This window comes from Micromys minutus (genome assembly GCF_963924665.1).
Source record: "Micromys minutus genome assembly, chromosome: 10".
NCBI lineage: Eukaryota > Metazoa > Chordata > Mammalia > Rodentia > Muridae > Micromys > Micromys minutus.
In genome coordinates this window covers 51,979,455-52,044,866 of record NC_137979.1, presented here as the reverse complement: position 1 = coordinate 52,044,866, position 65,412 = coordinate 51,979,455, and the positions used below count along the sequence as shown (strand labels likewise).

General features: G+C 46.4%; 3 protein-coding genes across 5 annotated transcripts; all 3 read right to left on the bottom strand.

Annotated features, from left to right (window-relative positions):
- Positions 1-185: 185 nt before the first annotated feature.
- Positions 186-7,592, bottom strand: TACO1 (translational activator of cytochrome c oxidase I). Its single transcript, XM_080923144.1, has 6 exons — positions 7,539-7,592; positions 7,133-7,426; positions 4,283-4,389; positions 2,152-2,279; positions 1,491-1,668; positions 186-1,123 (listed from the first exon to the last, which is right to left on the bottom strand). The coding sequence occupies exons 2-6, from the start codon at positions 7,401-7,403 to the stop codon at positions 923-925; spliced, it is 885 nt and encodes a 294-aa protein (XP_080779270.1). The 5' UTR covers positions 7,404-7,426; positions 7,539-7,592; the 3' UTR covers positions 186-922.
- Positions 7,593-17,661: 10,069 nt separating this feature from the next.
- On the bottom strand, positions 17,662-40,266 carry DCAF7 (DDB1 and CUL4 associated factor 7). The gene is made up of 7 exons (XM_080923836.1): positions 39,931-40,266; positions 30,104-30,262; positions 29,420-29,531; positions 28,845-28,963; positions 24,985-25,194; positions 23,185-23,302; positions 17,662-22,356 (listed from the first exon to the last, which is right to left on the bottom strand). Exons 1-7 carry the CDS (start codon positions 40,066-40,068, stop codon positions 22,184-22,186), a joined length of 1,029 nt encoding a protein of 342 aa, XP_080779962.1. The 5' UTR covers positions 40,069-40,266; the 3' UTR covers positions 17,662-22,183.
- A 3,893-nt stretch (positions 40,267-44,159) lies between these two features.
- KCNH6 (potassium voltage-gated channel subfamily H member 6) lies at positions 44,160-64,176 on the bottom strand (the record flags this gene model as incomplete). Of its 3 annotated transcripts, XM_080922879.1 has the most annotated exons (14): positions 44,160-44,441; positions 45,183-45,366; positions 46,047-46,203; positions 46,771-46,855; positions 48,692-48,885; positions 51,528-51,780; positions 51,947-52,146; positions 53,190-53,275; positions 53,435-53,589; positions 54,745-55,170; positions 57,849-58,054; positions 58,162-58,323; positions 63,161-63,391; positions 64,101-64,176. In XM_080922879.1, 14 exons carry the CDS (start codon positions 64,174-64,176, stop codon positions 44,160-44,162), a joined length of 2,697 nt encoding a protein of 898 aa, XP_080779005.1. The 3 variants fall into 3 exon arrangements, with proteins under 3 accessions (XP_080779005.1, XP_080779004.1, XP_080779003.1); XM_080922878.1 differs by having other exon boundaries at positions 53,190-53,589; XM_080922877.1 differs by having other exon boundaries at positions 44,160-44,490; positions 45,223-45,366; positions 53,190-53,589.
- Positions 64,177-65,412: the final 1,236 nt, after the last annotated feature.

Sequence of the window (65,412 nt, the reverse complement as noted above, 5' to 3'; positions counted from 1 at the left end):
AACCGCTCTAAGCTCTGGAAACTGTGTTAGGCTTCCTATGTTTTTAGATATTTGGCCATTCTCTGATTACTGATGGAGTTGAAGACTAATTTAGTTTTATAGCCTATCCAAGATAATTAACTTTGAGAAACCATAGTCATTTAGAATATTTTCAAGTGATAATAGTGATAATAGTTATACACAGCTTACATTTAAAGGCAAAGTTTTATTTTGTTTGTTTTTTAAGGTGAACAAAAAAGTGATATGTAGATTTATGTTAAGTTAATACATGGTTGGACAAGGAGAGAAGGTGGGAAAAAGGAGAGGAAACAGAAGAGGAGGAGTTGAGGAGAAGAAGCAGAAACAGAAGGCCTGGAAAAATGGCAAGTTATAAGGGATCTTCTAGGAGGGGATAGAGAGGTAGTAGTAAATCTGCCCAATAGACACGCAGCTTGTGTTCCTAATTACTGAGTTGTGTTTTCATTGAATGGGTTTATTTGGGTTGAAGAGGCTATTGCAACAGGAAAAAGACAATGTTAGTATGAAAGTAGAGAAGTAAGCATGTGGCTTGAATGTTAGTTAGTCCAGAAGTTCAAAAACTGGACACAAATCAGGACAACTCAAGAGTCATACCAGCAACACAGCATCCAAAAGTCATTACTGTTATTACTGAAGATCATTTTCCACTCTACGGTACTACAGAACACTTAAGACTCTTCACAAGAGCCAGTCACCTGGGATCAGAGTCAGACCAGCTGGCCAGTCTCACCTTATATTCCAGATGGCCCTGTGATACCCAAAGAGCTAAGAGTCCCCTTTTCCCAAGGCCGTAAGCCATTGCAGCAGGTCTCTAGGAGGCTCCCACCTGTTTCAGTCTCTGAGATTGCTGAAGAAGCTTGTGCTGGCTAGGAAAGAGCCTGGAGACACATCTAGTTGAGTCTGGTTATTCAATATTGTCATAAACGTGAATCACATCCTCATGGTTGTTAAGAGCCTGGATGAGGTGGACTGCCTTCTCCAGCTCAGGTTCAGCCAGCTGTACCTTTGAGTGGGGGATGAACTCCAGCGAACAGGACACAGAACACAGGCCCAGGGAGTCCAGTTTTTTCCTCACTTGATGTAGTGAAGAAGCATCACAAATAAACTAGAGATAAAAGAAGTGAGCAGGTGAGAAGCCAGGAAGCAATGCCACAAACCCAGACAGAACTTTGCAAAACCATGCATGGAGCAACCTGTACCATGCTATCATTGGCCTTTAAGCTCATAGTTTCCAATGCTCAGAATTCTTCTTACCAACTCACAAGAACAGGCCCTCTCCTCCAGTGCTCACTTAATAGCACTGTGCAATTTGTCAGTTCTTTGCTTTACCTGTATCCTGACACACAGAGACGCAAACCTTTAGGTGTCTATTAGGGACCCTTGGAGTCCCATCAAACACAAGTGCTTCAGGTTGTCAGCTTGGAAGCAAGTCCCTTTCCTCACTGAGCCTTCTCACTGGGCCCCATACTCACTTTTAAAAGGTTCTTTTCTTCTTCATCTTCGGCCTCGCTCACATCCTCAGCTCCTGCTTCGACTGCCAGTTCTAGGGCGCGCTCTAGGCTCACAGCTTTCTTCTCCCTATCCTCTACTCCAACCACAACCACTCCTTTTTTGTCAAAAAAGTGACGTGCTCCTTCAGCCATCATTCCCCTGACAGGAGAGGGAGCAGGCAAGAATGTGTGGGTGATTTTAGAAGCCCAGTCTCTACACAGCACTGCATCCTAACACTATCCCTAACCCATCCAGCCCTGGAGTACCCAGAGATACCCAGCAAATCTCTTCATGATGAAGATGCAGCTGGTGCTGGGTAAGGTGACCTTCCAGGTGCATCCCCAACTCCATGCCTCCCCAGCTCCCCACCTTGAGACTAATTTATTATATAGCTACAGGTGGAATAATGGGGAAAAGATCTCACTTATACCCGATGACTACATCTTTGGGATCCTATCTCATTCAAAAGACATGAAGGAAAATTTAGTTATTATATTATTATATTCCTGGATTCCACTAAGGAAGAAGTGTGCTTAGAACATGAATACTGCTGAGGACAAACAGCCTTTGCACTACATAGAATTGGAACCTAACGGTGCTGCCCCCTTCCTTCTTCTCCTTTCTCCATTTACACACGCTTACCCATTCTTGTTCAGGATATACTTAATGTCCAAATGGCACTTGGGACCACTGTTCGATAATGCCTCAATGAGCAGAGAAGAGCCTCCAGGGCCTCGACCCTCATAAAGCAAATAAATGCCCTTGTTTTTCTGCAAAAATAAGTAAATAAATAAATGCATCATCCTGTTTCCTAATGTCCTGCCAGCAACAAACCACAAGTACTAAAAAGTGGCTCCATGTATGACTCTTAAGACTTAAGCTTGGGTCTTCAAGTCTTTATTTTGTCCCTATCTCTCCTGACAGGAGCCCAACAGTATCAACCTCTGAGATCTCTGGAAATACTATCCCTTCTGTAAGGACAGTTTCCCTAGTTCTTGAACAACCTTTCCCAGCTGTGCCTCTCTAAGCAGATCTCACAACCAATCCACCCCACAGTCACTCTCTTATTTTTCTTTTTGTTTCTTTTCATTTCTTTCTTTCTTCCTTCTTTCTTTCCCTTTTTTTTTTTTTTTTTTTTTTTTTGAGATAGGGTTTCTCTGTAGACCAGGTTGGCCTTGAACTCAAAGATCCACCTGCCTCTACCTCCCAAAAGTTGGGATTAAAGATATTTTTTTAAAAAGTTTTTTAAATTATGTTTATATGTGTATGTACATTTGAATGGCAGTTCCTATGGGAACCAGAAGTGTCAGGTCCCTTGTAGCTAAAATTACAGGTGTTTGTGAGCCACCTGATGTGGGCTCTGGGAACTGAACTTGGGTCCTCTGGAAGAACAACAGCACTCTTAACCACTGGGCCAGTTCCATAGTCCCTGTTCTTCTTCCTATATTCCATCCCATGTGAAACCTAGCTAGGCAATCTCAATGCCCTTAGCCCTGGGCTACTGAATGCTGCTATAGAAACATCACATATGTATGACTTGTCGTGGAAGCCACTGGATTCAGCACTATAACTAAGTTCATACACTCCCCAACTAGTCACCAATTTCCTCTGACTCCCTAGACCTCTATCCCCTGTCCATGCCACTACTCTTTCTAAGTGCCTTGGTCTGAATCTTCCAAGGGCCTTTCAACTGATAACCTTCCCATCCACTTTCAAAAATGAGATTCAGGTTCCCTGCTGAGTTCTGAGGTCTGGGTACTTGGATTTGAGTCTGTTATTTTCTGCATGACCTAAAGCAAGCCACCAAACCTTTCTGTGCCTTAGTTTCCACTGTAGGTCACTTGCAGGAGTCACTGAGCTCTTGCATGCAGTTTTTACTAAAGGACTTGGTCTGGAACAAGCACCCAATAACTGCCAGCTCTTACGACAATTACTCTGGAGAGTGATGCAATACCTCTACAGGCTCAGCACTTTGTGCAGTTGAGGTAGAAGGATCGTGAGTTCCATGCCAGCCTGGACTACACACACACACACACACACACACACACACACACACACACACACACACACTGTTTCAAATTAAAACAACAAAAAGAAACTTATTAACTCTTCAAATCTCTACCTATTCCTGAGGAAGAAGTGTTGGAGGCCAGAGCCTCCCCACTCCCACTGTTACCATTGCCCTTACCCTTCTGTTCACTGGCTTTTATTCTCTAGACACAAACATTTAAAAAGAAAAATTATCCCTTCTCCAACCTAACGTGAGAGCTTGCCCTGGTCTTACCTGTTCTTTCTACTCTATCTTCTCCAAGCTTGACAAAGCAGACCTTCACTTTATAGGTCTCCATACTGTCTACCTAGCCTATTCCCAGTCACGTTCCTCTAGCCCACCAATTCTCACCCTGTGGGTCTCAACCCCCTTGTCGGAGGTGCAAGTGACCCTTTCACCAGGGTGGCCTAAAAACATCAGAAAATGCAGATATTTACATTACAATTCACAACAGTAGCAAAATTGCAGTTATGAAGTAGTAATGAGGTAAGTTTGGTTGGGAGTCCCTACAACATGAAGAACTATATTAAAGGGTCACAGAATTAGCAAGGTTGAGAACCACTACTCTAACCAAAGGCCAAGGACAGAGAATCCCCAAAGGTCTGTGGGTTCAATTTGTCAACCATGCTCCTACCCCCCGCCCCCGACAATTTAAGGAGTTTGTGGTGGCTTTCCAAACATACACCCTGTGGGGGCTATGGTGAATAATAACTGAGCACACACCTCAGTCTTCAGTGCTGACTCAATGGTTGACTTGGGCATATTCTTACTGCGACACACCTCTAAGATATTGGCCAGGTTGCTGTTGTTCTCAGGGTTAGGGCCTCCCTCTGGATAAGGAGAAAAGAATGATCAAAGAAAGACATCTCATCACAGCATGAAAGAAATAAGTGGTTTCCAGCCTCTCTGACCCCAAAACAATGAGAAACTGCTTGTCAGAATACTAACATTATTTAATGAAGACAGCTCAGTGTGTCAAGTGCCTGCTTTGCAAGCAAAAGTATCTGAATTTGATCCCTAGATCCCACAAATAAAATACCAACACCGGTTAATAATCCCCAGAACCAAGCAGGCAAAACAGATCCCAAAGCCACTAGCCAGTGGGGCTGTCTACTCAATAAACTCTACGCTAGCAAGAGCCCTGAATAAAAATAAATAAATAAAAAGTCAGAGAGATAGTGATAAAAGTGCCTAATGTATAACCTAGTGACCTAAGGTCTATCCCTGCAATCTACTCATAGAAAAAAGAGAATCAACTCCAGAAAGTTGGCCTCTGACTTCCCTATATGTGCTCTGACACACACACACACACACACACTGACACACACAGACAGACAGACACATACACACACACAGTATTTCATCTAGATAAGCATATTGGTACACACCTATAATCCCACCACTCCAGAAGCTTAGGCAGGAGCCTAAACTACATAATGAATTCTGGGTCAGTTTCACTTAAGAGTGAGATTCTGGAGGAACATGGTGGTGAACACCTTCAATCTCAGCACTCAGGAGGCAGAGGCAGGTTCCAGGTCAGCCAGGGGCTGCACTGAGAAACCATGATTCAAAAAAAAAAAAAAAAAATGACACAAACAAACAAAAAATACTTAATTTAGTGATTCTATTGGAATAAGGAGAACTATTTTAGGAAAGAAGTTTCTTTTCTTTTCTTTGTAAAGATTTATTTATTTTATGTGAGTACACTGTAGCTGTTTTCAGACACACCAGAAGAGGGCATCAGATCCCATTACAGATGGTTGCTGTCATGTGGTTGCTGGAAATTGAACTCAGGGCCTCTGGAAGAGCAGTCAGTGCTCTTAACCGATGAGCCATCTCTCCAGAATGGGAAAGAAGTTTGTTTATTGGGGGTGGGGTACAGGAGATGAAGCCCAAGACTCATTCATGCAGAACACTGTCTGTGCTTTATCACTAGGCTAAAAGTTCCTAGTTCACCATCTTTAGGGATAGTTATCACATTGCTACCCAGTGAAATGGCTGAATCTTAACATCCTTGCATTTATTGTCTTAGCTAATGCATAACCACTGAAATGCTCACGCAGCCTTTGGACTCATGCTCAGTTTCTGGGAGGAGGGGCTATACTGGACGTCCTTTGTTGTAACCCCTCCTAGGTCAAAATAAAATGCTGGTTAAATCAAAACTTCATTAGAAACGGAAGCAAAAAGAAGTATCAGGCACAAGCTGAAGGGATAAGTTATATTAGCTTAATGCCTTTTGCATGCTGTAAGCCACCTCAAGGTAGGTCCTTGTTTTACAGAAAAGCAAAATTCAGTAGTTAAATGACTTGTTGAAGGTCATTGAACCAACCTAGTCAATGACAGTTCACATCTCCCTAACTCCAGATCCACACTTTTTATGGGATTTCTTTTTCTCTAATTCTACTAGCCTGATACTAAAATGAGAATCACTGAAGAGACACGTGGTTCCAAACTAACCTTCCAAGGAAATGTCTTAGGAGCTCTGATGAGGGAAAAGGAAGCAAGAAATTACTTGACTCAGCATGCCTGTCACAACCTTCAGTGGTTAGAAGCAGCTGCAGAGGGCATGGTTTGTTCCTCCAAGAAAGGCATTCTCTTTCTCTTTCTTACAAGATTTGTCTATGTGTTTGCCTGCATACATGATTTGTGCAGTGACTGTAGAGTCCAGAAGAGGACATTGGGTACCTTGGAACTGGGTTTAAGGTGGTTGTTAGCTGTCATATGGGTGCTGGGAAACAAACACAGGTCCTCTGCAAGAGCAGCAGGTGCTTTTACCGCTGAGCTCTCCCTCCAAGGCCTGACTTGATTCTTACGGTTTATTCTTTCTTTTTTCCCTTTTAGTCATTTTATTTGATAAATATGTATTTTAACTTTTAAAAAAGATTTATCTTTTATTATATATAAGTACACTGTAGCTGTCTTCAGACACACCAGAAGAGGTCATCATATCTCATTACAGATGGTTGTGAGCCACCATGTGGTTGCTAGGAATTGAACTCAGGACCCCTGGAAGAGCAGTCAGTGCTCTTAACCACTGAGCCATCTCTCCAGGCCTATTTTTAACTTTTTAAATTGATTCGCTGTGAATTTCACATCATGCACCCCAATCCCACTGATTTTGCCATCCCTCCTAATTCACTCTCCACCCTTACAAAATCCCTCCCCTAAACAAAACAAAAGCCATCTCTGATGTAGAAACAGAAGCTGCGGTGTGCTGTGTTTCACACTGGATGTTCTTTTGTACAAACAGCTTTACTTGCGAATGTTCATTGCAACGAGTTATCGGTCTGGTTCGAGGTTTCTGGCTTCTGCCACATTTTTTTAAGGTTTATTTCTACGAAGTACCTTCTAACCATGGACTTAGATGGAGTCATTTCTATCTTTCTAAGGGCAGGTCTCTGAATGGTCTTTGGAAAGAAAAACGGGAATATCCAAATGTAAGTAAGTGCTTTGAGGCCATTATGGATAGGATAACGATGACAACTGGGAGTGGGGGTGGAAGACAGCCTTTAGTGAAGCCTTAGGCACCGAAAGGGCTTCAGTGACCAGCAGTGAGGACTTTCAGGCTCTCACCTTTAACCGCCAAGCGGATACTGAGAGTGAGTTTAGAGAAGATTCGACTCCTTTCCATGTCCTTGGGGCCCTTGATGTGCCGGACTTTAGACCATTTATTGTGTCCCGCGGAGGCCGTCGCGCTGACACGCAGTGTCCTGTGTGGAGCTGCACCGCAGCCGGGGTTTTCACGCTGGGAGACGAACCAAGGACCCACGCGGAACCCGAGGCATCGCGCACGAAAGCATCGAGCAGCAGTCTCTGTCAGGCTGGCGGCAGCCCAAGACATCATCGGCTTCGACAAGAGGCTGCAAGCTGCAAAGAGAAGCAGCCAAAATCAGCGTGTCTAGTCTGGCACAGGAACAACCCGGTCTGGACGTTCAGACTGCTTCTACAAGTCGCCAGAAATTCCGAGGCTCAGGCCCACCTGAAGCTGCACAGCCTTGGGTGACCGCGAAGGAGCCGGTCGCGGGGACTCTAAATGGTGCAGTACACTTCCTTTCCCTGGTCCGTCGCAAAAACAAGTCCCCGGATTCTGCAAAGTCGGTTCCGCTGCCTCACCAAACTAGCTCCAACCCCGCCCATGCCAGGAATGTCGCAAACCTTAATTGCTCCTGGTTACTTGGAAACGACAGATTTCCTTCCAGTAGCGCGCGATTCATGTGACTGATTTTCCTTCCTAATTGAGCAAGTCCAAAATAATAATTGTTTTGTTGAAAAAGAAATATGTAGTTCAATCGGTTTGTAAGAAACCGCCACCAAGGTTGCCTGTTTACAAAAAAAACAAAAAAACAACAACAAACAAAAACAAAAATGTCCTAAATGCGGGACGTGCCGGGCCAAGTCCATAATTATTGCACTTGGGAGAGGAAGGGTCTTGACATCAGGACCTTGTTTCGAAACAAAAAAGCAAAAACACATGACAAACAAGCAAACAGACAAAATAAACCACTACGCCACCAGTCCGGGAAGTAATTTGTCCAGTCATTTAAGACTTTCTGATTTAGATTTTATTTCTGTAATCAAGGATGGCACTGCCTGTTTTGCCAACCCACACGGGAGAGTTGAAAATACAGCATAAACCCCTGGAGTTTGAGTAAAATCAGAAAGTAAGTAGCAGCTGTAATCATGATTGGCTTCTAAACCGAAGATGAGATCTTAGGGACAATCAGATGGACCACAAGATTTGGGGGAGATGACAAAAGATCAGGCCAGCCTTTGGATTAAACTACTATCTTTGTTTTCCATCTGCTGTTTAAAACTTAGTTTAGATATTTTTAATGTACTTGTATGGTTTGTTTTGACTGCATGTATGTCTGCACTACTTGTGTGCCTGGTGTCTGCACAGGTCAGAAGAGGACATTGAGATAGCATGGAACTGGAGTTATAGATTGTGAGCTGTCATGTGGGGAATGGGAATTAAACCTGGATCCTCTGGAAAGGGCACCAATACCCTTAACTGCTAAGCTATCCCTCCAATCCCTTCCATCTGTTCTCTTGACAGAAACAAAACAAAACAACAGAAAAAAAAAAAAAAAAAAAAAAAAAAAAAAAAAAAAAAACAAGAGAAAGAGGACATTATGGAAAAATTAAAGAAAAAAACAGAGTAGCAGCATCTTGAAAGTCTCTCTAAGACTCTCCAGGGCAAATTAAGTCTCAAGAGCTTAACACATTAAAAAGACAGAACAATGGGGAGGCAGTTTGAATCCTTGCTCTCTAAAGTTAGACTGGATGGATTCAAACTGTGTTTCTGCCATTTAGAAACTTGGCCCAAGTTCTTTACTTTCTGTTTCCTTCTACATAAAATGGCCTTGAACAAGAAGGATGATGGGAAGGGTGCAGGCACAGATTTTATATTCTTATATAAGTATGTCCAAAATTAATCTACTTACCTTTCATTCTTGAGTTCTGCCTCTATATCTCTATGGGAGGACATTATATTGGCTGTTAGTTCATCCTTCTTTTGTCTTCTTCCTAGTTTCAGAATAGCTGGAAGCCACCAAGCACAAAATGAATACAAATTCTTTTGTTTTTTAAGACAGGGTTTCTTTGTGGAGTCCTGGCTATCCTGGAACTCACAGTGTAGAAACCATACTGGCTTCTGAATCAGAGACTCACACATCTCTGCCTGCCAAGTACTAGGACTAAAGGCCTGTGCCACCGCCACCCTGTCTGGGTACAAATTCTTTACCACTTTTGTTTCTCTTGAGTGTTCTTCACTGTGAAGTGTGCTTCAATTCTGATAAAATCATTTTTAAAAACTCAGCTCAGGGGGGCTGGAGAGATGGCTCAGTATTTAAGAGCACTTGCTGCTCTTATAGTAGCCCCAGGTATTGTAGGACCCCATTTCGGGGACCCCCACTCGAGTCTCAGGACACTGTGTTACCCAGTGAAACACGAGAGACCTTCTTGCTGCAAAAGTACATGGTAGTTTAATGGCGGAGCTCCGGGCCGATACATATCTCAGGCAGGAGACAGAGGTATTGACCCTGAGACTCAAAAGCTAGGTGTTTTTATAGGGAGAGGGTCGGGGGCTGGGAAGAATTAGCTCGAATACAAGGTTCACCCACAGCGTAACTATGCGTCAGCAGAACAGTATGTGCAGTCAGGAAGTCAGGAGACTGGTGGAGCAGATGCTTATCCAAGTCAGGAAAACCTGTGGTTAACATATAACTTTTAAATAGACTTAGGAAGGGCTCATTTGACCAATGACTCGGTTGTAAAAGACAGCTGGATAAGCTTCTGCATTCCTATTGTATCTTTATGGTCAGTTAACCTAGCCTCAGGAATGTTTTAACAATGGGCTTAGCTGGACATGGCTGGACTTGTTCTACAACATTCTCAGTCCTAGGCCTTTAAGCTTACAGACTACCCTTTTTGCCCCAACTTATATGAGTTTCCAGACCTTGAATTTAATTTCCTTTCATTCCCCTCTTCTTCTGTGTAAACTAATTCTAATCGTAGAATTTAGAGGTCAGTGTCCCCTGACTCTGCTTCTATCTGAACTATAGGTTGATATTGTCTTTGAAGAACCATAAGCTTTACTGCATCTATCCTACTCTGAATGAAAGCAACTCCTTTGTTTATTATGCAGGGGACAAAAACTAAAACTAAGCATGCAATGAGGATTGGTCCAGCTAAATCGGAAAACAAAGTGGTCATCCATGGGGACCGAGAATACCATGACTCAAACCATCCTTGTTGTTCTTCTCTGTCTCTTTTCCTTTTGTCTAGTCTTTCTCTCAGCTTACTCATAGTCTTTAATCACTCCTGAATGGTCTTCTCTTAAGGCAGCACATAGCCCCCTTCCCCCCTTAAGGAACAGTAAGTCTAGTCCCCTTCTGTTTTGCAAAACCACCTCGGAGAGTGAGGTCAGTGATTCTTCAAGCTTAGATATGGATTGTTCTAGGGCTCACAAATCTTTATCTATTGTGGATCTCAATGAGTGAAAATATTGAGGGGTCTGTATTAGTGCTGCTGTGCCCTTTCCCACACCTGCGGCTACTCCAAGTCCCAATATGACTGCTAAGGTCAACGAAATGGGTTCCCTACGAGAACGTCTCGGGTGCTTATCAAATTCATTTTGAAGAGTGCTGGCAGGGTGATAATAAACTGGAGGGACCAGCTGGATGAGTATCATCAAAGACAGAAGTGAATATACAAGAATCTGTTAGTAGATGTCTGTGGACTCTTAAGGGTCTCATTACAAAGATGTCTATAAGCAGCTGGTAGGTTCCCTATGCAGGTCCCTTTTCCTGAGACCTCTGTAAGGGTTGACTTGTTCTTACTGTCCCAGACACAGGTGTCATGGTTGGTGGTGTTATTAAAGGTCTCAGACACCACAATGCCTTCATAATAAGGGGGTCCTGAGGAGAGGCAAAGCCAACAGGATTCAGTAAACTTTCTAAGCCTCCACAACATCAAGCGGTGGCCCAGTCTCGGCCATCTCAAGGGCAAATGTAAAATCCTAGTCTCCCCAAGTGGCACCTTGCCTCTGGATTCCCACACCCAAACTTGCCTCCAGGTAAAAATCTTTTAGGGACTTCTAGGGGCATATTCTAAGGATCTGTGTCAGGAATGCCCCAGGAGTCCAGCCCAGCTACCAACTGACAGAAGTCAGGAGTGAGCATAGGCCGCCATGTGTATGGTGGGGCCACTTTGGAGGTGAACCATATCAGCCTCCCAGTCTGTGAAGAAACTTGCCAAGTCAGTTTTTGAGGGGCATGGGGGTTTTTACCCACTACCAGTGAGGCACCTGCGGTACAGACGCAACTTCAGAGGATCAGCAGTCTTTTCCCATTTCCATTCATCTTGGGATGGCTCCAGGGTGCTCTTTTGACGTGGGATGAATGGATCCAAGCTGAAGTGCCTTCAACCGTAACCACTGTAAGAATTGTCAAAAGCACCAGATACGGCCCCTTCCAGCGAGGTTCTAGGTTTTCCACTCGATAAAGTCAGACCAGGACAGCGTCTCTGACCTGGAACTGGTGGGGTACTTCCGAACTCCCAGTTTCGTAGGCCTCCTTCAGCTATTTCCGGGTTTCATGTCTCACTACCTCTAGGGCTTTTAGGTGGGAAAACAGGGGTTTAGAAAGAACAGCATCAGGATCGTGCACTCCTCCCAACTCAGTGAGCGGTGGCCCCCCCCCCCAGAATTTCGTAAGGGGTGAGTTTAAATCGTCTAGGGATGTTCTGTACTTGGAATAGGGCAAAGGGAAGGAGGGCTTTCCAGTCTTTCCCACAGGTCTCTAAGGCCAATTTTTTTTAGAGTCTCTTTTAGGGTTCTATTTATCCTTTCTACCTGATCTGAGCTCTGGGGTTGTAAGCACAATGTAATTTCCAATTGGTCCCCAATAAACAAGCTAATATCTAACTTACCTGGGCAACACAGATGGCCCATTGTTTGATCCAGTTACCTTAGGAGTGCCAAACCTATGGAAGATCTCTTCTGGAATCTTCTTAGCTATGACTGCTGCTGCCGTTTCTCTCTTTGTGTAGAGGCATTCACTTGCCCAGAAAAGGTATGTATAAAGACTAATAGATACTTATATCTATATCTTCCAGCTTAGTTTCTGTAAAATCCACTTCTCAGTAAACCTCAGGTCTATCTATCTTCTCTCTTCCCGGCTTCCTACATACATTTGCTTTCTGGCATGGCACACAGTTATCTACTCAAATCTGGCACAAAAGAATTTGACCTCAAGACAGTCTTTACAAGTTTGTCTACCTCTAGATGAGTCCATTGATGCGTTTTCTTCAAGTCCAGTACTGTACACCAGGTTCTGGATAGGGCAATGAGCTCAACCGGTTATAGGGGTTAAGTACTGTGAGATGGAGTTCTGCCACCCATTTGTTTACCTCTCAGAGATCTTGAACTGTCCAGTAGTCATTGGTTCCATGTTTCCACACCAGTAGGAGAGGCACACTTCATGATGATGGACACATACGAAGTTGTTGGAGTAACCAAATGATGAGTGTCTTGATCCCGTCTCATGCCTCCTTTGATATGGGGTACTAACGCACCACTAGCCTGGACTTTCAGCTGGTTCTTAGCCTGTGGATATGCCTGCAGCCACCAGTCCATCTGATCTGAGGCAGGCTGTTTAGAGTTGGTACTTGTCCTCCAACCAGATGATGGTTGGAACCTGCACAGGCTCCCCTTCTGGTCCTCTAACCTGTGGTCCATCAGAGTGGAAGTGAATCTGTGCCCCATCTTAGTTCTCTCCCCAACAGGGGGCAGGGACAGTCGGGCATTACTATGAATAAGTGGGATACCCAGCCCACTCTGAGATCCACAGATTTTTGGGTAGTCCATAAATATTCAAAACTTTGGGGTCACAGGTACGGGGGTCCTGTTGCTGGGGTCCCCTTTTCTTCTTGTTGGGGCAATTCTTGTCCCAATGCCTTTTTCTTTACAGTAAGCACATTGATCTTTGTCAAGAGGCTCCCTCCTAGTGCCAGACTTGATTCCTAACTCCCTGGCCCTTCACTACTGTGGCCAAAATCCTACAAATTCCTTTTTTGTCTACTACCCTCCGGTCCTCTCTTTCCTCTGCCTTCTGCTTCTCTCTTTCTCACTTCTCTTCCTCAGTATCCTCCTTATGAAACACTTTCTCTGATTCCTTCACCAAATCCTGCAAGGTATAGTTTTGCAACCCCTCTAGCCGTTGTAACTTTCTCTTAATATCTGATGCTGACTGCCATATAAAGGCCATAGCCACCTCTGCCTGCTGACCCTCAGAGGTTGGGTCAAAGTATAACCCCTGTAAGCTTCCATTAAACGTTCAAGAAACACAGACTGTGGTTCAACAGGTCCCTGAAGAACCTCTCTTACCTTAGCCAAATTAGTGGGGTGCCTAGCAGCTCCTCTGAGACCTGCCATGAGAGCCCGGAGATAGACTGTCAGCTGCTCCTTACCTGCTGCCATATTGAAGCACCAATCAGTTCAGTTAAGGGGGAACCCAGCATCTATTTCATTCAGAAGGTTGGTTGGTGTCCCATTTGCTCTGAGGACATGTTTTTGGGCCTCCTATAGGGTCCTCTCTTTTCTTTCGGTAGTGAAGAGGACCTGCAAAGGCTACTGACAATCATCCCAGGTAGGTTGGTGGGAAAACATCAAAGACTCCACCATCAGGCTGGCAGGTTTTTCTGAAAAGGAAGGGTGATTAACTTTCCAATTATAAAGGTCAGAGGAAGAAAAAGGCCAATACTGTAGGAGCTGTAAATCATTCTGGTCAGCTGGGGGAGCCCCAACAGCCCTGAGGGGAAAGTGCCACAGCTGAGTCTGCTGGCCCCTCAGAAGTAGTGGCTCCCCGCTGGTTCTGTGTCCCTATTGAGGGACCTCCCCCTCCAGTCCCCGAGGCCTGAGCTGGAGGTGGGGCCAGGGGAGCTGAGGGTTGGGGCACGGGTTGGGGAACTTGGGGATAGGGTGGAGGTTGTGGGGCGTTGGGCTACTCAGGGGGGGTCTTCATTCTCTGGGTAAATCTTGAGGGGGGCGCACCGATGGTGTACTGCGTTCGCTGTCTCCCTCGGGTAGTGGTTTTATTTTTTCCTTTTCAGCATTTTCTCGGACTGCTAGGATCTTAGTACCAGGGCAGAGGGGCGGGAGGAATGGGCGAACCCACTGGGGTGGGAATCGTGCCAAGTCCTCCCATACCGTGATGGTCTGGGTGCGATCCTGGTCCTTCCTGGAAAACAACGGCCTTCATGGCCCTGATGGTGGGTAGATCAAAGGTTCCCTCGGGTGGCCAGCCTACTCCAAAGACAGGGCACTCCGAGGAGCAGAAAGTTAGCCAAGGCTTTTTCTTGACTATCACTGATAAATTCCGTTCTCTAGCCCTAACATCCGTCCAATGGTCCTCGGTCAGAGACAAAGAGGTCGACACAGTTTTCCCCATAGTAAAAACTAGGAACAGACAGTATGATGTCCAGCACCAAGACGGTGGCTCACAGCCTCTGTAAGCCTCCAGTCCTAGAGGATCCAATACCCTCCTCTCACTTCTGTAGGCACTGCACACACATGCTACAGGCAAACACTCATAAAAAAATCTTCAATTATATTTTATGTGTTGGTGTCTTACAATTGCCCTTAACTGCTGAGTCATTTCTCTACCCTCTGCTCCTTCAAATTCTATTTTTGTTTTGTATTTTTAAGACAGGGTCTCTCTGTGTTGTCCTGACTGTCCTGGAACTCACTCTATAGACCAGGCTGACCTGAACTCAGAGATCCTTCTCTCTTTGCCTCCCAGGTATTGGAAGCATGCTTAAAGACATGCAACACAACTGCCCAGCTAGGTTTTCTTAAACTAATCATGTGTGTGCAACTTGTGGCAGTCAGTTCTCTCCTTTTATCATGTGAATCCTGTTTAGCAGGTTGTTAGGCTTAGTGGCAGGAGCCTTTATATGCTAGGACATCTTGCTGGCCTAGCCACTTACCTTCTTCATCTCAAAATGTTTATGTTACTACAAAATTGTAATTCCCACACTCGGCAGTTGTTTTGATCTTACACTTTATTCACACTCTCTAAATAATACAGGGCACCCATTTTAAGTGTGCAATGATTTTTAGTATATTCACCTTGTAGTGAATATACTAAATACTACTATCTAGTATTAAATATAGTAATAAATATTACTATATTTATAATATAATATATATTTATTATAGTAATAAATATAATAAATTTATTATATTAATAAATATAATAAATATTAAATATAGTAATAAATACTAGTAATAAATATACTACTTATCACTATGACTTAGGCTCTTTGTCACTCTAAAGGAAACTCTAGTACTCATTAGCAGTCTCTCTTCTCAATTGGCACAATCTGGACAGTTGACTTCTCTGCCTCCACGGGTATGCTTCTGTTAAACATCTCATATTAATGGAAGTATGTATAGTATGTGTTCTTTGAGAGTGATTTCTTTCACTTAGCAAACATCCTAGTGTGGTGGTTTGAATGGGAATGGGCCCCTTAAGTCCCTATGTTTGAATACTGGTCCTCTCTCAGTGCAACTGTTTGGAAAGGATTAGGTGGTGTGGCCTTGCTGGGAGAGATGTGTCACTAAGGGTGGACTTTGGAGTTCTAAAAGCCAATGCAGTTGGATCTCAGCCTCCAACTTGCAAATCAGGATGGATGTAAGCTCTTAACTATTGCTCCAGTGCCTGCCTGCTTGCTGCTATGCTCCCTATCAGTAAGCATTTATAAGTTACCTTGGTCATGGTGTCTTCACGGGAAAAATAACTAAGATACCTACTCCCCTTTCTTAACCTGACACAGACTAGATTCCTATAAGAAAGCCTCAACCGAGGAAGTAACAAAAAAGAATGGCATGTGGACATGTCTCCATGTGCGAATCTTATTTTTGCAGGACAGTTCAGACCACTGTGAGCGGCACTGTCCCTAGGCAGGTGATCCTGCACTACATAAGAAAGCTAGTAGCTAAGGTGCTAGTGAGATAGTTCGCTGCTTAAAAGCACTGTCTGCTCATCCAGAGTACCTGGGTTTGATTCTCAGCACCTAAGTATGTGGCTCACAAACATTTGTGACTCCAATATCAGGAGATCCAATACCTCTTCTGGCCTTCACAGAGCACACAGGTGGTGCACAGACACACATGCAGGCAAAAATACCCAGACACGCTTTTTAAAAAATGAAAGAAAACACAAAGATAGCTAAGTACAAGTCTCACACACCCAAGTGTTCACACAAGTCACACACACACACACACACACACACACACACACACACACACACACACGGAAGGGGGGATTGTTCAGTTAGAGTGCTTGCCTGTGATGCTTAAACATTTAGTCTAGAATCATCTAACAGACATGTTCCTGTGAGGGCATTTCTAGTAAAAGTGAACTGAGGAAGAAAAGACCTCCCAAGCAGCCCTGATACAGAGGCATGGGCGTTGTAGGTAGGAACAGTGTTGCTTTGCCTGCTGGCCTTCCTTCCTGGCTGACAAGGATGTCTAACCTTCTGTTGCTGCTGCTATTCTGCCCTGACACTAAAGACCAGGAGCTGTCCATGAATCCTCAGGCTTTCATGTCAAAATAGGACTGCTTAAGCTGGCAGCCCATGAACGGAGGTGGCACTGGGGTTTTCAGCCTCTCTAGTGTGCAGGTGGCTATTATTGGCCTACACAGCCCCTATCATGTTAATCAATCTCTTTTCATCACATTCATTCTATCACTTGAGCCCCAATGTACCTGCCACATACAAGTCCCCAGGCTTCAACTCCAGTATGCCATAACTGGATGTAGTGGTGCACATCTGTTATCCCAGCACCTTTGAGGTGGAGGTAAAGGCTATAAAAATCCTAGGTCATCCTTAGCTACACAGTAAGTTCAAGGCTAGACCCAGTTACAGAGACTCTGTCTCAAAATAAATAAAAAGCAAGTCAGATCCTGATGAACCCCTGTGTTTTCTCATGTTAACATTTACAAGTTTTGCAAAGAATAAGACTCTCCCTGGCCTGGCCACTGCTTTCCTCTGTCACACTTCCTACCATTCTTCACACACACACCTACTGACCAGCAATTCTCTGAATATGTCCACACTTTGCTTCCATAAATCTGCATGTGACTGTTCTCTTTGCCTTAGGTAGCATCCCCAATTCCAGAGAACTCCTACTCAAGTCTTCAAAACCCAAATCAGACAGCTTTCAGCTTGCGACATTTTTCTGACCCACTGTGGTTCTCACCCAGACAGAAGTAGCATCATGGTTTCTGGACACAGCCCCATGACTGCAGAACACAAGTCTGTGGATGTCCCTCCGACAAAGCATAACCAGTCTGAGGGTTATGGCCTTTGACATAGAGTAGGTGTCCGTTTTTTCTTAATTGACTAAGAAGAGAGTGAACCAACAGGAGATGTACGGTAACAAATTAGGCTATCAGATACTGTGTTAAACTGGAGTGCAGTCTAATGCCCTACCAGTATGTCTGAAACATGACCACAGGTACAAACTGGGAAGAACTGAATCACAAGAAGAAATTCCAACTATACATGTTCAAGTTTTATTACAAAGTATGATGGGCAGAAAATATGGTACTTCTTATACAGGAGGCTGAAACAGAACAAAACTGTGAGATTAGACTTCACGTACTAGGAAGTAAGGTCACAAAAGGAACATTCCACCCTCAGGTGCTTCTGAAGTCACCTCCAGTGGAGAAACTGCAGCTCATTCACAACACAGTGTTAAAATTTTATTACAAGCCCTGTATACAATCAGCCCTGTGAAAATAATATTTATAAAGGAGAAATGGTTACAGTACAGTTCTGCAAAGGGACAGCTTCCTCTCCACCTGAACAAGGGATGCCACAAAAGCTTTAAAACAGAAGGAAAGTTTAAATATATAAGAAAGTAAGGTCATACACATGAGGCTATAAAGAGCACAGAAATGGATCAGTTAGAGCTTAACATTTTGTAGAACATGAAATCTCCATTTTCTACATAGAGGTTTATCATGCTATAATTCACACTCAGGGTGAGGTAAGGGAAAGTCACTGACAGAGGGAGCAAACATACACGGGATCAAAGCAAGTGACTCATATTTGACTAAAGCTTCAGCTCAACAATTTTCATAACACATTGTACATCACAATCAGCCCAAGGTGAGAACATTTCTTTCAAATGGTAGATAGCACAGTTTGGCTTCACTGAGTTGTCTCAAAGGTGGGTGCTTGTACATTTTCCAGCTGTCACACAGGCTGTCAACAGCTTTCTTCTGGAGTTCAAGCTTCTCTTAGCTTATTGTTTCTGGCTGACATATTAGCCTAAGCCTCTTGGAGAAGGCATCTGCATGTTTCCACATTTAAAAAGTGACATCCAAATAGCAGCCCAAGACCTGCTCATTCCATAATGCCACATGCTTGACTCTGATCATTAGCAGCAATGACAGTATGGGAGAAGGAGAGAATGTAGATGACTTGAGGTGAACAAGATTGGAGACATGAGACACTCAGCTGCTGCTTTGCTGGAGCAGAGAGGACAGCTCTGAAAAACCCTGGCTCAGGGGTCATGGCATCTGCGCAGATCAACTCTCCTCTCAGAAAACCCAAATGCTGAATAGGCCCCACTTTCCTCATCCTGAGCACAGACTCTAAAGAAAACGTGTTTCGAGGCCTCTACTGCAATGGTACTCTAGCCTAAGCCAGGCAATCAAAGGAACTGCCATATTTTCACAATGGAGAAAGTAGGGCACAGTTTTGGACTGCCCACTGTGTTTGGTAAGCCCCAGTCCTACATTTCCTTATGGCCTAAAAATCTAGGGCCCAGGATGCATCAGGGAGAACATTCTACAGTAGAAAGGTAATAAGAAAGGGGCAAAGGAAAGAAAAGGAAGAGGCTAGAGGGTGTGGTTCAGTGGTAGAGCACTCGCCTAGCATGTGAGGGCCTGGGTTTGATCCCCATCACCACACTCACACAAAGTAGAAAAATGAAAAGGTTAGGGAAAAGAAGTGGATCTTCAAGAAGAACTGTGGATGCTGTGGGCAGTGGCACAAGCTTGTGATCCCAGCACTCAGGGAGACTAGAAAAAGAGGGTCCTCAGTTCAAGGACAGCCTGATCTACAATGAGAGAACCTGTCTCAAACAAATCAAAACTAAACAATGTCACCATGTACTGTTCCAATACCTGGAATTTAACCCCCAGGCATCGCCTATAGCAGCTCTGCTGCACGAAGGGATCTGGCCCCAGCTGTCACCCTCCTGGTACCCAGTGACACAGAAGCTTCATTACTGGTGCAGGAAGGGCAGCCTAGGCTGAGGCTCAGGTTTACTTCATAACTATGAAAGACAATCTGAATGTTTCTCCCCTTAGACTCTTTGTGTTCTCTAGTTTTTCCCTCTCCTCTACCCTAAAATATCAAATTTTAGTTGTAACAATCATCAAAACACTGAAGGATTCTGTCTTTTTCCTATTCTTCCTGAGCTGCCATCAGTTATCTGAAACCTAATTCTGATTTTGATAGAAAGTCACCACCCACTTGTCACATGTCAGTCTTCCTCAAGCCCTAACCTTGCAGGTCTAGGAGAGTGATCAATCTCCAGTGGGAAAATCTCAAGTCCATGAAAGCCTCAGAGCCACTCACCAGTTCAGAGCCTCTAGCTCAGCTTGCCAAAGCCACATCAATAGCGCTGCAGCCACACCAGAGCATGGAGCCTAGGGAACAGATCTAGAGATGCTGACCCACCTCCCTGTCAGTCTAAGAACTGGCAAATATTAACAGAGACTGACTCTGAAACTTTAACAGAGCTGTGCTTCAGGGAAGGGAACAGACGTATGGACTTTCTGCATCTCACAGCTACAGAAACCTCTTCCTCAGCTACAAGGACCACTTGTGCATACTACAGAGAGAGGATGAGAGGGCTGGTACTTCAAATGCCATGACCCCTCAACTGTGGGTGCATGTGTACTTGGAGACGAGGGTAGCAAGAGTCTTACCTAAACCAGATGGAGGGCAGAAAAGGAAGACTGAAGAAAGTTGACAAGTGTCTACAGAGCAAGAGAAAAATCATCACAAGTGGTTGGTTTCCAAAGCACATAGCTACCTCACATAAATGTATTCTAGTAATTGCTGCTAACCTTTTAAAACTTTGTTTTCAAGTTCTGGTTGACAAATCCCATTATTCAGACCTAGTTAAAGTCCACCCAGAACAGAGATGCTCCCCAGCATAGGTGTCCCCACAAGCCCTGCAACCACCCTGACTTCTACTATAGACTTAGCCCAGGAAGACACTGAGGACACCTACAGCAGCAACCACCAGCAAGCCCATCATTGAGGAGTCTGTACCTAGCTAGCAAATGCCACTAAGAGCAGAGGTAACCACAAACTGATACAGGGCAAGCCAAAGGTTAGTGCAGGAATTAGCATTTAGCCAGCCAGAGACCAGAAATCAGAATTACAGATTAGAAAGGCAAAGGATAAATACCTTGACTGAAAAGGCCTTTCCTTTGGGAAAAGCCCATATGTAGTGAAGCTATCTAAGACTTTTGGCATACAACTACATCAGCTGTGGAAGCAAGCAAAGACTCAGTCCATGTTCCCAGAAGAATGGGTCAACTTTTACCTCTCCAGCAACTGCAACGCGTGTGCACAAAATCATCCATCAGTTTTCAGACCTGCTACTCTCCTCATAGAGCACCTAGGAAACCTGCAAGCAGCTCAGCAGAATACAAGGCAGGCACACTCTCCATGCTCCAGACTCTGCCAGGGACTCACCTAAAGTCAGAACCACATACAAGTCCCTCCATGGAACCTGTACACGTAACGGAAACAGACAGCTGAGGCCTTTAAGTCAGCACAGCCAACCGCAGCCTACATAGTCCAATACTGCTCATAACCTTGACTGAGGTGAGGGCAAGTGCTACAGGTGGGGAGAATCTTAAATGGCTGACCCTGGGACTACCACAGTTGATTAGCTCATCATTTATGAGAACTGCCTGTCTATCTCAGTCTAAAGATTTTGGTCAGGGTCAAGCATAGACGGTACCTCTCAGAAAGTCTCTTATTCAGAGCATTCAATCCAAAGATGGGCCAGTATCCCACCAGGCAGAGGAAACTCAACAACCAGAAACACAGAAGCTTAGGTTAGAGATCTCTCTTCCTATTGTTCAAGCTCTAAACTGGAAAAATAGATTCTGAAACCAGGTACTGGAAACACAATGTAAGTTCAGCTTTCCTGAAAAGGATTCTCCCTCAGCATGGCCTTGATCAACTGCTTATCTCAGCCCCACTGGGTACTCAATTAGTAAAGCCAGAGAAAGGAACTTGAGGGTGGAACAGAAGCTTCCTGTGTCTCCCAGGGCCTTTGAGGGCCTTCAGGAGACCCAGGCTGAGAAAAGGTTGGTGAGTCAGTAGACTTCAGAGCACCAGTGCAGTTGTCAACTCCCGGTCAGGGGTGTGCCCCACGGGCAGTGACACAGGAAAGCAAACTGCTCATGGGGTCTAGGGTCCAGTACCCACTGCAGGCATTGAGGGAAGAGAGGAAGGTACAGAGGGAAACCTGTGAAATCAAGAAACTAGGAAGGTTAAATTTTTTTCATAAGAAAACTAGCCTGGTAGATTAAAAACATACAAAGTTGAGGTTTGTTAAAAAGACACTGGTGCCAAGAGGAAAGACACTCTGAAGTTGGCCTTTGTTCCCACTTAAGTGCTAACATGACACAGATAGGGACAGGAGACGGATGGACGACTGCCTCAGCAGCAGACAGACAGACATGGGGCAAATGGACACAGACAGAGCCAGTGCTTGTACTGTTCATGAACACAACAGCTGACAAACAAATATACAGAAACGTTTAATTAAAGAAGCAAAGAAGAGGAAAGGAGTGAAAATTTAAAACCCAGCCCTGGGCTGTGGTGGCGCCACACAGCACAGTCCAACACAGACAGCGGGGTAACTGGCCTGGACTTCTACAGCAGCTTCTGAACACAGTGGGTGTAAAGCAACAATAGACATACTGGCCACTGGAAACATGTTCTTCTTACGTGGGGAGGGAAGGGGGCAGAGGCTGAAACACAAAGCCCCGCCTGGTAGGTGAGGTGCCGCTGACACTACACACGGAGGATCTCCAGGCAGTTGTTATAGCAGATGGCGATCCAGTCAGGCTGAGTTGAGGCCCACTGCACATTGTTGATCTCCCCTTCGGCTGTGTAGGCCAAGATAGGGTCCTCGATGGCCCGAGGCATCTGCTGGATGTCCCAGATGAGGGCCTGATGGTCATCCGCTAGGGAAAAACAGTAAGGACATCAGAGCTCAGGCGATGGGGTAATAATCTTGCATTCAGAGAGGCAGTCGCAATTTGCAAAACATTTGCTCACCAAGACTTTGTGAAAGGAGCTTTATTTTAGAGAAGAGGAAACCAAGATTTAGCAATGCCACCAGACTTGTTCTCTCATGCCATGTAGCCAGTGAGGACCAAATCTTAGGTCCTGACTCTACATCCCAGGTGTCCTTAAGTTCCATTTACTGCACCCTGGCTAGAGAATTAGATCAGGACACTGGAGTCAGGAATCAGAAAAGTACACAAGATACACTGATCCCAAAATATGATGTCACATTCAGCCACTAAAAGTACTTGAGTGAATAGAGATGCTTCTGACGACTGTTTCCCACTTTATGTCCATTTACACAGATGATTGACATAAAGTGCTATATAGACAACATTAAAAATCCATTCATGCTACAGTCTCAGCAATAGGGACTGGGAACACAGCTAAGTGACAGAGTACTTCTTACCATGTTCAAAGTCCTAGGTCCAATCCCTAGCACCGTCAGAAAATAAACAAAAAAACTTAACTATTGCCAATTAATGTGTTTTGCTAGGTGTGGTGGCGTATGGCTGCAATGCGAGCATTTTGGAGGCAGAGGCAGAGGCAGGTGGATTGCTGTCATTTGGAGCTCAGCCAGATAAATAAGTCACCACCTGTCAGCATTATACACCAAGACCCTGTCTCAACAAAATAAATAACAAAAATAAAACAAAACCTTAAGACCCCAATGTCTCCCCCCGCCACGGTCATCTGACCCTGATGCTTCCTCCCACCATGGCTACCTGCAGTGCAGATGTGACAGGACGAGTGTGGGGCCCAGGCAATGCCATTGACACATGCTCGGTGGTTGTTTAGCCTAGCAACCGGTGTGCAAGGAACTCGAACATCCAGAATCACCACCTGCAGAAATACAAGAAAAGGCCCAATAACTGCAGAGTACAGCAGGAAAAACACTATCACACACACACAATTGTAAGAATGGTCTTTCCATTTATGGATCTAGGAATACTAGTGATAGCATTTTCTGATGGCAAAAAGAAGAAAACAATGAGCAAGCACAGATGGTGTGCTCTCCATGCTGAGAGACTGAAAGAGAAGGGAAGGAACAGGGAAAGGAACAGGCAACATGAGTTTGGATGATCTACAAGCATCTTTGCTAAGAGCCTATAAAAAAGTCTGTACATCTTACTTAGGCAGAACGCGCCTTACCAATGCAAAATCCAGTATGTTAGAAATCTGAGGCATTAGCTGCACCCAAACCAAGGCTAACTACTGCCTCCTCTCAACCAACAACCCAGCCTTCTCATAAGAACCAGCAGACCATGGAGCTTCTTCTGTCTGTACATCTGCCTACAACAGCTGGAGAGTCTGCCTAGAACACCAAGTGGGAAGGCCTACTTTCTCATTCAGTCCCAATAACTGTGACTTGGTTTAAATATCATTTAAATATTACTTGTATAACCCTTTTTTCTTTATTGTGAAATGTTTATTTGCATTTTTTAAATTAGTTATACAACTAATTAGTGACAAATTACCAGATGGATTTTATACTATTTCTTCAGGACTAGAGTTTTTAATGACTCTATATTTGAAGCTAGGAATCATGCATTCATTTCTTTAAGCTTAAAAGGCTCTTGCACACTCTGGACCAGCAACAGCACGTCCTCCATATGCCTGCTGCTTTGACTTGTACTCTTATCTCATCAATGAAGTTTCCGTATAGGATCAGCTTCCTTATTAAACACCACTTTTCCAACAGAGACACTGCTGAACAAAGGCCAGCAACGAGCTTGAATTAGACTAGAATCATGGTGACTGTGAGATCTGCACTGAGTCCCAAGCTGCAGACCCACCACCACTCCTCTGCCTGTCTTAGCTTTAATCTATCAGAAATCTGTTTACTTATGTACTTATTATTTTTGAGATAGGCTATCTCTCTGTGGCCTTGTCCCCGAACTCACTCTTAGACCAGGCTGGCCTCAACGTCACAGAGATCTGCCTTCCTCTGTCTCCCAAGTGCTGGGATTAAAGGTGTGTGCTGGCATGCCCAGCAAAAGTTTATTGGGTTTTGTGTATGTATGTATTTGGGTTTTTGTTGTTGTTGCCTTTTTTTTTTTTTTTTTTTTTTTTGGTACTGGGGATGAAACTCAGGGCCCTGGGCATGTCAGACAAGCACTCTGCCACTGAGCCACATCCCACCATATCAGAGATCCTTACTGTGCGATCGCAGTGAGTTTACAGCTACCCTAGGATGCACAGTAAGTTCCTAGCTCATCTGGCTACAGACTCTGTCTCACCAAACAAGCATGAAGAAGGTTCTAACACAGTTCTTTTGCTGACGGGATTCTCAGTCTAGTCCCCACTGGCACTGCTGGGGCTGTTTTGTGTACTGCAGGATGAGTAGCAGCCTCTTTAGTCATTACCCATGTGATGCCAGGAAGACTCAATGCTCTAACTCTTGACAATCAGAAGTGTCTCTGTATTTCCAAAGCTATCCTGGGTACAAACTGCCACCATCTGAGAGCTGCTCCTGTAAACACACTGGGCAGACTGGAGTCAAGGGGCAAGGCTCCAGGGCTTACCTCCATTCCATCCATGGCCATGGTGGCCAGGTAGTTAGGGTCCTGCTTGTTCCAGCAGAGGCGAAGCAGGGGGTGGTGCTGTGGGTCTTCATAAATGATGGTGCTATGCTCCAGATGGCGGAGGTCAAACATTCTCACAGAACCATCAGCACCCACAGAGGCAAACATGTCCCTGCCACCTCCAGCTCGGCTGAACGCGATATCATAGACCTGTTGGTAAGAAGCTTCAGAGTCAGCTCGATCATCTCCTTTCCCATAGCATGAACATCTGTCATTTCCAGGTCTGAACCCCAACTCATAACACAAAGGCAGGTACGTTTGTGGCTTCTCAGAGAATAAAGATCATTCTACCATAGATACTGACTGATTTCTTCCCATGTCCTGCTTTCTACTTTTCATCTTAAACCTGAGATAAAACAGAAACGGTGTAATCTAGCTGACTAGCACAGCACACGCGGGTTAACAGGATCCTGTATTTTCTGGCTGTTAGTGGTTTCATTTACATGCAGTCAGAGACAGATTCATGAAAAAAACAGATATGGTTCTACCAAGCTGGTTCACCTATACAACCTAGACCTGAGTGAGATCCATTTGTATGAAAAAGGTAACATGACTTTGGTTTTGTGTTTTTAAGAGGGCAACGGGAAGCTGGAGGTATGGCTTGGTGGTTAAGAGTACTTTTGCTCTTGCAGAAGACCAAGAGCAACAAGTACAATTAGGTTCAGCTATGAGTGATCTGAAACTCCGGACAGGAGGATCTGACACCCCTTCTGGTCTTATACCATGTACAAAGGTGGTACAGGGACATACGTGCAGGCAAAACACCCATACACACAAAATAAAGTAAAACTTGCTACGTGGTAAGGGCTCTGTGTGTGTGTGTCCTTATGCAGCAGAACAGCACCAGACAAAGCCTTTGTCTATCTGGTGTGTCAGGCCTCAGACAGGGTCTTATCATGTAGCCCAGGCTGGCAAACTTTAGACTGCTCTATCTTTACCTCCTATGCACTAGAATTATAGGCATCCAGGATCCTCTTTTAATCACTCTTTTCTTTTCCTGTTGTTTTAAGACAGGGTCTCATATAGCCCAGGTTAACCTTAAACTTGCTATGATATAGCCAGAGATGACCCAGAACTCTTGATCCCCCTGTATCTGCCACTCAAGTGACAATAGTAGACATGTGTCACTATACCTGGTCCTTTTGAATCAGTCAATCTTACATAGATTTCTTTACTGTTAGAGGAAAAGGGGTTAGCATATTGATCAGAAATAGATGGGTATCAACTAGCAGTATTTGTCTCTTAGTATCCAGAGCGGCCAGAGAACCTACCTTTTTTTTTTTTTTTTTTTTTTTTTTTTAAAGATTTTTATTTTATCTGTAGGAGTGTTTTGGCTCCTTGTATTTATGTGGTCTGCAGGAATAGCTGGTAACTGCAGAGGCCAGAAACGGGCATAGGATTCCCTGGAACTAAAGCTAAAGATGGTAAGCTGCCATGTAGGTGCTGAAATTGAATCTGGGTTCTCAGGAAGGGCAGCCAGGGTAACCACTGAGACATCCTTTTAACCCCAGATGTTACTTTTTATTTGTTTGATTTTGTTTTTCAAGGCAGTGTTTCTCTGTGTGTCACTGGCTGTCCTGGAACTTGATTTGTAGACTAGGCTGGTCTCTAACTCAGAAAAGCACCTGCCTCTGCCTCCTGAGTGCTAGGATTAAAGGTGTGTGCCACCCCCGCCTGGCTTCAGATTCTACCTTTTTTTCCCCCAAAGATTTTATTTATTTATTATATATAAGCACACTGTAGCTGTCTTCAGACACAACAGAAGAGGGCATCAGATCTCATTACAGATAGTTGTGAGTCACCATGTAGTTGCTGGGATTTGAACTCAGAACCTCTGGAAGAGCAGTCAGTGCTCTTAACCACTGAGCCATTTCTCCAGCCCTATCTACATTTTTTTAAAAAGTGAGATATTCTTCATATTCTCTACCCTGATGTCAGCTGTCATTATTACCAAGATTCTAAAGTGTGTTCTGTGCTTGGCATCTGCTTTCCTGTTGGCTCTAGGTAATCCCCAGGCAGAGACACTAGAGATGCCCACAGTGTGGCTCAGAGCACAGAGCTCTCTCAGCTTGGGTAACTGCTCTGTTACCCGTGTTCCAAGTGTGGGGCTCATCACAAAAGAGGGAAGGTGGAAACTCCCAATGTACTAAACTCCCCTCTACTACATCTGCCAGGCAGCAAACCTTCCCTACCCCCAACACACACACACACACACACACACACACACACACACACACACACACACACACACAGGGCACTTCCTCAGACAGATTTGCCATCTGCAGGCTTCTTCTTTCCAGTTTGCCATTTTCTTTGACCTGTTCCTGCTCCTCCTGCTCTTCTCTGTGTTACAGAGACCTGACTGCTACAGGCCAGGTTTGACTGGGCCCCAGATTTCCTGTCTGCTTCTGAATGGTTCAGACGAAGGAATCCAAGGTGGGAAATTGGATTCTGGAAAGCAAGAAGCTCAACACTATTTCTGCCTCTCTGTTCAGAAGCATGTCTGCTAGGTAAGGCCAGACCCTGGGCACCAGTAGCCTTCAACCTGGGGATAGTGGACTCCCATCCATCCCCTGCTTTCCTTTCCAGTCCTTCACTGTATAAGCATTCTCTTGGTTTAAATCCCTTAGACTTATTCTTGCAAGCCCTCCTTCCCCATAATGGGGGCTGAACCTAGGGCCTCATGGATACTAGGCAAGTACTCATTCATAGAGCTGTATTCTCAGACACTAAGCAGTTCCCACCTTTGAGTTAGTCGGCTCTAGCAGAGAACAGAGGCTGTCTCTACTTGACATTTTCACAAGTTCCTTTAGTGGTCATCTCTGCAGACACACTCTTCATTTGACCCTTGGCTTAGCAGGAGTCAAGTCCTATAGTCTTGCAAAAGAGCTTACTCTCAGAAGAGCAAAACACCAAAGATCAAGTCCTTAGAATAGCTACCTGGCACCATGATACTCTGTAGATGACCTTAAGGCATCTTTTTTTTTTCTTATACAAACACTGATATTCCTCCATGTGCAAGTAAAGGGACAGCAAAGAAACTAAGACAGGGACAGCCACTGTGGAAGCAGAGATATACCTGCTTCCCCAATCACCAGAGTGATGCTCTCTCAGCTCTTCTATTAAACAGAAGAAACACCACCAATAAGACACATTTGCCTCCTAACAGGACTAAATGTAGAAAGATTAAATAAACATATTAGTTTATTTAATAGTTCACAGACTAGTTTCAGAGAAAAGTGGTTAATTAGTATTGTCTGTCATGAAATTTTCCTCCTTCCTGTTTCCCCCCACCTCCAAGAAGCCATTACATTTCGAGAGAAGTGTTACTCTAAAATTATTCTTCAATCTCATCAGCTTCTAGGATATCTAGAAGAGACTTCATTAGAAAAAACCCAGCAAACTCTGACATGAAAGGAGAAATGAGAGACCATGGGTTAAGTCATTAGTGTCATTTAATGATACGTTTGGGGGAAGGGGGTAAAAGAACCTGCTGTACATGACTGACAATTTAAGCTCACTCCTTGGAACCACAGTGGGAGGAGATATCTGACTCCTTAACACATGCACCATGGTACACATGTGCCTGCACAAACACACATGTTCTCTCTCTCATAATAATAGTAATAAATAAAATAGTTTTAAAAGATGCATTCAATGATAAGTGCTATTTTCTGTTTTAACACAGTATAATTCACACGCCAACATTATGACCTATATAGACTGCAACAGTTCGAGAACAGTATGTCCTCTCACCCGCAGGTACAGACAGCACAGGAGAAAAGGAAGAACATCATTACCTCTTTGTCATGGGCAATTAGCTGGGTCTTCACATGGCCAGACACGAGATTCACTCGTCCCAGCACCTGCCCGGTCTCTAGTCCCCAGATGGTGCAGGTTGTGTCAATGCTTGAGGTACCTGCAGACACCAGAGCAAGTCAGTGCTGATGAGGCAGGTTCCACAGACTCCCCTCTACTCTGCTTGGCCCAAGGGTCAACAGGCAACAACCACTTCCTGAAATCCCACCTTTGTTGTCTGTGTGGTGGGGAGGAGAGTTTCTTGAGACAGAGTACCCTGGTGTAGTTCAGGCTGATCTTGAACTAAAGATCGTCCAGCCTGCACTCCCGAGTGCTGGTGTGGGTGTGTACCACACCTGCAAGACCTTAGATTTAACTGAAGAGATGTGACAGACACACAGAGAGAGCTAAGCTCCCTATGAGGAAGTAATAACTATCTTCCATATTTAGCCCATTTCACCCCTGGTCTGTTTATAAGATGAGGTGCACACCAAAAAACCCTGGATAAAAACTCGCACTGGCCAGATCTGAGGGAAAGTATCTTCACTTTCCTCAATCTGGAATTCACAGCCCTCACCTAGAAGATAAGGATCCACCTCGTTCCAGTCAAAGGAGGTCAGGGGAGCACAGAAGTCTGAGTTCTTGTTATTGTTTAGCAAGCACTCCAGCCTGGTCTCTGTTTCACCAACCTGAAGAAACAATGATTTAAAACATTAGCCTACACGTACCACCCTCAGAAAATATTTTTATGATAAAAATAATAAAAACCAAAGGAACTCTGGAATTTGGACTTCTTTTACAACTTGCCCCTTTCCCAGCTTTGCTCTAGGCCTCTACCCATGCCTCTTTCTAGAGCCCCGAGAGGCCTGTCTGTGGGGCGGACCCTAGACTCCCAAGCACAAAGGAAGGGAGGATGCTCCTGATGTTGAGCTCGGCTGAAAAGGGAAGAGCCACACAAATAATGCAGCAGAATCAACATCCTGAGATTTATTTACTCAAAAATATCTTGACTATTAATGGAGTAGGAGGTCCCAAGTGTTCTCTGCTTCACAGGTTTGTCCCCATCAGCAGCAAGGCTCTATGGCACCTGGGCTACATTTCCTAGAAAACCCACTGAGCTGAAACAAGGTCAGTCTATGGGCACTTCCTGTGATTTCCCTGCAGCAATGATACTAGCTGTCTGCTCTTCAGGACCACACACTGATGACAGCTGACCTTAAGAAAGCGTGTCTGGCTACCTGCCAATCAAGCATCTGCTTACCCTCCACACACGGAGATAGTCACCACTTGTTGCCAGAAGGTCAGGATAGACGCCTTTTGTGTCGGGAATCCACATGAGCTTTGTGGTAGGATATGGGTGGTCAAAGGTGTTCCGGCAAATAAACTCTGAACTCTCCTCATCTAAACCAACAAGCTGAACCTGCAAAACAGCACAAATGAACCACATGAGAGTTTGTTTGTCTTGAGTAATATCAAATACTTCAGATTTCTGGTCAGTCTTAACACTTCATTACACTGAGTGCACAGTCAAATTATTATGGTGAAGGATCTCTAGACTTCTGATCCCAGCACTAGATAAAAACTCAAGAATCACAGGGTTCAGTCAACTCTACACAGATAGAAAAGGAGAGAAGATCTGAATACAGGTTTTCTAAGTCCTGAACAAACATCCTCCTCCCTCTCCTGTTCCCCGAGACCATCTGATCAGCCTGCCTCTCCCCCAGGTACTGAGATTACAGGGTCACAATCCCAGCCTACCCAATGAAATGCTAGGAACTGAACTTCATGGAGTCCATGCCACCCTCGAGCTCACCATGTACACAGGCCCCATCTCCACCTTCCAAGGTTTGCTCTATTTATTGGATCCAGTGGTTTTTCCCATTGAGTTTCGGTTCTCTATATACTTTTGCTCTTTGCACTACTGGATTTCTTTGTGAATTTTAAGAGCATCTCTTTAAAACATACAAAAAGCTACTGAGGTTCTGACTCCAACTGTCTTGAATCTATGGGTCAGTTTGGGAAGAACTGCTAACTTAATAACACTGAACCTAGTTATTTAGGTCACCTTCAGCTTGTTCCAGCAACACTTTAAAGTTGTGTGTGTACAGATCTTCAACTCTTTCACTAACTTTGTTTCTATGTAACTGTCTGATACTACAAATTATATATATATATATATATATATATGGTTTTAGCTGTATTTTCCCCTATACTACCTAGCATAATTTTTAAATTCCATTTTCAACTTTTTTTTTGCTATTATGTAGAAATAGTTTATTTTATACATTAATTTTAGATCTTTAACTTTGGTACAATAATTATTATACATTTGTAAGGAATTTTCTGTGTGTATTATAAACTTAGTCACCACCAGATTTTTCTAGAAGTTAGTCATAGATATGCAAGGTCTATAAATGTGTAGGGGAGATAAGGATTATGGGTGCAAAGGAGACAGAACCCTGTGCTACTTCAGAACAATAAAAGCAGAGCAAAAGATAATATACTGCTATGCTTTTGCTGTTCCTGCTTCTCTTCCTCCTCCTTACTTTTCTCTTTCTCCTTTTGTTGTTGGTTTTTTTGTTTTGTTTTGTTTTTGAGACAGGGTCTCACTGGGTAGTTCTGGCTGTCCTGGAACTTGCTCTGTAGACAAGATTGGCCTCAAACTCACAGACATCCTCCTGCCTCTGTCTCTTGAGTGCTGGGATTAAAGGTGTGCACCACCACTGCCCTTAACACAGACTATTACTGACAACAGTTCAGAGGCAACTCCAGTCCTTGGATTCGGTCTGAGGGGTGAGGAACGTGGCCTTAGGGTCCTTACCGTCTTCCATCCAGGCGTAAGTGGAAGGACACAGGTAGGCAGATAACTTCAAAGTAAAACTGAAAAAGGGTTACGCTCACTTCTAAAAGTTGTCTGTCATCGTAAGACATTTCTCCCAAACCCTAAATATCAGATCCTGTGACCATCTCCTACTCAAGGTCCCCTGGACTCAACAATCAAGGCTGACTGCCACCCAATGCTGGCTAACCTACCTTATCTTCCATTCCCTGTTCTAATCACCATTTCCCACCTTCTCCCTTTCCTTACACATCTTTCCAAATTTGTAAATTATGCTACAGCCTCCTTTCCATGAACCCCAACCCCGATTAATATTTATACATTAGCGACATCAGGCTTCTGGGACTCTACCATTCACTAGCTACAGAGTCTTAGCTGTATTACTTACTGTTGTTAATCCTGTTCCCAAGATACCTACTCTTAATAACTGTGTGTAAACTGTCTTTCCCAATGTATGAACTTCAACATTCTATCTTACTTCTTCCGCAAAGTCCTGGCAGTTTTCCTGACTGTATTTTTCAGTGATTACCAGTATCATGCATTTGACAGTTAATCCCATAGTGCCTCATGAGACTCTGATATTACTGTTTTGTGTAGTTTCATCTAGTAAATGTCTTAATGACAGGGCTAGTCTTTTTCTTTTTATACAGTTGGCTATTGTTTCCAAATTCAGCTTTTTTGTGCCTATTTCTAATATTCCCTGTGTTTGGATACTGCTCTCATTATTTCCGGAACCCAAGTCCCAAGAGCAGGATTTCTGTATTAGAAAGTTGTGTGCTAATGGTGTCTGAACTCAAAGCCACACCAGTGTTCTGCCTTTGAGCTAGATCCCCATCCTTAAATTTTAAAGAAAAGTTCTAGTTTATTCTAGCATAGTGCATATCTAGACAACTGAAAAGATGGAGCCGCCAAATGGAGATCCCATTGGGAGAGTAATCTACCCACCCAGGACACCAATTTGTAAGCAAGCACCCCATTGGGAGAACAATCTACCCAGCCAGGACACCAATTTGTAAGCACCCCATGCCTCCAGCTTGACCCCAAGCTCTCCTTAGACCAGCTGTTTGCAACGGTGGCTCTGTATTACAATCTCCTGAGAACTTTAAGAACATCCTAATGCCCAAGCAGTATCAGAGCAGTGAAACAAGAATCTGTGGTAGTGAAACAAACAAGCATCACATCTGCCAGAGTACCCAGTGGTCCACACACAGAAAGGGTTGAGAGCACTGTGCCAGCTTTGCCACATCAGGCTGGATGACTGAGCCAACCACACCCACTTATGCGAATTTGGGACCTTAATCCTACTTAGTCTCAGGTCTTTGTTTAAAAATGTGAAAAGACAGACACACTGCTGCATGGAGATTCAGGACAAGCTGCAACAGGGTGACAAGCCTGAAGAGGGGCGAGACTTGAGTCTTGCAGGATTTGAGACTTGCTTTCCACTGCCTGATCTGTCCCCAAGGCCTGAGACTCATCTTGTTCAGATCTCCGCCTAGTTGGAATGACTTCTCTTACCTGAAATCATTTTTTTTCTTCATCTTATGTGTATGGCTGTTTTATCTGCATGTATGTCTGTGTACCACTTGCATGCCTGGTGTCTGAGAAGGCCAGAAGAGGATATCAGAGCCCTGGAGTTACAGATAGTTCCCTGCTGCCATGTGGATGCTTGGAACTATCTGGGTCCTCTGCAAGCAAGAACAGCCAGTGCTTTTAGGCACTGAGCCATCTGTACAGCTCCCACCCCTCAAAACTATCTTGAGTAGGCTCCTGTTTTTAAAAATAGTTACGGTCTCTGTGAGGACAGAGTCAAGCCAAACTAGCTTTCATGTGTTTTAAGGTAAAAATGTATGGGTAGAAGAAATGGCGCAGTCATTAAAATACTTGTCTCACCAGCACAAGAACCTGAGTATAATTTCTCTGGAAACCAAGTTTAAAAGCCTGGTGTGGGTACAGCTGTAATCTCAGCTCTGGGGAGGTAGGGACAGGAGAATCCCTAGAGCATGTCAGTCTAGCTGAATCCAAGCTCCAGGTCCCCCCAAAATCAGATGAAGAGCAACTGAGAAAGACTTGTCACTAACCTTTGGCCTTAATGCAATGTATAGACACACATGCACACATGGTGTGTTTTAAAAAAAAAATTAAAGCACCTTGGCATTTAAGAGAACTGATAATCAAATAAATCACTGTAAAAACTTTCTAGTGCCATACTTTAAAGGAAACAGTTTCTTTGGAGCACCTTAAGCTGTGTTCCAACCTACCTTCTATAGTCTGTCTATATTCCAAGTCATGACAAAGGATGAGGGGATGCTCCAGAGAACACTACATCAGAGAGTACAGACTAATGAGAACATATGCTTGAAAAGAACACCGAATTCCTCATCACAGGACTATCTGTAACCTCAACTCCACCTTCCCCAGCGGGTTGTATCTTCAGCATTTCAAGATTCTGTTATTCAGGTGAGTCAAGAAACCTACTTCCATGTTCCAAATAACATTTTTGTAGGAACTTGTGTTTAGCCCTTGGTTAGCTGACTCTGACATGTTCAAGCTTACATTTGGATAAGCAGACATTTACATTTTATGATTGAAGAGACTGTTAAGTAGTCAGAGAATGTTCACAGTACAAAGTAAGATTGTAGAGCTCACACTAGCTCCACTCCTGACTGGGCTTACTAATCTTGGCAAATTCTTACTAAGCTCTACAATGACTGGGTATCTTTCCAAATTATTTTTCCATGTATTTCTGTGTGTTGGAGGTACGTATGGTGGGTTCTTTATTAACAAAACAACAAACCAAAAACCCAACAGAGACTTGTTTCATATAATTTATTCCACAACTTGCTTTGAATAAGAGTATCTTCTCAAGTCAATACAAATGGTCCCACCTCCTTCTTCTACAGCAGATTGTGGTAAGCACACCTCAATTTATTTAACTGTTCATTTACTTTGTTATATAGTCCACTGTCTTACTGCTACCAACAGTGCTACAGTGTTTAATTATTTTTGTATTTATGTGTTAAAGGCTTTTATTGGATAGATTCCTAGAGGTGTAATTGCTCTATCACATTTTACATTATTTGTGTAATTTGTGTGCACACGTTCATACGTATGTGTGTATGCTTGTACAGGCCAGATGTCAACATCAAATGCCTTCCTCAATCCTCTCCATATTACTTTCTGAGACAGCATCTCTCATTAAACCTGGGACTCATCAATTTGACTCAACCATCTGGCCAGCAAGTTCCAAGGATCCCATTTTTCTGGGCTTTGGGGTTTTCTATGTGGATGCTGGAGATTTGAACTCAAATCTTCACGCATCTCCCCAGCTTCACGTCTTCAATTCTCCATCCTACAGGGCTCCAGGCTGGTGAGGCAGGACATGCCCACAACCCCAGCACTGGGGAGCAGAGGGAGGATGAGGCTAAGGCAGGAGGAAGAAGAGTTTAAGGCAAGCCTGACTACAACTAAGACCTTGTCAAGAAAAGGGGGTTCTGGGACTGGTGGTGACCCCAGTATTGAGAGGTGGAGGCAGGAGAATCAGAAATCCAAAGCCAGCCTAGGCGTCATAAAACCTTGCACATAAAAGTAAAAAGTAAAAAGTTATAGAACACTAAGAGGAAAACGTAGACAAAATACATTAAGATGCAGACATAGATAAATAAGAACTTTCTGAAAAGTCCAATAGCACAGAAAATAATCCTAAGAATTGAGAAATGAGATTGTATGACATCATAAAACTTATGCCCAGCAAAGGAAACAAATCAGCAGCATCAAGAGGCAGCTCACAGAATGGATGAAATCTCTGCCAGCTAACTACATTGACAGAGGATTAATATGCAGATATTATATAGAATTGTGAAAAGTAGAAACCAAAACCCCTAAATCATATCAACAAATGTAAAAATTAATTCAAGTGGCAGTTTTCAAAGAAAAAAATAACAAAAGGCCTATAAATACTTGAATGTACAATTGAAAACTACAGATTCCATCTCACCTCAGTCGGAATGGTTATCATTAAGAAAATAAATGCCAACAACTACTGGCCAGAGTGTGAAGAAAGAGGAGCCATTACACATTGCTGCTGGGAATGTGAACTGGTACGGCCACCATGAAATTCAGCTAAAGAATAAACTGCTCATGGTGGTTCATAATTCTGGCACTTGGGAAACTGAGGCAGAATCACTGCTAATTCAAGGCCACCTGGACTACAGTGAGAACAAAAGAGGAATAAAGCCCTAAGACTAGAACCACATGATCCACTCCTGCTATATACCAGGATCCTCAGTCAGCACACCAGATACTTACATATCCAAAACTATTCTTGCACTGTTCAAAACAGCAAAGATACACACTCAACCCAGAGGTCCATCAACAGATGAGTGGATAAAGCAAATGTAGTGCAGACACAACGGAATTTTATTCAGCTGTAAGAGAAAAGGAAGTTTGCAGGAAAATGGGTGGAACTGGGAATCATCATGATGTTAGGAGAAACAGACTCAGAACAACCAATAGTGTTTTCTCTCACATGTGGTACGTTTATATTCATATAGCTACACACACACACACACACACACACACACACACACACACAGAGGAACATATATGATAGGAAGGCAAGTGGGAGAGCTGCTTGGGCGAAGAGGGGACAGGGAGAAAAGGAAAACAGGGACAGGAAGGAGGAAGGACCAAGAACAAAATATAATGGTATGTATAAAAATACAAGACACTCTTCTAAAAATGATAACAAAATTAGTTTTAAAAAAGGAAAAATTTTAAATTGCTTCCATTTATACTTTTATTGACAATAAAAAAAAAGTGCCAATCCTCCAGTACCCCTGAAAACACTCAAAAATAACCTTTTGCTAATCTGACAGGGAAAAATGGCATATCTTACGCCAGCTTATTGCTGAGGGTGGAGATAAGAATTAGACATGTCAGCTTCCCATCCTTTAGCCTTAAAACTGATGGTTTTGTCTCATCCCTCTGGTGGGAACTCCTCCCCAACAATGCCTACACTCAGGCCTCCCTTCCCACATCTATTCCGTTCTTTCTCAGTGTAATTTGTTTCCCCACTCCTAGCACAGGGGTTGAATCTAGGACATTACACACACTAGTCAAGGATTCTACCCACTCAGCTATACCCTCAGTTTTGTTTTTACTTTTAAAGACAGGTTCTCACAAAGTCAACCTGGCTAGCCTTAAATTCTCTCTATAGCCCAGGCTGGCCTTGACTCCATGCTCCCCTTCTTGGGGCTCCCGAGTAGTTGTCAACCTGTGCTCCCCTTCTTGTCCCAAAAGACCTTTTTCCCTTTGTCCAACAAACCCCTACTGTGGAGAAGTGCACTTCTGAGTTTGGCACCCACAGCCATAGACACCCTTTTTATCCTCCCCCAGGGTCCAGCATCCGACTGCTCTTCCTTCCATACTGAGAAGTGCTGGGAAGTTAACCCTGGCAACTGTCATCCGCTGACAGTCAGCCTCCCTCAGCCTCCCGTGCTCTGCCGGGCCTCGGGCCTCGCCATCTCCTGCCTTCTGCCTGTGCAGTCACTCTTCACACCTTCCATGTTAAACAAAGCCCTAGAGAGGTGAGCTAGGAAGCAGAATCATGTTTACTCACTGAAAAAAAAAAGTGTTGGTGCTTAAAAAAAAAAAAAAAAATCACAGTATTGCTATCTCCTCTCTTGGACTGGCCCTGAAGTTGGGACCTACTGAGATTGTCACCACTCTTGGCCTATCTTTTTCCCCTCATTTTTACTTTTTGAAAGATTTTAAAATTTTTATTAAGATTTTTTTTATGTGTGTATGTGTACTTCATGCATGCCTGTTGGTAACCCTGGAACTGAGTTGTGAGACAGCATGTGGTAGGAGTTACCCTGGTTCTAAGAGTCCACCCCCACCCCCATTAGATAGTGGTAATCATGCTTTCCCTAGTTTGTGTGGCTTTGGGTGAACTGTCCTCTGCGTCTCAGCTTCTTTCTGTGTTAAGATGAGCTAGGGGGTCAGATAATTTAGTTAGGAAACTTTTTTGTTCTTGTGCTGGGGATTGAACCCAGGGCCTTGTGCATGATTGATTTTGGTTATATCAGCAGCTATGGGAAAGTGATTAATGACTCCAGGTGTTGGTTGATTTGAATAACAGATGTTTATCCCACACTTAAACATGTCCACTGTGGTGTTCCACAGGAGTACTGTGTATCCTAAAGGGGAATACATTTTCTTTCTTCAAGGAGCTTCTGATAACAAACAAGGAGATAAGGCACTTCTATTTTAGAAAAACAAAACCCACAAGGTAGTGGGACATGGTGGCATATGTTGGAAGATGGAGGCAGGTGGATAATGAGTTCATCCCACCTGGGCTACATGAGATTGTCTCAAAACATAATAACCTCACAAGAAATGAATGATATATGTTTATTATCCACAGAAATGAAAGTAAAGACACACATGCTTCTGGGGTGTTTGTTTGTTTGAGACAAGGTCTTACTTTGTAACTCTGATTAGTTGGGAGCTCACTATGTAGCCCAGGTTAGCCTCAAACTTACAATAATTCTCCTGCTTCAATCCTTTCAAGGGCTGGTGACAACCACCAGGCACAGCTTGAGGGTTATTTTATATTACATATTTGCTCCTTAGGAGGCACTGGAGAGATGGTTCAGCAGACAAGAGCACTCGCTGCTATTGCAGAAGACCTGAGTTCGCTTCCTAGCACTCACATTATGTGGCTTACAACAGCCTGTAACTCCAGCTCCAGGAGACCCTCCTCTGGCCTCTGCAGACACCTAGTTTCTCCTCTTTTAGATAAAATACTCTTGAAGAACTCAAAAGGGGAAAAAAATTAATTTGTGTGAAAAAAAAAACCCACAGTCCTTTGAGAATATTTTACTTTTATTTCTTATGTGAATCCTTAAATAATATTTCTAGTGGTCTTAACCTTATAAACACCACACACACCAGAACCCTGAAACCCAGACCCAGTTTTACTCCTACTGTGGGGGAAACAAAAAGCCACTAGAGAGGAGAAAAGAAATAAGACTCTTCCTTAGGGAAGAGCAGCTCAGCACACACTCCCTGGAACTGTAAACTGTTGGTGTATGTATGAGGTCTCAGCAATCAAAGTCCACCCTTTTCACCCATTTCTCAAAGAAATGGGGACCCTTACCCAGAGACACACACGTGCTCCTGAAATACTATAAACAAGCCTAAAACGTTCAACTGTTTTCACCTAACCTTCGAATGTAAAACAGAAGCCCTCTCCTGTAACACTGTTATCAAAAGTGTTATCAAAAACAATAAAATTTGGTCTGTTCAATGCCTTATAGTTAAATCCTAGACCACCTACTTCTTCCATCCCTCCCACCATCTTGTCATTTATCTGCAGTCTGATGTTCACTGGTGTAAACCAGAGTACTGGCTCTAAACACCACTGTCCAAAGCTTTCAGTAGCCCTGATTACTGTCATTCATATTGTTTTTCTCACTCAAATTACAACAAAAGACTAAAAGGTAAGAGATTAGGGAAAGACAATTCTTTTCAATACTTTCAAACCTATATTCCACATATAAAAACTCTCTCTACTAGCGTTTTGAAGTGAAGTGATGATGTACAGCAATGCTGCAAATCAACGTGTAAGGAACCACGAAAAGAATAGGTCAAACGTCATCTTTCTCTATTCAGAAATAATGGCGGGATAATGCCACAGCCTAAGGTTTCCAAGGATAGACTGTTGGTGGGAGGGTGAATATCGAGGAGCAAAACCAATGACCAATGACAACCTAGCATTAGGGCTCTGTATCCATGAGAAACACCTGAGATGGGGAAGATCTTGCAATAAATAGCCCTAACAGAAATCTCGCGTGGCCAGGAATGCACGACCACCAATCCAAGCGCTCGCATCTTCCTCCACTGCCTCTCTCCCGCCCCCCACCTAGCAACAGAAGCACTGCGACAGAAGTGGGGGGAAAAGAGAGGGACGGAGGATATGGCTTTGGGGGTGTAACTCCGGTTTGAAACCTGCTACTACCACCGAAAATCTTATCCCTGCCTCAGGCATGTCACAACACTGTACCTCAGTTTCCCCGGCTGTCAAAACTAAATAAGAGGCAACGAGTAAGACACCCTCAGCAACAGGACCACAGAGGACCCACCCCCTTGCTGTAAAGGCGAGTTCGCAGGGGAGTTGTGAAGTCTGGGGCTACCGCCCACCTCGAGCGTTCCTCGCCAGCTACAAGCTGAGCCCCTGCACAACTCACCTTGTTGTTGTACTCCTCCACGAAGCTGCCCAGCGCCAGGCGAAAGCGCTTGTCCGGCCGCACGCTCCAGTTCATGGCGTACACAGTCCAGGGCGCTTCATATTTGTAGATCTCCTTCCGTTTGCCGTGTAGGGACATGGTGGCGGCTGGGCCGCTGAGCCGGCCGGAGAGGCAGCGGGCTGGAGCACAATACAGGCGGGGAGCCGGGCTTGGGTCCGCGGGTCCGAGAGGAGGCGGGGCCGGGGCGGTCAAGAACGGCCTAGCCTTCCAGCCGGTCCTCAGCTACACACACACACACACACAGTCAGCCCAGCCAGACCACCAGTTTCAAACCAGCTCCGGCAGCGACTACCACCTTCCGTTTGGGGATGTCGGCCCGCCCTCTCGAAACGGAAGCCACGCGACCCCGCAGCGGCGACGAGCGTTGGCTGCCGAGCACGTCCTTTCCAAACTGTTCCTTCTTTTCATTGGCCAACACGGTCGTAGCACCCGCGCCCTTCTCACTATTGGCGAAAATGTTTGTCATTCTGCTCATTTGCCCCGCCCAGCTCCTGGGGGCGGGCTCCTTTGAAATCCCAAAGATCATTGGCTACCCAAGATGTCAGTCAGACGGATAACGGCGCAGTGCGGGTGAATGGGGGCGTGGGTGGCAAGTGGGCAAGTGTTACCCCTCTACGGATCCAAATTCCAGGCCAAGAGTGAATCCTGCCACGTCTCCACTGTTGTTACTGTTCTGATCGCCTCTCTCCACTAAGAGTAACTGTCAAATCTACCTTCATGGAGGTCTATTTGAGTTAATTTCATCTCCGCAAGTCCGGCGGTCCCTCAGCCTTTGCCAACCGAGAACTCTTTTCCAGCTCCAATGCCCCCCTTTAACTGTTCTCTTACAGGCCTGATAGAAACGTTCAGGGACAGGCTAGATTGATTAAGGCTTTCCTATAGATACTAAAAAGACTCCTGAATTCTAGGATTGATTTGCAATGGATCTGGCTATTAGTTGCTTACCTTCCTTCCCTGGGGTGTAAAGAAGCCAAAACTTAATCCAACCTTAAATGTCTGTGTGCCATAAATTTGAAATGCAGAAAAGCCAGAATCTGGGTATACCATTATAAATGTAAATACTCTTTACGCTACTATAAAGAGGCTGTACTGAATTGTTAGGGGGTATTATAAAACATACCACATGTGAACAGGTACCCACAGAGGTCAGAAAATGTATCTGATCCCCTGGAACTGGAGTTACAGATGGTTGTGAGACACCATGTGAGCACCAGGAATCCAACCCAGGTCCTCTGCAAGAGCATCCAGTGCTCCTGAGGGCTAGCTATACTGTCTCTCCAGCCCATAAAATACAATTTTTTATGAATGTGATTTTAACAGAAACAAACACTGGACACCTTGAGGGACAATGGTAAACACTTATCAACCACCTTTAGTAATGGCCACCTGTATGAACAAGTCCACTGTGAATTTTCTTTTCTTTTTTTTTTTTAAAAAAAAGAGCCTAGGCGTGGTGTTGCACACCTCTAATCCAGCTCTTGGGAGGTAGAGTCAGGAAGATCAGAAAGTCACTGTTATCCTGGGCTACAGAGCCAGGTAAAGGCAGCTTGGGCCAGTTGAGAATGTTTCAAAATAATAAAAATTAAAAAAAAAAAAAACTGGATATCTAAGTGCATTTTATTGAAAAGTTTTGTTTCTGTACTTATCGGGAAATTTTGTCCGTAGTTTTCTATTGGTTGCATCCTTTCTGATTTTTCAGCAGGTTAATAATAATGACTTTGTATGATGATCTAAGTAGGGGTCTTTCTATTTTACAGAATAGGTCTTGTTTAAAGATGGGTAGAATTTGGCAGTGAATCCATCCAGTTCTGGGTGTTTCCTGACTTAGTGCTTCTTCTGTCTGGCTGCTTGCTGTGGATCTGATTAAACTGCTACTATTCTCATGATTTAACTTTGGCCGGTTATATATGTATAGGAATTCACCCATTTTTTTTTCTAGTTTTTGTCAGGTGTAGAATATAAACTGGAACGGAACTCCTAACGGTTCTCTGAATTTCTTTGAAATCTGTTGATGTCCTGTGATGTTTCCTGACTTGAAAGACTCTAGAATCACTTAGGAGACAAGCTTTGGCATATGCGTGGAAGGGATTATTTAGGTTCAATGAAGACTCACCTTAACTGTGGGCGATTCCATCCCATGGCTTGGAGTCCTAGACTTAAGAAGCAAGCTCTGAGTGTGGGCCCCCAACCCCCTCTGCTTTCTGACTGTAGACACAATGTGACCATTTATTTGCTTGACAGACTGACTTCTATCCTATGATTACCAGTCTGTAGGTGTCTTTGCCATTAAAGTGGTTTTGGGTTGTTTTGTTTCATTTTGAGGCAATAGATAGTCAGATCTTGGTTTTTAAATGTTTGTTGGTGAGTTCAGGGGATTTTCATTTAAGATTATTATTGTGAGATACTTATTAATTTCTTCAGTTGTGTTCATTGGTTTTCTGGATGGTTGGATTATTCTAGTATGTTGTTCTGGCTCCTGGCCTGCTACCGACGGCTGTTCTCCCTCAGATTCTCAAGTGCTGCATTTACAGGTATGAGCTATTTTAAAAATTTTGTGTGCAGGTATGTGAGAAGGTACCCATCCATATGTGTACATATATGTGTATGTATGCTGAAGCCAGAGGACAACCCTGGGTGTTGTTCTCAGGAATGTGACCCACCTCCTTTGAGACAGTGGCTCTCTTTGACCTCGAGTTCACCAATTAGGCTATAATGACTGGCCAGAGTGAATCGCAGAGATCCTCTTGTCTCAGCCCCCGGCCCTAGTGCTAGGACTGAAAGTAGGTACCATCACTGCAGAATTTTTATTAGGGTTTGGGGGGTAGAGTTCTGGTCCTCAAGCATTTTACCCACCGAGCTACCCTGCTAGCCCCCACCACCGCCACCCTGTTGTTTTGAACCCGTGTTAAAGTTTAACTAAAGGTACAAAAAGCTAACTTTAATGTCTTAGTATGTATAAACACTTGCAAATGTATGGTCATATACTCACTGACAGACTCCAAGGCATCAAAGAGAGATTGCAAAGGGAAGGTAAAATGGGCTTGGGGAATGGATTAGAATTATCTGAAAAGCAATGATGATTTTTTTAACAGGTCTCTCAAGTAAGGTGGTGTGGGTTGAAACTGTTCTTTTCCTTTTTCTAGTGGGTTAAGTTTAGCTTTTTACCGAAATGTCATTTACATACGAGAGTGCACATGTTTTTCTAACCAGAACACATCCAAATACCTATCACCAGAACAGAAAGCCAATACTGACGTGCCCTGAAGGTCTGCTCACACTCTGGCAAGCGACATAGTCTCTCTGCTACCAACCCAAGACCTCTCCCACTAGGACAGTAAAACCAACTTCCTAAGGCTGTTTTGAGGGTTAGCAGAACAGCAGTGCACAAGACAGGATGGCGGAGTGCTGGACAAAAACCGTCTATGGCCACAATTCTTATGGACACTTAGGCCGAATCTCTGTTTCTCTTCAGCCGGAGATAGCTTCAGGCTGTGGATCACCAGAGCTCAACTGAGACACCTCAGCTCTCCAACAGGCTGGATGTGGGAAGGGTTTGGAGAAGGCCCCAGCATAGGCACAGACCTGAGGATGTTTAGGAAAGTCACATATCTAGCCCAACGTGAAATGATCAAGACTTTATTAGCAACGTGATACTGCATGTCCCAGCCATTGTTATGGGACTCTCAGGCGACGAGGGGATGAGGGCTGCAGCTCTGTCTTTTAAAATGTCCACCGCAGAGGAAACCTCTAATTCCAGCCATATTAGAGGCTTTTGGTAAAGGTCTGGTCAACCCTGGCCTTGGGTCTGAGCTTTTGAGGCAGAGGGTGGTTCTGAGCTGGGAGTAATCACATGCAGCCCCAAGCAAGACTCTCCGGAAGATCTGAAGCATCTCTTTTCTCCACTGACTCTTGCATCCTGTAAACTACCTCTGAGCAACCCTCTGGCTGGCTTGCTGATCACAGGGAGTCCCAAGGAGGCTGGGCCAAGTCCAGAATCTCTTTGCTCAGGTCATCCTGGTCACCTGGCTCAGTAGTCTAGTTTCTCTGAGGAAATGGTTTTCAGAGTTTTATGGGAGAGCTGTCTGGCCCTCCCCCGAAGGGGACTTAATTCTCACCTCGCTTTATTTAAATTTCCTCACAGCAGCTTTTATCCTGGGGGCCTAAAGGCCCTAACTCCTTGTGACTCCAGGATCAGAACCATGTCTCTGGAATTCCAGCTGCTTGGGAACAGAGCTGAGGTGTTCAGGGAGGGAGGGAAAGCGGGAACCACCCAGTCCCTGTACTTCCAGGGGACACAGAGGTGAGGCTAGAGGTGACAGGAGCCCCTCAGGTTGCTCTTGTTCTGAGGATGGCACCAGAGTTTTGTCCATTGCCGTGACCATGTGAGGTATCCTGGGGGAGAAATTCCTGGACGTCCGAATATGTTTGTCCAAGTCACCATAGCTTAGGGTCTGGGAGAAAGGTAAAGTAAAGAAGGTATATTGTGTATGGAGCCCTACCCTACTTTTGGATGTTTTTTTCATTTTGTGCATGAATGTGTGTGTGTATGTGTGTGTGTGTGTGTGTGTGTGTGTGTGTGTGCACGTGGCAGTATGTATACATAAGTGCATGTACATGTAGAGGTCAGAGGTCAGAGGTCAGTCTTAGATGTTGTTGCTCAGGAGACATCTGCCTTGCTTTTGTGACAGGGTCTCTCACAAGGACCTAGGGCTTGTCAGTTAGGCTAGACTGGGTGGCCAGTAGGGATCCACTTGTCTTTACTTCCCCAGCCTTGAAATTACGTGTATACTACCATACCCGGCTTTTAACACGGGTGGTGGGGGTCGAACTCAGATCCTCACACTTACATGGAAAGCACTTTCCCAAATGAGCCACACACACACATCCCCAACTCCCAGCCCCTAAGCTGGATATTGATCCACTTTAACCTCTGGGATGGGAACCAGAAAGAGCTCTCTCTATCTGCTCCTCCTCTTCAGGGAACTGGGGGAGCCTGGGGGAAACTGAGGATCCTATTAAATCTCCCTGAGCTGTGGAGTCTGTGATCACCACGAGGGCTCTGCCAACATCTGTCTAGGCTGCCCTGTCAGGCAACAGAAGATATAGCTTCTCATCCTACCGCAGACACGTTGAGGGTCAGGGAGTCATGTGGCTATTTTCAGGGAGACTCTGGGGATCCCCTCACCTCTCACCTGTGAGGAAGAGGGCATATTTCCCACCAGGAGAGTAGACTGTGAACTCTGAGTCACTGAAGTTTCAGAAAACAAGGCCAGGTCACTGGAGGCAGGGGCCCCCGAGATGTAGCTGGGGTGGCCCTGAGGATGATGAAGTAGCTGTAGAATTCGGCTGAGGTCTGACAACAGGCGGGACTCCAATCTGCCAGACAAAGAACCATGGTCCACGTCAGGGTTCTGAGAGCAGCTCAGATGTCAAAGATCCCTCTCTCTTTTGTGACCTGACCACTTCCTGTTGAGCAAAATGGGAGCCTGGGGCCTACCTGAAGAAATTTTCTCCACTAGGATCCACACAGCCTTTGCCCAAATTCCCCTTAGCACATACTGTCTTCCATGACACCAGGGACTAGACATGGTGCATACCACATTCAGTCTTAACAATACTTTAATGTGGGTATTTTCTAACTGTACCCATTTTATAATACGGTAAAACTGAGGCACCAAGCTGTTAAGCTCAGAGCTTGCTCACCCTCTAACTTATGAATTACACAGCTATGATTTGAACCCTCCTTGCCTTCAAACCTTCCCTATGCCATTCACAGGCAAACCCCCTTTTCCAGAACATGGTTTTGTTCCTGCACATGGATGCATATCCCTCCCACACCCCACCCCCAGGAAGCTTTTTCAGTATGTTCTAGGGTTTGCTGAAGGAAGACATGCTAAGTATTATGCTTAGTGACATAGAATTAGAAGCCCACCCTAAATGGATCCCATTCTAAAACTGAACCAGGCACCCAGTAATACCCCTAAGCTACCGGGAGGTGGTGCCTATACCCAGCTGGCTCCTTCGCAGCAGCCCACCCTTGCCAGAGAGGTCCTCACCTGTTCATCTGGGTTTGAAGCTGTTCTAACTTAAAGCCTAGCTCCCGAGGCCAGCAATCCAGATCCTGTCGTGGGTTTGGGGGACTTGGGGGTATTTGCTGCAGCAATTCAGGCCAAAACCCAGATGTATCTGAAATGCTCAGGGAAGGGGCAGCACCTTCAGGAAGGAAGGGGACAACCTTTGCTACAGTTGATTCCACGGGCCTGCCCCCTTCTCACCAGAGCCCATGTGCTCCCCCTACTTGTCTTGGGAACACAGTATAGGAAGTGGTTCTCCTTCCTGAGTGCCCTGAGGACAAGGTCCTATTCTTACTGAGGTGTGGCTTTCAGCACCCAGGATACCAGTGGGAGGGGAGCTGGAAGCCTCAGCTTAGATGGAGTGGTCAAGGGGGTTTCTAGCTCTGATCTCACTTGCTCATAGAGCTGAATCCTAGAGGGGAGCAGGGACCTCCTGGTGCTTTGATACAGAACCTCAGGCCCCTGGCTAGTACCCACCCCTGAAAGAAGCACCCAGCAACCAGTAAGCTCTCCCTCTCTGACTCACTGGACACAGGCCAGCAGGGTTAGGGAGAAAGATAAAGGTTTCTATCTCTCTCCCCAAAGAAGAATCTTTTCTTATCACTGAGTGGCCGAGACACCCTCTTCACGAAGAGACAGGATAATGGGGACACTAGAAGGGCTAAAGGCTAGGCAAGACTCTTGGGCAAGGATTGGGCAGACTCACCTGACTGGCTGTCACTGAGGAAGAAGCCTTGGGGGTCTTGGTTGTCTGGGGCTTGTTGGGGTGTTGACTGGAGACCCCCATCTGCCTTGTAGGGAGCAAGAGCAACAAGTGACAGGGACCAAAGCTGGGACAAGGGTCTCTTTCTTTGTTCATCCCCATCCCCAAGTTCCCCTCTGTGGCCCTTGTAATGGCTGGGTAAAAAAGTAGAAACAGGCATCTGGACACCATGGGAACTCGGCATATTCCTGCAGGCTCTCTCCTAAGAGGCTCTCAGGTAGGTAAACAGGTGTGGAGAGGATGAACTTACCCCACATAACCAAGTAGGATCCCCCAGAAAAGTCTTTGGAGACGATCTTATGAACAGCAAGCCTTGAGGGTAGACGGCAGAAAGGCTCCTCCCCCACTGCCTTTTCTCCAGTGTCCTAGTGGCCCACACCCCAGCATGAGCCAGTAAGTAAGTAGTGTCTTCTGGTGAACACTGGGTCTGGAACCCTCTGTCCATCCAGTGGTACCCAGGTTAGCACTTTTGGCTACAACCTTTCTGGTAGCATATGACTGGGGGGGGGGGATGTTGGGGTTACAGTTGACTCTGGCTAGTTAAGACCATAAAGACCACATCCCTTCTATCCTGGTGTCCATCCACTGGACACAAAGGCCACCAGATGGCTCTCAATAGCTAGGCCAGCAAAGCAGGATACATTGTGGGTACCTCTTGTGCTGTTCAAGAAGGAAACAGAGAGTCACGGAGGCAACAGCATAGGGAGGTCAGCCACAGCAAGAAAACCAACCTTAGCAGCACACTCTAGAAGCTTCATGCCACTTAGGCCACAAAAGTACTTCTTGGAGGCTCAGGGACAGGGGCAACAGATAACGAAGGTGCCAAGGCTCAGTGCCTCCCCCTCTTTCTTACTATTTGATTTCAGACTCTTCCTCCAGGAAGGCCTCTAAACTTCCATCGAAACCGTTAATGCCAACCATCCTCGGCAAACCGGATGTGATGGCTAGTTTCACTTCAATTTGTTACAAGCCAGTGTCATCTGGGAAGAGGGAACCTCAACTGAAAAAAGGGTCCCCCATATCACAGTAGGTGGTGCCACCCCTGGGCAGGCGGTCCTGGATGCTATATGAAAGTAGTCCAAGCAAGTCCTGTGAACAAAGTAGCAAGGAACACTCCTCCATGGCCTCAGCATCAGCTCCTGATTCTAGTTCCTGCCCTGACTTTCTTGGATGCTGGACTCCGAGCTGTAAGATGAAATAAGCCCTTTTCTCCCCAACTTGGTTTTGGTCGTGGTCATGGTGTTTTATCTCAGAGATAGTAACCCTAAGACGTTGGAACACACCAGAAGTTGGTTGGCTCTTATGTTTCCCGGTGGCTTCCTTGCCTCTTTAAATGACAGCACTTTATTTCTCCTGACTGCTGAGTGATAAGCTTAAGAGTCCCCATTTCTGGCACCACAAATCCTCTGGTGTCAGATCCCATCTTTTTTAGCTTAGTGCCATGTGATGGGAAAGCCTGGGTTTTAAAGCCAGATAATTCGAATCCACGTTTTGGCTCTGCCTTTTACTAGCCATATGGCTCTGGCCAATTAACTTACCCTTTCTGGTGGTCAGTTTATTCATTTAGATAATGGCGGTAAGAAAATCACATGCAAGGACAAGACTGAAACAACATAAAAGAAGCCCAGGATTTAGCTCACAGTGCCTGCTCATTAAATAGAAGCTACCATTCTAGTTAGCGCTATGTTTGTACATAGTCGTATGGAAGCGTCTCAGCAAAGGAAACATGAGGGCTTGAAGGGAAGAGGCAGTGAGTTCCTTAGGCCAGGCAAACTAAGTCCTTAGCAGGCTGACTGAGCACTATCCACAACCAGCTCTCTGAGAACTGCCATTACCCCCGGCCAGCCCACAGGCCCAGACTCACGTCCCGCAGGTTGAAGGTGACCTCCAGCTTATTCCAGAAGGTGTCTGCAAAGGCAGGGTACATGTCCAGCACCTCCAGCAGGTCTGCTCGATGGATCTTGTGCAGGTCGCAGTAGGTCAGGGCACGCACGTCCGCGCTCGATTTGCCTGGCCTGGCATGGAGGCTAGCAGGCTCCCCAAAGATGTCATTCTTCCCTGCCAGCCAGAAGGATGGTGGTCCCTCCAGGGTCTGGCTCCCTTACGAAGACCTTCTTTCAAGGCCCCTTGACTGTGATCTTCCTACCTCCCACCTTGGAGATCCCACAGAGCTGGGGCCTGGTGCTGAGGGGGGTCTGAGGACAGGGCTGCATGTGTTGGCTTTGATGGAGAAGAGGATGAGGGAGGCCATTCATCAGTCCTTAGTTCCACAAAAATTCCTTCAGAGCTGCTTCTGCCCAAGAACATGGGTTCTCTTTTTGTCTTAGCTCCTCAGAACCACCTTCCACCAGAATATCCTTTAGTTGGTCCACACCCTTTAGTATAGTTCCCATTCCGGCCAGGGGATAGTAGGCAGTCAGGGACACTAGAAGTTCCTTGCTCAGTTTCCTTCTGTTCCCCTTGACCCACTGACACTATGGAGCAGGGGACAGAGGACCCAAGGATGAAAACCTCCAGCTTCCCTGGATAAGACTTGGAGCTTCTGTTTTTTGTTCTCCTAGTTCTCCTTTGTACAAACATGAAACCAGTTTGCCCCTCAAATGGGCATAACAATGTCACCTCCCCTGCTGGACTGTTTGCAGGGGCAGAGGTGGCGATGCTCGAAAAAGTATCCCTCAAAGCCAGAGGCCCCAGAATAGCTTAAAGCAAGACACAAGGAGAGATGGAGGTCACAGGGTAGACACAGTGTAGATTGCCAAGTTAGCTGACATAAGTGTTAGGTCCTTGCAGAGTCAGGAGCTATGCTGGCAACAGGATAGAAATGTGAGTAAGAGACTCTCCCACGAGGAGTTCCTCAAATCCCTAATAGATGGGTATTCAGGTTGTCAAGGTTACAGAAAGTGTATCAGAGAAGCAGATGCAACCAAGAGCCCTGGACCATGAAAGAGGGAGAGGCTCCTACTTCCTAGCACAGTTAGGGCAAGGAGACAGGGGCTTTCAGAAGGACTAACATTCCAAGAGAAGGAGCAGGCCCCTGGGAAGAAGGGCATTTGGGTACATGGTTGCCCCTGCATAACCAAGGCTGGGGAAAAAGAGGCCAAAGTCATAAGTGCCACAGACCATGGTTCCTTTGGCTCCTACTGCCCCCGGGAAACCCCTTAGCCTTGTGACACTGTTCAAGGGACCCTAACAGTTCAGCATAGAGTGCTAGATGGGGAAGGGGCATATGCTGCTAGAAGAACAAGATGGAAGATGACCATCCCTGTCCAGGAGGATACTGGGGCTCAGAGAAAGCCGAGACTTGCCGTTGTCACACATGAAATTCTGAACCTTGATCTCTAGGTGATGTAATACCGACCTTCATTTTTTAACACATGAAAAATTATTATCTAATGTCTGTTTCTACTCAGGACAAGATGAGAGGATTTCTTGTCCCTCGCTGGAACTTAAATTGGACCAGCTTCTTAATTTTTAATATTAATTATCCCTCCCATGTGGGTGGCATCTGTAACGTGGCTTAGGCGAAAGAAAAGGACACACAGAGGAGCCTGCGCTGTGGGCCAGCCTGGAGAATGACTGCGTCTGCCTGACAGGTGGAGGGCGGGCAGAAGAGCGGGAGTCATGGGGTTCAGGATGTTCCTGAGGTTGGCTTCAGCCCAGGCAGTGGAAGGGCAGGGGACAACGATGGTGTCAAGTTGGAATCTATTGGTCTTGGTTTGGCTTTTAAAAATCCATCATCTCTCTACCTATGCATCTATCTAATCTATCTGTCTATGCACCTATGTATCTGTCTGTCTGTCTGTCCTGACAGGCTCTCTTAGAGTGCGCATCACCATGCAGTGCTGGAGATGGTGTCCAGGCCTTCAAGCCTTCTAGGCAAGCACTTAATGACTGAGCCACATTCCCAGCACACTGCCTGTTTTGATCTAAGGAGATATTGGGGCTAGGACACAGCTCTGAGGGTCCTTGTGGTTCAGGCTGTGGGAACAAGGGGCTGGCGCAGGTGAGGCTATGAATCGAGAAGAACAAGAATGCCAGCCGACGGTGACCCAGCCGCTGAGGGTAGAGTGATGGAGAAAGGTTGGCGGAGTGGGCTGGGAGAGAACCAGGTCATGGAGATCAGGATCCAACATGGCTGAAGTTAGAGTTGGAGACTTGGGGTCAAGGACAAGGACGGTACAAATAGAAGAGAGGAAGGACCCAGAGGTACTTGAAGTTAAGTGACTTGCGGAAGGTCACCTGACAGGCAGGGCACTGGATTAAGCATTCTTTGAGCTAGGTTTAAACCTCTCTGAGACCAGCATGACTCAGTAAATTAAAGGGCTTGTGACCTAGTGTGATTGTCAGAACCTACATGGTGGAAGAGACAGCCAAGTTGTTTTGTGACCTCCACAGTCACAGCATACTGTGTGGTGTCCCTGCCCAATGAATAACTAATTTTTTTTAATCTTTGTTGTTGTTGTTTTGTTTAAAAAAAAAAAAAAAAAAGCTGTCCTAGAACTCGCTCTGTAGACCAGGCTGGCCTTGAACTAACAGATCTGCCTGTCAAGTACTGGGACTGAAGGCATGAGCCACCACTACCTAGCAACATCCAGGAATCTGAGCAAAACTGCTGTTAAGGATACTCATTAGGAAGAAGGTGACTGGGTAGGGCCTCCCCAGCCTCAAGTCCCTTCCTTAGTCAACCCTACCTGACCCACCTAGAATGGCCACGACCACGTCATCGCGCAGGATCTCGATGGAGCCGCGAGAGATGAAGTAGAGCGTGGACAGCACGTCGCCCAGGTGCACCAGCGTGTCCCCAGGCGGCGCGTGCGTGGTCTTGAACTTGACCGCGAGGGCGCGCAGGCACCCCTTGCTGGCGCCGCGGAAGGCGGGGCAGTGCTGCAGCAGCGCGCGGTGCAGGTGCAGGCAGATGTCCGCCTGCAGGCACTCAGGGAAGCCCTTCAGCACCTGTGGGTGGGGGGTATGGCGAGTCCCTCCGGGAGCAGCTGGGGCTGTGGGTATTGTGTGTGGGTCGGGGAGCTGGGGCAGACTGCACCGGGCCCTGGATCTCCCCCAGGGCGTGAGGCGGGCAGCTGGTGGCCCACCCATTCCCCATCAGGGCTGCAGGGCTCACCGCGTTCATGTCGATGCCGTTGGTGTAGGACCAGGCGTGCTGGAAATACTCTTCCAGGCGCTGCCGCAGTGGGTTGGGAATCTGGTGGAAGCGGATGAACTCCTTGACACGCAGCATCTGCGTGTGGTAGCGGGCAGTGCCGGAGTACAGGCGCTGGATGATGGCCGACACGTTGCCAAAGATACTGGCGTACATAAGGGCTAGGGGCGGGGCGAGATGGGAATGAGGAGTTTCTGGGAGATCCCTGGCCTCCCAGCCCAGTAAGTCCCCCCACCCCCAACCCCCTTCCATGGTGATAGCAGAAGTGCCAAGACAGCAATAGTACACAAGGGACAAAGGCCCCTGGGCTACCTGTCCCTCTCTCAACCTGCTATTGCCTTCTGGCTCCTTCCAAGCTCGCAGGCTAGACTTCTTTGAGGAAAGAACTAGGGCGATGGTGTTTTGTTTGGTTTTGTTTTTAGATTCAGAATTGTTTTCTCCTTCAAGTTGAAAAAAAAATATAATACAGGGAAAACTCTCTGTCTTTCGTTTTTTTCACCTTCCCCCTTTCCTTTTCTTGTTTTTGTTTTTCCAAATACTCTGAACATGACAACCTAAATGTGTAAATTTCCACACCATCTCTAGAGTTCTTAAACCGGGTGTTTTGGGAGGCAGGAAGTTCTGTGCAGAGACCCAGAGACGTGAGTTCTCATTCTTCTAGCTGACCCTTAGGCTGGCCTTGGGGCTAGAGACTTCCTCGCTGTGGGTCTCTAGCAGGTTAAGACCTTTGGCTTCTCCTCTAGAAGCTGGGCTCCTAAGAGAAATTGACCTGGACTTCTGTGACTTGCTCAAAGGAGTGGCTGGCAGAGCCAGACAGCCTCATGGCATATGGCCTTTGCTAAGAACTCAGGTTATTTCTTAACTGTTACCATCTAAATTTTGTTTGTTTGTTGTTTTTGAGACAAGGCCCCTTTGTAGCCCTGGCTATCCCAGAACTAGCTCTGTAGACCAGGCTGGCCTTGAACTCAGAGATCAGCATGCTTCTGTCTCCCAAGTGCCAGGACTAAAGGCATGTAACACTACCGCCTGGCCACCATCTTAATTTTAAAAATATTTTTAAAAGACAAGGGCCCTTTATGTCCTGCAAATAATCTGGCCTAAAGCAATGTCTAAACAGTTGCTAAAGTCTATGAGTGGCCCACGCGTATACACAAATCTGCAAAGCGCACAGGAAGTACCCTGTATAGCCCAAGATCCCACTCACAGCCAATGAGCATGACGCAGATAGAGAAGACCTTCTCAGAGTTGGTGTTGGGTGACACGTTGCCAAAGCCCACACTGGTGAGGCTGCTGAAGGTGAAGTAGAGGGCGGTGACATACTTGTCCTGGACAGAGGGTCCCGAGGCTGGGTCGCTGCCATTATAGTGTTTGCCAAGCTGTGCACCTAGGCTGTCCAGCCAGCCAATCTTGGGCTCCAAGTAGGGTCGCTCCACGTTGCCGATGGCATACCAGATACAGGCCAGCCAGTGCGCAATGAGCGCGAAAGTACACATGAGTAGGAAGAGAACGGCGGCCCCGTATTCAGAATAGCGGTCCAGCTTCCGGGCCACGCGCACCAGCCGCAGGAGGCGCGCCGTCTTTAGTAACCCAATCAAGGTGGTGGTCTAGGGGCAGAGAAAGGTTGAGAAAGTTGAGGGTCAGCTCTCGAGAGGGTGCATTCAGGCTTAGGTTTGTTCTTTTGTATTTGTTAGCGCACAGTCATTCCACAAACACTCAGGGAAGTAGCAGGCACTTGGGCGTGGAATGTAAGAGGCTCGAGGGCTTCTCTGGTTGCTGGAAGAGAAATCCCATGGGAGCAAGAAGGAAGGAGAGGTGAAATCTGCAGAAGCCGATCAGGGAAGGCTTCATAAAGATGACATAGAGTGCATCATTTGGAATGAAGCTAGGGGGCTGGAGAGATGGCTCAGTGGTTAAAAGCACTGACTGCTCTTCCAGAGGTCCCGAGTTCAGTTCCCAGCAACCACATGGCTCACAGCCATCTACAATGGGTTCTGATATCTCCTGAAGGCACTCACATATATAAAATAAATTTAAAAAATCTTAAATGTTATTTTAAAAAGAATTAAACTAGTTCTCCAGGCAAACAGGAGGAAGGGGCGCCCTTGGTACGGGACCGCAGAGGCATAGAGGCATAAAATGGTATGACATATGTGACCCTTGCACCTGGAGAGTAGGAGGTGACACACAGTGAGAAAGACGTCTGAAGAGGTGTGTGTGGGGATCTGTGAAGGGCCACGGGAGCCATGGGAGGTTCTGAGGGAGGAATGGCAGATCTCAGTGCAGGCAGTGGGAGCAGAGGGCTGGAGATAAGACGGGATAACAGGGAACCCCAAAGGCAGAATGGCATGAAAATGTTCTCACGTTACCCACAGAGAGCGGAGTGGGCATAGAGAAGGGCCGAGGCAAGAAGAGATGCAGGGATCCACAGGTGTGTACGTGTGCAGTCTGTGTATCCCCTTTCTAACTCCATGGTGACAATGGCTCAGAAGGTAACATGAGGAGTTGGGTTGATACTACGTGCACCCCACAGAGGGCAGAATTCTAGACCACCTGGTAGCCTAATCCTCTAACTGGATTTACTAAGAGAGATGGGTAAAGGGATGGTCCCCAGATCTGGAGGCATATAGTTTTTCTCTGGGGCTAGAGATGGCAGATGTCTGAGCCCCCTCTGTCCCCATTTGCTGTCTGGATCAGTGATGTGCACCACAGCTATGTAGCAGGGTCCAGCATGGCTGCTGGCATGGGTCACGGATGCTCACCTCATCTGAGCCAGTGCGGAAGATAAGCAGGTCAAAGGGGATGGCAGCCACCATGTCAATGAGGAACCAGCCCTTGAAATAGTGGACAGCGATTCGCCCGGGGTGGCTGACCACCTCATCGTTAGTGTTGACATAGGTGGTTCGGAAGTTGATGACGATATCCACCACGAACATGATATCCACGATGAGGTCTACCACGGTGAGTGGGCTGCAGGTATAGCCGCAGGTACCACGCTGTGATTCGTCCTGGTCGCTGAGCAGAAAGGCGGCAGAGTAGGGCGTGAAGACGGCTGTATAGATGACTAAGAGCAAGATGAGCCAGTCCCACACAGCCTTGAAGGGGCTGTAGTGCAGAATGGTACCTCGGTGAATCCGCGGTGCCTGTAGCTTATACTCTGGTAGCACATCTGCACCCAGGGACAGGACCTGGGATGGAAGCCATGTGGTCAGTGGGGACAGCCAGTGCTAGTAAGACAGGTCTATGGGGAGAACTGATGAGAACTGTCACAAAAGCATGAAAGGCAGAGGGACGAAGGAAGGGCACATGAGGGACAGGTATGTCAGGAAGAGGTTAGGGCAGAGAGAGAGAGGGTGGGGGAGGGCAGGGTTCTGCCAAATGATTGATTCCCGGAAGCTCACAAGCTTTCTCAGAAACAGCTCTTCTTGGAGTGAGAAGGGCCAGGCCTGCCTAAGGCCATCTTGAGTATGTTTTTAAGGAAGAGCCTGGGTTGAGATAGTTTGCTGGGCTGGTTGTCTTCAATAGGTTTTGAGTGGCCACTGGTGTTTGTTTCTTTGTTTTAGTGCTAAGGATTAAAACTAGGGCCTTATTACACATGACAGACAAGTGCTCTTGTCTCGTTGAGCTGACTCCCCAACCCAAGTTTGGGATTCTTGATGAGAACAAGTCACTTCCAGAAGAGTCTTTATTCCTGGGGGCCAATGAGGCTCCCCTTCCCCGGGGACAACTCTCCGAGCATCCCATGCATGGAAAGAACCAAATTTGGGTTGGGATTCAGCCAGTCTGGACATTCAACAAGTCCTGGGCTCCATGGAGCTCCATCTACATCATTTATGGCTCCTGCAGTCTGTAGAGCATCCTCTTTTCATCCTGGTGTCCCCAAGACTATAGCAATGGACCACTGACTGCTAAGACAGAAAACCAACAATTGCCAGCTGCTCATCACGAAGCAAAGCAGCTTGGGTAACAGGAAGTGGTTTTGAAGCCAGACTCCAGGCTAAATCTCAGAGCTACGATTTGTTTTTCCTGTGCCTCAAGGCAAGCCTACTGACCTGTGATTCCCTGTTCCCTCACGGGTAAGATGGACGACAAACTGCCTAAGAATGTGGTTAAGCAAGATGTATCTGTCAGCTTCTAGGGCAGTGGTCCTCAACCTTCCTAATGCTGCAACTCTTTGATATTCATGTTGTGGCGACCCCACCCCCACCATAGAATTCCTTCTTTCGCCACCACTTCATAACTGTAATTTTGTGACTGTTACAAATCATAAGGCAAATTTTTGATAAGGATATCTGATACATGATCCCCCTCCCAAAGGGGTCGCAACCCACAGGTTGAAAACCGCTGTTCCAGATCATCTGTATCCACTGTCCAACTTTGGCACTGTTCCTGTAAGGATGGGATCGAGGTGGGACGGACCGTCCACACTGATTCCTCCATTGTCAGTGCTGTTATAAGGAAAGCGGCTATGCCAGGCTTTGATCTTGCAGGCAAGATCATCGGGAGATGGGACCGCAGGACTCACGGAATCAACCTAAGAACTGATTTCCACTAAAATGGTCCTGACCTGAGAGGCAGACCCCTCGGTGGGGCCACAGCGTTCTGCTGTGTTCAGCTTTCATTTCAGCCTTTGCCCTTCCTTTACTTAGGAACCCACTTGGCATCTCACACAGACTTGGACTCTCTCTTTTTTTTTTCATTTTGTTTTTTCCTCTACCACTATATACAGCCCTGACTTCATAGTCATCCCAGTAACCTATGTCCCTTCACCCAACCAGCTCTGGGTCCATGCACGCTTTCAGCTGGGACCCACCAAAGTATCCCTGGCAGCTGAACTCTGTTGCAAAGTAGCAGATCCATCACCACACCCCGCAACCCAGGATACCAGAGCTCACCTCCCTGCTGGGCCTTTCCCTAATCCTGTCTGCTAGGTTAAATGGTCTCCTCCATTACTGGTGCTGGCATTGGTTCTGCTTCAGATGACAAAGGGCAGGAAAAGGATGTCCCCTCTGTCAGTGCCCTCGGCTCTTCTCTACAGCTTAACAAAGCCCCTTCTGTCTCCTGAGCTGGCATTACTTAATGTCAGTGGGTCCTCAGAGACTATTTGATCTAACTCTTCCCTGCATATAAAGCTCTGAGACTCAAAGGTAAGAGTGTCCTCTGTCCAAGGCTACATAGTAAACCTGGTGACTCGAGTCTCAGGCAGGGTTCTATTCAATTCTCCCTGGAAGAATCCGGCCTCTTAGAGAAGGGACTGTGGGGTCATCTGAAGCAGAGGATCCAGTAAGGGACATTTGCCAAATAGAAGATGCACAGGAGGGACATTCAGAGATGGATCCCCAGGATATGACTCAAAGTTAGCTAGAGGTACTGGCGCTACCCTGCTTCTGCCAGGCATACTGCTGTAATGAGGTGAGGCGTGGTCATCACCCCAAAAGCAAAGGGAAGAAGCAGGACTGGGGCAAGGTTCATCCTATCCCTCCTCCCTCACCTTTTCTTTGCATGGGGTTGACCCTCTGTCCCACTCCTTGCCTGTGACTGCAGAGTCATAGACAGGCCCCAAGGGGTCCTATGTGTTTCCTCCTCCTATCTGGACATCTCCAGGCCTAGAAGTTACTCACAGGCCTTGCTCACCTTAACCTCTGCTGACTTCAGGCCTCAGGGCTGTGGCCTCAGGGCAAATCTTCATGTCTTAAGAATCCAACTCAAACTGTACAAGAGGAGGCTAAGGACTCAGACCAAGGTGTGAAGGGGGTTGGACAAGTCACATTTCTCTACTTAGTCATGACCTCAGAAGAGCTGAGGTCCAAGGAAACCAAAGGGGTCTGACACAGCCCACCACCACCCCTGCCCTGAAGACCCATACCTGGGTGACCTTTTCAGTGACATTCTGTGTTCGCTCCACCACCTTGTGGGGGGCGATGATCTCAATCTCTGTTGTGGAGTTCGAGCGGTGCTTCTCCAGGTTGAACTCCACGAAGTTGAGTGTGAACTGAGGAATCTGGCTGACGGTTTTGTACTTGCCCCCGCCTGGGCCAGGCCCCTGTCCACTTGGCCTGCTGTGAGAGGCCTCTGAAACCAGGGTCAGGGTCAGAGCCAGAGCAGCCAGGGCTGGAGGGGATGGCCTTGAATGTCCCTCACCCCCCTCCCCACTACTGTTACCCACTGACAGCACTCACCAGAACCCAGGAAGCCGTGTGACAGGAAGCGTTGGGTTAGGCTGCGGCTGCTGCTCTTGGCCAGGAGCTGGGCCAGGTCCTCGAAATTGAGAATGAACATGATGACAGCCCCGTCCTCGTTCTTCACGGGGACCACATCCACCAGGCAGCGGAAGCTGGAGGCTGCAAACCCCATTGTCAGGGATAAGGTCGATCACTGAGGAGGCCTTTTCCTGTCATGGCTAAGGAAGGGCCTACGTGAAGGTCAAGTGAAGGGTATCCACTGGAGAGAAGAGGCCTGGACAGTGACCAGAGCTATTTGGCAGAGGGTAGGTAAAGCTGTCCTGCGGGTACCCCCCCAACTCCCCAGGGCAGAGCAGCTCATTAGGGAATAGTGAAGCATCAGGTCCAAGCTCATGCTTGGCCCCCAGTTCAGGGCTTAGCTCTGAGGTTTGCTTCTGTGGTAATTAAGGCTTAGCAGATGGGGGTGGATTAAGTGGGGAGGTGAGGGAGGGCATGCCATCCTCCTGAAGCTCTGGCTGGCCCTGGGCTCAGCTCCCATATAGTCATTCCACAAAGATGCCTGCTTCCCCTGCTGTTGGAAGAAACTTGCTAGGAACACATCAAGTGCCGGGCAATGAGCCAGTTGGCACATTAGGCCTTAGGAGGTTCTGGGAGCTGGCAAATGAGGGTTCTGAGCAACTGATTTGTTGGAGATGGCAGGGGATGAGGAGTAAGGACCCCTAGTCCCTTGGCAGATAAAAGATTGTGGGGAGGAGCACCACTTTTGAAAATAGAGCTGGAATAGCAACTCCAGGAAGAGGCTGGGGTCAAGGAATAGACAGGGTAGTGACCTGAGGGCCTAAAGAAAGAGGGAGAAGACCATGAAAATAAAAGTTCTTAACATCTCAGATCCAACTGTTGGCACCTTATGCCTCTGGCCACACTATCATCTCCTTGCTCTAGGGTCTCACCGTTGGCAGGCGGATCAATATGAGTCGAAATTCTGCCTATCTCAGAGCCCAGCCTGTGAGCGGGCACCCCTTAGGTGTACTATATCTATTCACTCAAACTATCGTTAGGTGTCAGTTCCAAAGGGCAGGATCCCCAGGGACAGCAGGCTCAGGTGACCATGCAAATCGGAAAGCCAAGCTGCTTTTCCAGAGGGCAGGTTTAGGTCTGTGTCACCCGTCCCAGGCATTGATGACCAACAAAATGACTGTGAAAGCACAATGGATCCAAGCCATGTAGTAGGAACACTGTCACTGTAGGGACCACTGGAACCTATTTTCATCAGACTCCATACTTAGCATTTACTTTCCAAGCTTAGGGTGCAGCTGTTCTGCCCCCCTCTCCATCTTCCTTCCCACTTTCCTCCTGGGAGCAGGAATCTCCCGGATCAGGATCAGATTCCTGGACTCCCAGGCACCAGGCAGCCATCTGCCAGCTGCTGCCTGGGCCCAGGGGAGACATCCACACCAGAGACACTGCCTGCCTGTTGAGCCACTCCTTGGCTCGTAGAGCTCCAATGAGTCTAGTCAGCTCGGGGCACAGCAATGTTCCTGTCCCCAAGACCACAGCAGGGGAGGAGTAGAAGTGGGCAGAAGTGTAGGTGTTCCAGACTTCCTATGCCTCTGGGAGCTCCCAGAGCCATCTTGAACTGGTTGTACCCCACTGATGCAAAGTCTTGGGATGGACTCTTGTATCAGTACTGGTTGGGGAGTTGGTGGGGTCTTCATGTGACTTTCCACATCCCACCACCCACCTCGCCAGTGGCAGTAGATGAGAGGATATGAAAAAGGTCAGAGTGCTTTCTTTCCCTGTACCTTACCTGTGACTCAGAGCCCACAAGCAACTGGCTGAGTGGAAGAGAGAGTGAATCGTCTTTGTCTATATTGAAGAATGGCAGTGTTCCAGCATCTTTGCTCTGTCCCTGGCGGAAGAGCCAGTCTCTGCCTGACTCCTCCTCCGAGAAGTTTCCCTCAGCACATACTCCTCTGGTTAAAAGGAGTTAGTCGTCTGGTTCCTAGATCACCCCTTGGCTTCTGTTCTTCCACCCCTTGGCTATGTTCATGTTCCTTCCCCATCCTGACCCTTAGCCTCTCTTCAACATGGCCTCCTTGTTGTCTTTTACCTTTTGGGAGTCCAAGATTGAAACCCAGGACATCACGTATGCAAGACAAATGCTTTACCGCTGCACCGCACCCCCTGCCCTGACTCTGTCTCTTCATTTGCACCTCACTTAGCCCTGGGCTGAGAGCCCTTAGGAAACTGATGCTTCAAGCTGATGCTGCTACCAGGAGGGGTGGCTGCATTGTGCTGCTCTTGGTGCTACCATCCTGAAATTTGTAGGTTAGTGTGCGGAAAGCACAGGATGGAGAATGGGGACTCCTTATCTGGAGCTACAGACTAGAAAAATGCCGGAGAAATGCCAGGTCTCCAGTCTAACCTGAGCTCATCAGGGTATAGGACTTGGTGAAGGTAGGCAGGGCTAGACCCTCTGATGGGTCTGTTAGGGCAGGGCTGAGGGGTCTGAGTACAGTTATTGGCTCCAGCCTTTTCATGGTCTCCCTTCCTCAGCTGTTAGGGCTTTTTTCTGACAGGGAGGTAATCATGCAGGTACACAACTGTAGTCCGTGAATAGAGACAGGACACAGAAATAGAATTTTTCATAGATCATCCTTTTAAAGGGAAAGAAGAAGCCAAGAGGTGGTGGTGCCCACCTTTAATCCTAACAGTCGGGAGACAGAAGCAGGTGGATCTCTGAGTTTGAGTCTAGCCTGGTCTCCAAAGTGAGTTCCAGGATAGCCAGGGTTACACAGTGAGACCATGTCTCCATAAAAAACAAAAACAAAAAAAGTAAGAGGGGATTATAAATAAACCAGCTGGAGATGTGTTCAGGACCCCTTCCCTCAGCCCTGGTGTCAGAGGTTGAGGCAGAGAGAAAGAAAGAAATTACCATTAGGATGCCTTTCAGCAGAACTGTGCAAGGCATGTGAATATAATGTTTAAATCATATTTAAAAATCACATGGTCAGAGTGGACTGTTAATGTGAACATAAATTATCTGAGCACCACAGGGCAATGTAGACTCTCTTCTTGGTTTCAGGCCAATTCAGGATGGTCCAGGTGGTCAGAGGCTTAGGTAACAGGACAGGGAAGGTCTAAAGGCAGAATGGTGCAGGCTAGAACTATAGAGTATCAGATATGTGGGAAATTTTCTCTTTTTACCCAGAGCCAGTCTCCAAGATTAGGTTCCCAGGGTCCTTTCTGTTAGCTAACGAACCTTGACAGACTTCGGGAAACCTGAGTCTTGATCTGAGGGGCCAAGACTTGGTCTCAAACTCTGCCCTTTGTCCCAGATACCTACAGGGCCTGAAAGCCCAGGAGCCCATGATTGTTCCTCACCCTCTGGGGGGTGCACGTAGAGCTCTAGGGTCAAGGAAAGGAAGAGAACGGACCTAATCTCTTGGCACCTCTACTTCCTGCTGTCCCGTCTTGTTCCTCTGGGACCCTTCTCACTCCCCTGACTGTCACCTTTTCCTTGCAATGATGTGAAGAGGTGAAGTCGCAGCTTTTAAAAATATTCTGACTTTGTTAACCCTGTGAGTGCAGCCGACCTAAGATGGATGCTTTCCAGGTCTCCTGTTCTTTGTCTTTATCACGGCATTTCCCATCTGCAACTCATTTGGCTAGCAGCAGAAAGGGACAGCCATGGGTGTGGCCAAGATCCGAGTTGAGAAGCTCTCAGAATCCTGTAAACACACACACACACACACACACACACATACATGCACACATGTGTGCACACACACACGTAACACACACATACGTATTTATACTCATATCCATGCACATATGCATGTATACACAAACACACAAACATGCACATGCACACACACAGTCATGTTCCATGTACACACCAAACCTCTGGAAGTTAAGCTCTGAGCACCCCTTGGTCCCAATCTAGAGGTGCCTGCCCTGTTTATACTCTCTGATGGTTCTCATGATTTTTCCCCCAGGGGGCAACATCTCTCTTTTGGGTGTTTCTTTTTCCCAAACTTCTGCTTCCAAGCATGGAGAGTTGAAGTCTTTTCTTTCTTGGGATTATTCAGAACAAACATCTCTGAGGGAGGGTTCAAGAGACTTGGGTTCCAGTTGCCCCCTGGCAATGGAATTTTGGGAGAGGGCCTTCCACACCCGTGAAATGAAGACTTCTCTAAGCCAATGGTTCTTAAAACTGGTAGCAATCAGAGCCACTAGGGAATTTTTTTTTCCAGATACACCTACCTGGCTTCATCTTGCAGCTTCTGAGTCAGCCTCTCTCTAGGGAAGGTATGTTTTGCAAAACATGCCCCCAGGTAATTCTGATGCTGAACCGATTTGGGGGAAGACGCTGGTGATTTCCAAGGGACTAAGTTTCTGGTTATAGTTCCATTCCCTTATCTACAGAGGGGGACTCGAAGATTGCTTAGCTTTTGGTACCCAGCCCTTAGCTTGTTTCTGCTGTGCGTTTCAAGGACTTGGGCAGCACTTAAGAACACAAAGTCCATCCAGGTAATCCACCTGCTTACAGCAAACCCAAGGCTATCTTCCCAAACCTCTGGACTTATGTGAACCAGACTCACTCTTCTTTTCCACACAGCAGCCCCCAGGCACCGACTAGCTATAGAGGCCTTGGGGGGCTGACTCCTCCCTTAATCCCCAGAGCAGATGAGGGAAGGTTAATTTCCATCCTAGTTGCTTGACAGCTGGGGCTGGCAGTGACAGAGTAGATAGCTGGGAGAGAGGGGAGGGGAAGTGGAGCAAGAGGCTCTGCTCTAGACCAGTACCAATAGTTGGCTCAGCCCAATCTCAAGTCCCCTAGAAGACATAACATGCAAGTCTCATTGCTTCCCTCCAATAATGAGGAAATCTAAGGCCCAGAGTGGGAATAGAATTTGTCCAGGCTCTTCAGCTCTTAGGTCAGACCCTCCTCCCAGGGCGTTCCATGATAGATAAGGAAGACAGTGTGTCTCACCATCCTTGCGGTAGTAGAGGATGTCCACCTTGCACTCTTCGGCTCCAAGCAGTGCCTGGGCCAGGCGGGACACAGCACTGCTTGGAGTGTTCGGGCCTGTGAGGAAGTCACAGGTACAGGGTCGCTGCATCACCTCCACACGGGAGTAGCCAAAGAGTTCGCAGAAGCCATCATTGCAGTAAATGATGGCACAGTTCTCCATCTGTGCATTGGCGATCAGGAACTTACGACCTGGAGTGGAAGGTGAAAGGTAGGGAAACCATGGCAGCCAGAAGTGGGTAGCCAGGAGAGGAAGATGGTAGGGATTTACGGGAGCTGAGGAGGGGGATTTATGTGTCCCAGAATGAGGGGTGTGGAGGTCAGAGCAAGGGAGGGTGGGGGGACCAAGAGTCCTGGGGAAGAAGGTCATTCTTTCTGAGAGCACAGAGGGGGCATGAAGGAGGTGGGGAGCAGAAAAGTGGGGGTGCAGGGTCCAGGCTTGGGGGCTGTGGGAAAACCAGGACAGCTAGGTCAGTAGAGTGGGAAGAAGACCCCAGAACTCCTGGAACAGTAGAGGGAGTCCACACCAAAAAGCAGGACTGTGACCAGGGAGTCTGACCTGCTCTTTGGGTGGAAAGCAGGAGGTCAAACAAACCTCTAGGAGAGGCATGAATGGTCTGGAAGGATTAAGTGGACAGTAACTGAGAGGGGAGGCCAAGGTTTGGGACACCAAGAAAACTGCTGTGGGGAGGAAGAAGAGCTACATTCTGCCCTAGACACAGACCATATGGAGGAGGGGTCGGGGACGTCAAAAGATTTTGTATTCAGAATGTACCTCCTCCTCAGCCCCCAGCCCTGCCCTTTTCTTTTATCCCATTAGAAGTTACTGAAGAGTTTGGCCTCTCCTGTCATCCAACCCACACTGCAGATAGTCCCCCACACCCCAAAACCTCACACTTACTCTGACCCTCAAACTTGCGGATGATGGTGTCCAAGTAAGTGTTTTGGGGAGCAACGTGGCCCCTGCGGACTGGCATCTTTCCTCAACAGCACTTGCTTGGGAGTTACCCGCGTCCTTGCTTCTGGCTTCTCCGTCAGTCCTGGGGCTCAGCAGCGTCAGGCTGGGGTGGGCGCCGCCCCCGGGGAGGGCTGTCGGGCCCCGCCCGTCCTCCAGCGTCTGCCCTCCCCGCCCTCTCTAGTCCTCCCGCTCCCCCGGCTCAGCGCTCCTCCTCCTTCACCAGGCTTGCGCTCGGGAGCTGTCCGCGGTGTGGTGCTGAAATAAGCCAAGGGACATGCCAATAAGGCAGGCAAGGGCAAATTCTCTGATCCGTACGGGAGAAGGGCAGAGGTCCTGAACCTTGGATACTCTGAAGAACTGTTCATGTCCATATAGACAGTGGCTTCAGCATCTCCTTGAATCCCTTTTGACACTGAAGTAGTTTTCCAGGCAGGGGAGGCCAGAAGTTGTTAGGGGCTTCAGGTAGTCTTTTGTTGGAAGACTGTCTGAGGGGATTTACTGCTGGGACTCATTGTGGCAATGGGACACTTAGGTTACTAGCTTCCATGCACAGCTTCTAGCGGCAATCCAGTGGAGCCTGTTCTAGGAAACTGAGGTAGCATTCACAGGCAAATCTTCAAAGAGGAAGAGATCTCTAACCACCTACTAGCAAGTGGCCACTAATAAAAGGTGTCTGTGTACTGAGTAAAATTAAGCACAGTAGAAGTATTTGGGTGGGGTGAAGTTTATTGAAAAAAAAAGTTTTTCCAAAAGGAGGGAGGAAGGACCACAGTTCATTCAGCACCTCGATGGACTTGGAACTTTGCCGAGGGTCCCAAGACCAATTTCGAGCCACATCTTACTAGCAAGCATTCAAAGCGAAGTACACAGCTTCGGAAAAGGCCCAAAGATGGTGTCGGTGCAGCGGGGCTGAGGTGACCGATGGGAAAGGTGAAAATGAAGAAGAAAAAAACCTTGATAAAAGGTCTCCAATGCTAGTTTGAACATCTGGGTTAATGATGGACAGCTCAGTTCTTAAGAAGTTTGATGTTTCGAAGGAAAATTGGAAGGAAATACTCTGGGATAAATATAAACTTTACAAAGTGGACAGGGGGAGGGGAAGTGGCCAAAGAGACCCAGTGAAGCTTCCGCTGTTGTCCCAGTGAGAGGTTTGGAGGCCTGGGCTGGATGTGCTCTCAGAGTCACAATACCTGGTGGGGAACCTCGGCCACAGTGGTTGAGAGATGAGAGGGCCACCAAGTGTGGTTTCTTGGGG

What these genes read in the sequence shown, in the direction of transcription:
- TACO1 (XM_080923144.1), bottom strand. Translation starts at nt 7,403, where the DNA reads ATGATGTCTTGGGCTGCCGCCAGCCTGACAGAGACTGCTGCTCGATGC. An exon ending in AGTCAGCACTGAAGACTGAG is followed by an intron (nt 2,280 to 4,282) that starts GTGTGTGCTCAG and finishes TTATTTTTGCAG; the next exon opens with AAAAACAAGGGCATTTATTT. An exon ending in TATATCCTGAACAAGAATGG is followed by an intron (nt 1,669 to 2,151) that starts GTAAGCGTGTGT and finishes CTCTCCTGTCAG; the next exon opens with GGGAATGATGGCTGAAGGAG.
- DCAF7 (XM_080923836.1), bottom strand. Translation starts at nt 40,068, where the DNA reads ATGTCCCTACACGGCAAACGGAAGGAGATCTACAAATATGAAGCGCCC. An exon ending in TGGAGGAGTACAACAACAAG is followed by an intron (nt 30,263 to 39,930) that starts GTGAGTTGTGCA and finishes GCTGTTTTGCAG; the next exon opens with GTTCAGCTTGTTGGTTTAGA. An exon ending in TGGCCATGGATGGAATGGAG is followed by an intron (nt 23,303 to 24,984) that starts GTAAGCCCTGGA and finishes GTATTTCTGCAG; the next exon opens with GTGGTGATTCTGGATGTTCG.